General features: G+C 35.6%; 3 protein-coding genes and 2 long non-coding RNA genes across 15 annotated transcripts; 2 read left to right on the top strand and 3 right to left on the bottom strand.

Moving 5' to 3' along the window:
- Positions 1-12,213: 12,213 nt before the first annotated feature.
- On the top strand, positions 12,214-14,110 carry LOC106356363 (UDP-glycosyltransferase 72D1-like). Its single transcript, XM_013796126.3, has 2 exons — positions 12,214-12,438; positions 12,545-14,110. The coding sequence occupies exon 2, from the start codon at positions 12,548-12,550 to the stop codon at positions 13,985-13,987; it is 1,440 nt and encodes a 479-aa protein (XP_013651580.2). The 5' UTR covers positions 12,214-12,438; positions 12,545-12,547; the 3' UTR covers positions 13,988-14,110.
- A 26,649-nt stretch (positions 14,111-40,759) lies between these two features.
- LOC125590367 lies at positions 40,760-41,683 on the bottom strand. The gene has a single exon (XM_048763920.1). The coding sequence runs from the start codon at positions 41,681-41,683 to the stop codon at positions 40,760-40,762; it is 924 nt and encodes a 307-aa protein (XP_048619877.1).
- A 1,798-nt stretch (positions 41,684-43,481) lies between these two features.
- LOC106389690 lies at positions 43,482-47,761 on the top strand. 11 transcript variants are annotated; one of them, XR_001278099.3, is made up of 9 exons: positions 43,482-43,529; positions 43,599-46,006; positions 46,100-46,259; positions 46,338-46,398; positions 46,465-46,517; positions 46,705-46,765; positions 46,864-47,030; positions 47,179-47,217; positions 47,532-47,761. It is a non-coding gene; the product is annotated as an uncharacterized LOC106389690 (long non-coding RNA). The 11 variants fall into 11 exon arrangements; XR_001278100.3 differs by having other exon boundaries at positions 43,483-43,529; positions 46,100-46,398; positions 46,864-46,873; positions 46,938-47,030; XR_001278098.3 differs by having other exon boundaries at positions 46,103-46,398.
- A 9,402-nt stretch (positions 47,762-57,163) lies between these two features.
- Positions 57,164-59,624, bottom strand: LOC125590340. Its single transcript, XR_007326684.1, has 2 exons — positions 59,421-59,624; positions 57,164-59,330 (listed from the first exon to the last, which is right to left on the bottom strand). It is a non-coding gene; the product is annotated as an uncharacterized LOC125590340 (long non-coding RNA).
- Positions 59,625-66,234: 6,610 nt separating this feature from the next.
- LOC125590366 lies at positions 66,235-66,964 on the bottom strand. Its single transcript, XM_048763919.1, has 2 exons — positions 66,635-66,964; positions 66,235-66,567 (listed from the first exon to the last, which is right to left on the bottom strand). Exons 1-2 carry the CDS (start codon positions 66,962-66,964, stop codon positions 66,235-66,237), a joined length of 663 nt encoding a protein of 220 aa, XP_048619876.1.
- Between the last annotated feature and the right edge of the window lie 1,186 nt (positions 66,965-68,150).

The raw sequence follows: 68,150 nt of genomic DNA, 5'->3' as shown, positions 1-68,150 counted from the left end.
TTGAGCTGTGTAGGTCCTAGAGTTCTAGGATGATTGGAGTCTTAAAACGATTAATGTGAATTGGGTGATGACTGAGTTCATTACATTGTTTGTTTTTCGTGAAATGGTTCCGTAGTAACTGGATAAATGAGTCGTATCGAATTGGGTGTAGTGGCTAGTCGGTTCTCGTTTCGCATTGAGCAGTATAGAGGCTCATGGGGAAACTGGTCTAGAATCGCTTCACTGAGTATTCGTACTCACCCCTCTTTTTTCCTTCCTTTTTGCAGAACTTTAAGTGGAAGTTTCGATGGTAAGAAATGAATCGCATCTGAATCTCATGGGCCTAGTAACGGGACACACAGAGATGTCGAGAAAGTAGACATGTGTGTCCTTAACCCCGCGCCCAGGTACCCCGGTTGGAAATGGGGAAGGGGCGGGTGTTACAGGTGGGGTCTTTGGTGAGAAAGATTATGATCAAAGAGGATGAAGAAGGACGGAAGATAAGGTCCAAAGCTGAGGAAGTGAGGGTTAGCTCGGAACGAGCTTGGGCTCTTGGTGGGTCGTCTCATAGTTCTCTCCTCGAATGGGCGAAACAATGTCACCTCGTGTAGTGATTAACAAATACTAAAATGTTTTCAAATTAAGGTTACTTTCGAATAATGTGGTTTTTATATAAAGGTCTACTTACGTGAGACTTATTATCCGAGATCCGGATTCGATCCGAGATCCGCTCCGGATCCACTCTGAAATTAGGATATTCGGGGTCTCCGGATCCGAATCCGGATAGTAAAATTTTGGATCCGTCCAAATCGAATCCAGATCCGGATATCTTAATTTTTATGTCCGGATATCCGGATCGGATCCGTATTTTAAAACACATTAAATTTTCAAATTTCATTAATATTTATATTTGATATATTAATATTTATACATGAATTGATCTTACAATATTATATTTTAATTTTTACAATATTATAGACATATATAAATATATTTATAAATCTTGTATAAATATTTAATTTATGTATTATATTAAAAAAAATATTTTTTATTAAAAAAATATTATTTTTAATTATTTTTATGGATCTGGATCTAGATATCCATGGGTAATAGAATATCGAGACGGATATCCGAAATCCGGATATCCGAAAACCACAAATCCGGATCCGGATATTAAATCTACGGATCCGGATACACTAAATTTTCCGGATATACGGATCCGTCCCAGGCCTACTTATATCTGTCATGAAAATATAATTTCTACGGATTCAATAATAATTTTAAAGAGACATGATAATTAAAAAATTATTATGATTTTGTTTTGCCTGCGGGCTTAATTATATTATAATATTTATTAGTATATACATTATCAAATTAACGATGACGGTAAAATCTGCCAAATTTTTTCATCAAAACGGTAACTTAAAACCTTGGAATATGGCCAATGGTAAGGACGGACTCATTCGTGCACCCAGATTGCAAATTCAAATCCTACCGGAGGAAACTATCTCACGATGTTTCTGAACACCCTTCACGGCTATGGATCTCTTTTTTCGATCTATTTTCAAATCCGATGCATGAGACTATCTGTGGATCACGCACCCCAAAATATTAGTCTAGATCTGTTTGGACCTAAGATTTACTACTGAGTTATCCAAAAAAAACCTTAACGATCGATTTCTTTTTATCACATGAGTTTTTATAGTTTTGTTTAAAGTTTCAAAACATTATCTATTCAGCCTTGAAACTTTACTGATATGAACCAACACTTATCGAACATTTTTTATTCAAATCTAACTTTCTGAAAAACACATTCCACTAAATTAACCAATGTTATACCGTAATTCTTATTTTTGGTCAATATAATTAATTAAATTTTATTTCTCTTTTACTTTATAAATATATAATAATTTCATGTTTTTATGTTTTATTAATTTTGAATTATAACACAGTAATAATATTTTTATATAATATAGAATTGTTTTAGATAATGATAATATGATGGAAAAATTTAATTGATCATTCAACACAATTTTATAAATTTATTAAGAGTAATAATGACTTTAATCATTCTCATTTTTAACGTGAGAGCTTACAGAAAAAATCACTTCGAAAATAATAGTGTAGATAATGTGATATTTATAGAAATGATTCCAGAAAGTGATACTTTTAGAAAATCTTATAATATATTTATGATTTTTATAATAATTTTAAATATTAATTATTTTAGGGAAGTACTTAATTATCTTTGTATCTTTGTAATCTAGATGGTTATAGAACTGAGGACTTTTGTAATGCTTTATAAGGCTTCGTTGAATAGGCTATACTTTAAAGTTTTAATATCGTAAAAAAGCAACTAGTATATAAATTAATTGTAAAATCATGCCGGACTGGTAAGCCACCAAAATATCGATTACGAAATCCAAGCTAAAAAGACATATTTTAGTTTTTTTGTTAATTCTTATGGATAAACAAATTAGTTAAAAAATACTTATTGGATAATCTTTTTATCATATTTTGGAAGCATATGGTTTAAATATTGAAACTTCTTCAGATTGTTCTTTCAAAGAGAGATTGATTTTAAAAGATATACATTCAAATATAATTGGAGATAATTGGTTTATGGAACTATTTTTTATGAGAATCGATACAAAAGAATTAGAAAACTTATTACAGTATTTTCCAAAAATAGGAGAATTGTTATCAAACACATATAAATTGCTTAATGCGTATTGTTGAATATTCTAATATCGGTAACCAAAGAATTAAAAAAAACAAATTGATAAATTGTTATTTGTGATCTGACATGTGTCATACAAAAGATTAAATAGCTTGATTTTTTTAATCAACTGAGACTGACATAATTAGATATTATTTACATTAGTTTAATGAATGATTTTGTAAGAAAAAAAAAACAAGAAAAACTATATTTCTAGTGATTTAAATCTACTGTTTTTTATAAACACTTAATGTTATCCAACTTTATATGAAAAAATATATATTTATTTTTATATTAATGTTTTATAATTTTTGATAAAATCAATCAAATGGCATAGTTTATAATTCTTTCTATTCAGAAAACAGGAGAAAATAGATGGAGTGAAGGATTACAATACTGGTTCTCTACAAGGCCAGGTTTTTCGAATGTATAGAGTTACAACATAAGGGAGATAGAGTTATAAAAATTCTTTGGAATAGGAAGCATTGTAAAATGTAACAAGGGTTTTTTGGAGTGAATAAAATTTAACATTCACTCAAAAAAAAAAAAGATATTATGGTTTGACTGATAACAGTTTGAAAGGTAAATTAGTTGTGTAAAATGGAGGTGGGGAAACTTAATTTACTGGGTTGTAACATGGACTCTATAGAAAATGGTTTGCAATATGGAATAGGAATGGGCATATTTAATTGTTTTTGATTCAATGAGGAATGACTAAAACAAACGCCTTAATAAGTGGTAAGAAAATCGAGAATTGTATTATCAATTCCCAATTTCCCATCCAACCATCATACTACCTACATGAACGACATATACTTTTTCTTTTGTAAACTGGCATATCATATACTTATTTTTATGGGCCTGAGATACTTAGTTTCTTGTGGTGTCCAGAGCCATCTTTCTATTCTCCTTGTAATAAGCAAGGCTCATCGATAAAAAAAAACTCATTTGAATTAGATTATTGACGTTCACAATAACAAAATTGTTTGGAAATTGGACGTCATCACAACTATAAACCTTTAAATGATTGTGTAGATAACATAAATAAATGGTACACATAGTAAGGAATGGTATTAGAAGACAAGAATAGATAAATGCAGTTATGGCAGTTAATGGCGATTGTATAAGCGATTGACTTTTCCTCTCTGTGGATCGAAGTCTGTTTCTGGTCACGGGAGTAACAGTGTTTCCGGTGATGCTCCTCTAATCTATACATCTACATGATGATTTCAGTGTTGACAATGGCCATAGTTTTGGCCTTTTTCCAAAGATACGTAGATAGTGCTCTTTTATTTCTCATCTTCTAATAATGGGTGTTGATACATCATAGTTTTATGGGTTTTGACTATGCAATACATCTTTTTTTAGAGTTTTATGTATGTTTCGAATTCTTATCGAGTCATTACAGGTTCAGTTACATTTTGGATAAGTTTGGAAATTTTGGAGCACTTTGGAGCATAAAGAGAATTAGAGCTGAAAACATTAGGGTTGGGCAAAAACCTTATTCCGAAGAACCGAACAGAATCCGATTCGAAAAAGTAGTACCGAATTCGAACCAGTATTGATTAAATATCCGAAGGGGTTCAAAATTTAGATATTTAAAGAACCATAACAAATCCCGACCCAAACATAAGTATTTCGGGTATCCAAATATATCCAAAATATATTTATATATGTAAACACTAATATAAAAAATATCCAAAATATATAGATAATTCGAAGTTTTCCAAAATATTTGAAAATATATATAAATAGTCAAAAATAAATGTCTAAAATAGCTAAACAATACTCAAGTACCAAAAATACTTGAAATATAAACTGATTCTCTATCCAAATATTAAAGCCAAACCAACTTATATGTTAATCTTAGGTATTTTGGCATACATTATTCAAATTTATATGTAATATATTATTTTGTTTTTTAATTTTGAGAAATTTAAAGTATATAATGAATTTAATTTGTTTTTAAATAATTTAAACGGGTTATCCGAACCTGAACCGAACCGAGACAAATTCGAACATAGATTTATAAATATCCTAATGGGGTTGATATCTTTAACCACCAAAACCCGAAACCCGAAAAGACCCGAACTGAACTTGAATGGGTAGCCGAACGCCCACCCGTAGAAAACATCGAGTCGGAGTTGAGATTTGGTCTGGTGTTGATCGACTCCATTATTGGTGTCAGTCGATACCCATTGTGCACAAGAGTCCCGACGAGTTTTTATTATGTTTCAAAAATTATAGTTTGACCGAGAAGTTTACCTTATTTTCAATTAAGTCCTTGATGTGTTTTAAACCTATATTTATTATTTTTTATCCATTGTTTAGGCTATGCTTTATTTTACACTTGGGGAGCAATTTGGAGAGACAAATCAAAACTCAATAGAAAGAAGATTTCAAACTCTCTTATTACTCTCTTTGATTTATTAATGCAATTTATTCATACTATAATTTGTGTTTCTTCTATTATGTCTAAGTAATTCACCTGTTAGATTTATGGTTTTTCAAGAGTTTATGATGAATTGTTAGATTGAATTGAATTGCTAAGGTAATCTTATATTCTTCATCTGGATTTTTCTTAATGCTAAATTTGGATTGACAACGAGAAATCTATATTTTAGGATAATTGGTAGACACAAGGGTGTTATTGATTGCTTGAACTAATCTTAGATCATATAAATACATATTTGCAAAGACATTTGGTTTAGAAATTTGGTGAACTTATCAAACTTGTTCTTAATACTTCTCTGAACTGATTGAATTTGCAAAAAAAAATTTGAAATTCTAGGATCTAGACATAGATAGTCTTTGCAACGAAAGTTGATTGATTTAATTATTGTGATTTGGGTTCAAGAACAATTCTCCATAAACCCTTAGCCATTGTTGATCTGCAATTTTGATTCACATGCGAAATTCCTTGAGTCTAGTGTATTTCATGTCTGAACTTACAACCACTTTTACTTTCTGTATTTTATTGCTTTACATCTATTACTGTTTAGATTAAATCAAATACTGAAGTCTATTAAGTGATCCAACGATCCTAAATTGCAGAGTATTTCATTGGGTTAATTTGAGCATATCAAGTGTAAGTGGTCTTTGTCTTGACAGTGATGATTACTGATCAAAATCTGGATACACATCGTGAGATCATCTCGATCATCATCAGCGATAAGTTTGACACATGACCATTTGGTATATAACGGTTATTAGAATTCTATCATGTTGTCGGTGTGGGACAATTCTACGGCACACCCGTTCAGATATTCTTCATCTTCATGGTGGAAAGGTCTATTATGATGTCATTTTGACAAAATTTGGTCAAATATCGATTACATGATATTATTCGTTGCTGTTGTAGAAGGTAAGGTTCAAGTTACAGCTGAGGCCCAACTCACAGTTGGTACACTGAAGCCCAAGAAGTCATATGCGGAAGCTGTAACTTGTCCTCAACGTCTTCAGACTAAAGACAAAACAGAGGAGGTAGCTGGACGTACGGTAAAGCAAGGCACACTATTACCAGATCGTTTTGAAATACTATTGTCGTGGTGTGAGGTGTAAAGTGAAGTAATACAGCTGTGTAGATAAGGTTGATAGAGATCTAGATTATTCTTAAGGTCTCTATAAAATTCCTGTTCTGAGCTTTGTATGAGCGCAACGTAGGTCTCTATAAAAGTCTTGTTCTGAGCTTTGTATGAGCGTAACGTTTTGGAGATAATAAGAAATATAAGTTCTTCATATTTTATCTCTTTCACATGGTATCAGAGCCGTCAAACCTTAACAGGTAGAGATGGCAGATCCATATCCTTTTCCGAGTAATGTTCACATCTTAAGCTCCGTTACCCTAAAGCTTAACGATGGGAATTATCTCTTGTGGAAAACACAGTTTGAGTCCTTGTTGTCAAGTCAGAAGCTTGTCGGCTTCATTAACGGCGCTGTCACCCCTCCTGAAGAAACTGTAACGGTGGTTCGCGAAGGGGTCAACGTGGTATCTCCTAATCCCCAATACGAGTCCTGGTTTTCCTCCGATCAACTTGTCCGTTCGTGGCTGTTTGGTACTTTGTCAGAGGAAGTCCTAGGCTATGTTCATAATCTTTCCACATCTAGAGAGATCTGGCTTAGTCTAGCGGAGAATTTCAACAAGAGTTCTCTGGCCAGAGAGTTTTCACTTCGTCGCAACCTCCAGCTTCTCAACAACAAAGGAAAGACGTTTGCGGTTTACTTGAGAGTTCAAGACAATGTGTGACGCATTGAGTTCAATCGGTAAGCCAGTGGAGGAGTCGATGAAGATCTTTGGCTTTCTTAACGGTCTTGGTCGAGAGTTTGATCCTATGACTACGGTCATTCAGAGTTCGCTTAGCAAGTATCCAGCCCCCACCTTCAATGATGTTGCTTCTGAAGTCCAAGGTTTTGCGGCCAAGCTTCAGTCTTATGAAGAGAACACCTCGCTCACGCCTCACCTCGCTTACAACACGCAACAGGCTCAGGGGAATCAACCTTTGGAAACGGCTCCACCGACGTATAACCCAAACTACAGAGGCCGTGGCAGAGGTGGTTCCTATAGAGGTCGTGGAGGCTACTCATCCAGAGGAAGAGGGTTTATGCAACATCAGATGCAACCGAGCAACTCTGGGAATCGACCAGTCTGTCAGATTTGTGGGCGTATTGGTCACGTCGCTCTGAAATGCTACAATAGATTTGACAATGCGTATCAAAGTCCTGCGGCGTTTGCTTCCTTGCGAGTTACAGATGAATCAGGAAGAGAATGGTATCCTGATTCAGGAGCAACGATCCATGTAACGTCATCAACTCAAAATCTTCAGTCCTCGCATCCGTATGAAGGAACTGATGCAGTCATGGTGGGTGATGGGGCGTATCTACCCATTACTCATGTTGGATCCTCGACCATCACATCCTCATCAGGTAACATTCCGTTAAATGATGTAGTGGTTTGTCCTGAAATAAAGAAGTCTTTGATATCAGTTTCTAAGTTGTGTGAAGATTACCCTTGTGGAGTATACTTTGATGTTAATGTTGTGTATGTGATTGACCTAACACATCAGAGGGTGGTGGCAAAGGGTCCACGAGTTAAAGGGTTATATACGTTGAAGAACAATGAGGTTGAAGCCTTCTTCTCTAACCGTCAAGTTGCAGCGTCAGAGGCAGTTTGGCACAAGAGGCTAGGACATTCAAACTTCAAAGTTCTTCAACAACTACAAGCCTGCAAGGATATTTTCATCAATAAGAACAGAACAACCCCCCTTTGTGAGCCTTGCCAGATGGGGAAGAGTAGTCGTCTTATGTTTTCATCTTCTAGTTCATTTGTTTCAGAACCTCTTGGGTGCATCCATAGTGATCTCTGGGGTCCCTCCCCGGTTGTATCGAATCAGGGGTTTAGATACTATGTTATCTTTGTTGATGAGTACAGCAGATACACTTGATTCTTCCCTTTGAGAAATAAAACAGAATTTTATTCAGTTTTTGCTGCGTTTCAAGCTCTAGTTGAGAATCAACTGAATACAAAGATAAAGATTTTCCAATCTGACGGGGGAGGAGAGTTTATGAGCAAGCAGTTTAAAGAACACTTGACAAAAGATGGTATTAGTCAAAGAATATCATGTCCTTACACGCCAGAACAGAACGGCATTGCGGAACGTAAGCATAGATATATCATGGAGCTTGGTCTATCTATGATGTTTGACAGTCACCTACCACTTCATCATTGGGTTGAGGCTTTCTTCCCTGCGTCCTACATCACCAATCTTCTACCTTACAATCAGGGTGAGAAGAAGAGTTATGTTGAAATGCTTAGGAAACAAAAGCCAAACTATTCTCATCTAAGAGTCCTTGGCTCTGCATGTTTTCCTTATCTAAGACCGGTGGCTGATCATAAGATGGAACCAAGGTCATTGCAGTGTGTGTTCCTTGGTTACAGTCCACAGTACAAGGGGTATAGGTGTTTGCATCCTCCTACAGGCAAGGTATACATCTCAAGGCATGTGATCTTTGACGAATAGTGCTTTCCATTTAAAGAAGCTTACAAGAATCTGGTTCCTCGGTATGAGACTACTCTGTTAAAGGCTTGGCAAAAGGCTACGCTGCAGTCACAAGAATCAGGGCCTGAGCAAATAACAAGGATACTCCAACCTCCACCGATTCCACCTCCGGTTGCAGAAGTTGTGCCACAACAGCCTAATCAACCTCAACTAGCTCCACCCCCTATAGTAGATCAAGTCCCTCCTATTCCTCAAGCTGCAGAAGAAGCTCCTGTTGGGAACACACATAATATGAGAACTAGAGGAAAATCTGGAATTCAAAAGCCTAACTCTAGGTATGTGATGTTAACGTCATAGTATCACACAAAGGAGCCAAAGAACATTTGGGAAGCTATGGAACATCCAGAGTGGAATGGTGCGGTTGGAGAAGAGATAATTAAGATACACACGCTACATACTTGGTCATTGGTACCACCTACGCCTGATATGAACATATTGACCAACGGTTGGGTTTACTCCACCAAGTATAACTCTGATGGTACTGTGCGTAAGAGAAGAGCTCGCTTGGTAGCTAAAGGGTGTGGTCAAGAAGAAGGAGTGGATTATTTGGAAACGTTTAGCCCGGTTGTGAGAACTGCTACTATAAGACTGCTTCTGAATATAGCAATGGCTAAAGGATGGTCTGTGAAACAGCTAGATGTGGCGAGTGCTTTTCTCCATGGGGAGTTACAAGAACCAGTATACATGTATCAACCATAAGGGTTTGTTGATCCTAACAAACCTGATCATGTCTGTCGTCTCACTAAGGCTCTATATGGTCTTAAGCAGGCACCTAGGGCCTGGTTTGACACATTTAGTCAGTTTCTGATAAAGTTTGGTTTCAGTTGTAGCAAGTCAGACCCGTCGTTGTTCACATATCATAAGGAGAAACAAACTCTGGTCCTTCTTCTGTATGTTGATGACATCTTGCTCACAGGGAGTGATAATACATTGCTCTAGGAACTGCTAACCGCACTCAACAATAGGTTTGCTATGAAAGATCTTGGTTCTCCTAGCTGTTTCCTCGGAATTGAGATTCAATCTCATGAAGATGGAATGTTCCTACATCAAGAAGCGTATGCTAATGATATACTTCATCAGACAGCAATGAGTGAATGTAATCCAGTTGCAACACCTCTACCGCTTCGTCCAGACTATGATGAGTCTGAGTTGTTTCAAGATCCGACTTACTTCAGGAGTGTTGCAGGGAAGCTGCAGTATTTGACTATAACAAGACCTGATATTCAATATGCTGTCAACTTTGTGTGTCAGAGAATGCATGCTCCTACCAATGCTGACTTCGGATTCCTTAAAAGAATACTGAGGTACATCAAAGGAACGGTGAATTTGGGGCTACACATCCGCAAAGATTCGGCTCTGAAGCTCTCAGCTTACTGTGATAGTGACTGGGCAGGTTGTAAGGAGACCAGAAGATCTACAACAGGGTTCTGTACTTTGCTTGGACCTAATCTTATCTCTTGGTCGGCAAAGAGGCAGCCCACGGTGTCTCGTTCATCTACTGAAGCTGAGTATAGAGCATTGGGAGCAACAGCGCAGGAGATAACTTGGATATCATTTCTTCTCAGAGATTTAGGCCTGCAACAACCGGAATCAACATTGCTCTTATGTGATAATCTATATGCGGTCTATCTGAGTACAAACCCGGCTATGCACAAGAGATCAAAACACTTTGATACAGATTATCATTACATAAGGGAGCAGGTAGCGCTTGGCCTAATAGAGACACGACATATCCCAGCTGCTCTTCAGATTGCTGACATTTTTACAAAGTCGTTGCCTCGGAGAGCCTTTGAAGAATTGAGAAACAAACTTGGTGTTGGGATTGCCCCCACCACAAGTTTGAGGGGGAATATAGAAGGTAAGGTTTAAGTTACAGCTGAGGCCCAACTCACAGTTGGTACACTGAAGCCCAAGAAGTCATATGCGGAAGCTGTAACTTGTCCTCAACGTCTTCAGGCTAAAGACAAAACAGAGGAGGTAGCTGGACGTACGGTAAAGCAAGGCACACTATTACCAGATCGTTTTGAAATACTATTGTCGTGGTGTGAGGTGTAAAGTGAAGTAATACAGCTGTGTAGATAAGGTTGATAGAGATCTAGATTGTTCTTAAGGTCTCTATAAAAGTCTTGTTCTGAGCTTTGTATGAGCGCAACGTAGGTCTCTATAAAAGTCTTGTTCTGAGCTTTGTATGAGCGTAACGTTTTGGAGATAATAAGCACCATAAGTTCTTTATATTTTATCTCTTTCACAGCTGTAAATGGTGACTTAGCCGAAGAATTTGGGAACAAAAAAAATTACTAAGACTTGTTGAAAATCTATATGTTAGATCATGAGTAGAAGAACAACTTCAGAGATGGCTGAAGAATCTTTTAAAATCTATATTTTGATACAATATATTTAGTATCAAAATATGGATAAATATAATGTCGTTGATATAATGGAAATCTCCATGGAAAAACGAAAGTATAGAAAGAAAGTTTATTCTCTTTTGTTATATGGCAATACTTTTACAATCGTTGAAAATTGGTTTTCTAGATTTTAAATTTTACGGTTGAATACTTTGGATTCTATACTAAAAATAGTTATAGCTTTAGTTTTGGATGAGATCAATGTAATATAACAAAGAAAATTAGTGTTTCTGATGTGACCAAGATTCGAAGTTCGCAAAAAAATTAATAGAATTGATATTTTATTGATAAAAAGATTTCGGAAGGAATTTTATCTTCAAATTTTACTTCATTTGACGATGTATTGTTGTCTTTAATTAGGCCATTAACATTGGTAGTTTCTACATGATTTTCTAGGACAGGTTCTAACAATAAAAAAATATAAAAGAAGAGAGATACAAGATAGAGTCCCTTCGTAAAGAAAAATTTGACACCATCTTGAAGTACTCTATTGACACATGTCAATTCTTTAGTGATTCATTTTAGTTAAAACATAATTATGTAATCAGTTTTATTTTTAAAAATTTATGAGATTTGTGGAGTCTCTCACCACTAATCATGATCTTAGTCATTTTTGTTATGTTATTTGATGTTTTCTATTTTTAAATGTATTGTATATGCATTATCTTTTAACAGTCTAACTAATAAATATATAAACAAAAAAACCTTAAATAAGTGGTCGTTGTTTTGTGGGGTGCGTTGATCTGTTGGAAACACGAGTAGCATTATGAGAACTGAGAAGACATGTATGCTGGCTGCAAGCGCACGTCATCGTCACTCACTGCTTATGTGACCGAAAGAGTATGATAATGAAGCCGAGTGATTGAGTCTTTCTTTGTTTCTTCTTCTTGCTCTGGACAAATCCGGAAACATCGGTACGCGTAGATTTTCTTGGGTTATTTTAACTTTTTGTCTACAAAGTTAAGCTTCAGTCCAAAAGTCCGTATGCCCCTTAAGTTTCACGTCTCTTTAACATTACGTTGGGTCATATGGGTAAGAATTAACATGTACGTCACTTGTCAGTAACCCATATCGGATTCAATCCACGGTTTTGCATTTTAAGAGATAGATAGTATAGCAGTTGTGCCGTTTTAAAAAAAACAAATTCTCTAAATTAAAATCAGTAATAAATACTCTATATCTCATATGAGCCCGTATATATCGATAGTCTATGGTCTTATCCCAGTTCATGCACCGCCATTGACAAGCAGGAAACAACTTCTAATATAAGGAAAAGGTAAGTCCGTACATCCGCAAGGATCTCTCACGTAATTAACGCCCTTTTACTATAACGTTTTCTTTCGGTTTTCGTAATCATTTTAATTAAACTTTCTAATGATTAGGTCATGGAGCAGCCGCACGCGCTTCTAGTCGCTAGCCCTGGCTTAGGCCATCTCATCCCTATCCTCGAACTTGGAAACCGGCTCTCCTCTGTACTCAACTTCCGCGTTACAGTTCTCGCAGTAACCTCCGGTTCCTCCTCCCTGGCCGAAACCGAGGCAATACGCGCAGTTGTTGCTAGAGGGACATGTGAAGTTACAGAATTACCCTCGGTTGATATAGACTACTTCGTTGAGCCAGATGCGACGGTGTTCACTAAAATTGTAGAAAAGATGCGAGCCACAAAGCCCGTGGTTCAAGACGCCATCAAATTAATGACACAAAAACCGACGGTCATGATCGTTGACTTTCTTGGTACAGGAATGATGTCCATTGCCGATGATGTCGGCATGGCTAAGTACGTGTACGTCGCTTCCCACGCGTGGTTCTTGGCAGTGTTGGTGTACTTGCCCGTATTGGATAAGGTTGTGGAAGGGGAATACATTGATATCAAAGAGCCTATGAAAATTCCAGGTTGTAGACCGGTTGGAGCGGATGACCTTATGGAAACAATGCTAGACCGGTCCAACCGACACTACCGAGAGTGTGTACGGTGTGGCGAGGAGATACCTATGACTATGAGCGATGGTGTTTTGGTGAATACTTGGGAGGAACTACAAGGAAATACTCTAGCCGCGCTTATGGAGGACGGAGAATTGAGCCGGGTTATGAAAGTACCGGTTTATGCTATCGGGCCAATTGTTAGGCCTAATGGGCCTACTAAAAAGCCTAATAGTATATTCGAGTGGTTAGACAAACAACGGGAAAGGTCAGTATTGTATTTGTGTTTAGGCAGTGGTGGAACGCTGTCTTTAGAGCAAACGATAGAACTTGCATGTGGATTAGAGTTAAGTGGTCAAAGGTTTATGTGGGTTCTGCGTAAGCCTGCTTCTTACCTAGGTGAAAGCTCGAACGATGATGATCTGGTAAGTGTCGGCCTACCGGAAGGTTTCTTGGATCGCACACGTGGTATGGGTCTTGTGGTCACCCAATGGGCACCACAAGTTGAGATCTTGAGCCATGGATCAATCGGTGGGTTCTTGTCTCATTGCGGCTGGAGCTCTGTGTTAGAGAGTTTAACTCAAGGAGTGCCAATAGTGGCTTGGCCTCTTTACGCAGAGCAATGGATGAATGCTGCATTTCTGACTGAAGAGATCGGTGTAGCCATTCGTACGTCGGAGTTACCGTCAAAGAGAGTGATCAGCCGAGAAGAAGTGGCGTCTTTGGTGAGAAAGGTTTTGGGCGAAGAGGATGAAGAAGGACGGAAGGTAAGGGCTAAAGCTGAGGAAGTGAGGGTTAGCACCGAACGAGCTTGGACTCAAGGTGGGTCGTCTCATAGTTCTCTCCTCGAATGGGCAAAACGATGTTGCCTTCTGTCATTCACAAATAATACAGTGTCAATTTAAAGGTGTTTTTCAAATTAAAATTACTTTTAAATAATATGAATCATATGATGTTATACGAAGTATGCTTACCATCTGGCATTATGTAATTTCTTATGAATAAAATAATAAATTGAAAAGACTTGATTATTAACAAACTATTATGATTTATAATGTGATAGCTTTATAAAAAATTATACAAGAAAGCGGTGATTTTTACAATCTAAGAAATTATTTATGAATTTTTATAATTCTTCAGAAATATCAAAAGTACTTTCTGAAAATACTAAAGTTTATTTTAAAATTACTTTTTACGATAACACTAATTTTTTATAATAAATATAATATACAAAAATCAAACTGATCAAAATATCTATCATTAAAGAGGTAGCATGCATTTATACCTTTAGATTTAATCAATATTTACTTATGCTTTATATTTAGTTAAACATTTTTTTAAAAAAAGATTAAATTGAATAAGAAATTTCAATTTTCTTTTAAAAAATTACTTACTTATTTATTTAAATATTTATTTATATATAAAGTGATGGTGCTAACAAAAAAAATAAGTGATGGTATAAGATTTTTTTACCGGGAATTTGCCAAATATGACTCAAAACTTGAATTTGATTGCAAAAGTATATTCAAACTTGAATCAAATGCAAAAGTAACTCAAAAGCCTTGTGAAATTACAGCCAGCCCCTTGTGACCAAACAAAAAAATATAACTCATTTTTACGAATATAGCCCGAGAAAGTCTTCTGAGTCTTCTGAAATATTGTACACCGTCTAGACGACGTCCATGGAAGTCTTCTGGTATAGTTGATCTTAAAAATAATTTATAAATTTTAAAAAAAATATTTTGATAAGTGAAAAATTAAAATCATGTAATTATAAACTGTTTTAACTGATATAAATTAAGATATAATAAAATTGAATACTTTTCAACATAGATGAGTGAAAGTAGTTAATCATGATATTCTTTGGCTTAGGGTTTGACAATATATGTTATAATATTGTATGTATTCTTAGGGTTAGATTTTGGAAAACTTAAATGTTTTTTTTGAAAAATTAAAATTTTACCTATATGTGTTTATTTCTGCGTATAGTAAACACTTTTTAAGTTTAATTTGGTTTTATGAAGTGTTTAGTTAGTTAATTTAGTTTAGGGGTTATGTTTAGGGTCTAGAGGACTAACATGTAAGTCGTCTGGCGATTAGAAGACTTTCAGAGAAAGTCTTCTAACTCCCACTAAAAATATTTTAGTTTACCGCTAAAATATTGAAGTCTTCTGGGCGACTTACAAGTAAGTCGTTTAGGAATTTTTCTATTAGAGACTTACTTGAAAGTCTTCTGAATCGAAAACATTTAACATTATTAGAATTTTTGTCTCCATATATAAAGAAAAATTTATGTATTCTCTCTCCTCCTCTTAAATAGCTGCAACAAAAATGTCATGTTCCTCATTCTAAAACTCTCCAATCTCTTTCTAATCTCTTTGAACTTATAAACACTAAACTTTATATCAATTTATTGTTTTTGTCTTATGTCTTTCTCACTAGTTTATCTTGTTTTGCTGGTTTTTCATCACATGGTTCTTTTCTTCCACTCATTTAAAGGTAGATCTATTAATTTTATATATGTATTTATGTGTGTTCTATAAACGTAGATCTATCTAATCTTCCACTCATTTTCTATGTTTTTAAGCTATTTGAACGTTTTTTGATATGCAGGTTTTTCAGATCTGGGTTTGATATACATGTTTTTCAGATTTGGAGCAGACTTTGGAAGACTTATGGGAAGACTTACGGAAAGACTTATGGAAGACTTTGGAAGACTTATGGGAAGTCTTCTAGCGGATTATATTTTAGAAGACTTTGGAATACTTATGGGAAGTCTTCTAAAATATAATCCGCTAGAAGACTTCTGACGGAGTCTTCTTTCATATCAAGTGGAGTCCAAGTTTGTCTTTGTAGAGGAATGATCTATAATAATTTTGTTTGTGGTTTGTTTTGTGATTTGCATGTGTACTCTTTTAGTTGTGATTTTTTTTTTTGTAAATTTGAAGATATATTAATAAAAAATTTGGTAAATATGTTCATACTCCATAATATTATCTTGCCAAAATTACTTGACATAATTGAAGTTACTGATACAACTTCGATAGCAAAACACAATAACATAAAAAATTAATCAAATTTATTACAACTAAGGGAAAAGAATTCTCAAGAAAACTTAGTCAAATTCACAAAAGATAAACCATTACATAAGTTCAAAGATAGAACACTTTCATTATAAGTCTTCTAGGAAGTCTTCTCGAAAGACTTATATTTAAAGCGGAAAATTGAAATAAAAGCGGAAAATTAAATTTAAGTAGGAAACTCAAAATTTTAAGTGAAAATTGAAATTTCAAATTTTTTGAAAGTTAAAAAGTATATCTTATGATCTAAGAAGACACATTAAACCATATTACTTGATATTCTTGAAGTTACTTAACACTTTTGAAAATTAAATAAACATATATTAAAGTTACTTAACAAATTTACAAAAACTAACGTAGATAAAATGTCGGTAAACTCATAATTAAAACCAATTAAGTTATGAATTTCATGCAGGAGCTCAAATATCAACTAATATACATGAATTAACAAAAAAATATTAAAAAGTCTTTATAGTTTTAGAAAAAATAAAAGTTTATTAAACATTGACGCACACGACTTCCACGGAGGTCGTCAGGTGGACTTCTAGGAAATCGTCCATTTGGGTTAGTTTTGCAATTTATTTTTAACCTAGACGACTTACATGGAAGTCGTCCATCTTTTTTTGTTAAAAACAAATACGAGACGGCTTCCATGTAAGTCGTCTAGAGTAAACGGGTTAGTTTTGCATTTGACCGGATTCTGTCCGAAATTTAACTTTTACTGCACTACTTACACATAAGTCGTCCAATAGAAAATTTAAAAAAATCAATATTTTGTTATACCTAGACGACTTCGTCTCAGGTTAGTTTTGCAATTGAAAAATAAAAATAAAAAAATTATTTTTTTCTAGACGACTACACGGAAGCCGTCCGTCCGTCGACTTACATGAAGTCGTCCAAGATAAGCAAGGTTTGACCATAATCTCGGAATAAAATCATGGATGGCTTTCGTGTAAGTCATCTAACGGACGACTTCCGTGTAAGTCGTCTAGAAAAAAATAAATTTTTATATTTTATTTTTCAATTGCAAAACTAACCTGAGACGACTTACATGGAAGTCGTCTAGATATAACAAAATATTGATTTTTTAATTTTCTACTGGACGACTAATGGGTAAGTCATCCAGGAAAAGTCAAATTTCTGACACAATCTGGTCAAATGCAAAACTAACTTGTTTACCTTAGACGACTTAGACGAGTTACATGGAAGTCGTCTCGAATTTTTTTTTTAACACACAAAGATGGACGACTTCAATGTAAGTCGTCTCTAAAAACACATTTTAAAGTCAATTGCAAAACTAACCTCTGCATTGACCAGAAAACTTCCATGTAAGTCGTTTACAGCCAGAAGACTTACCCAGAAGTCGTCTGGGCTAACAGATCTGAAAAAAAAAACTGATTTCGTAGTTTCAACCAGTGAGATAACTTGTTTAGCACACATAAGTCTTCTCCAAGCACCCAGAATCTCAAACAAAAGTAACCCACCAAGAATCGTAAGCTTCAATGGCTCCATGAACCATAAAAATTTTAGAATCAAAATCTTGGGTTTTTTTGGATGAATATGGAGATAAAGTGAAAGATATGTTGTTTTTAGTTCATAAAAATTGAGAAAGAAGAAGTGTAAATCGATTTGAGGTGCATTAAGAACTTTAAATTGGTTGTTCATGGTGGTTGGTGTATTGATGGCAATGACAATCTTGTAAATACTTGAAGATGATGAGGTTGAGAGAGTAAAAAGACCATTTTCGAAAAAAAAATAATTATAAGCATTTTCGTGATTAATCTGAACTTGTGGGTGAATAGGACAAAGAAAATCTCCAAAAAAATATAGGTTAGTTTTGTAGTTGACTTTGAGTTTTGAGTCAAAAACTCTCTCACAGTCTCACGGAGGATATCGAAGAGGAAGACTGAAACTGACGGCGCTAGGTCAAGAGGAGAGAGATGAGAGAGTATAGGGAACAATTGTCCTTGTGTCTTGAATTTATTTTCAAAGCTTAAGTTTTTGAAGATCTTGCTTGGTTCATATTTGAATTTATAGATGATCGAGATATTCCAAAATCTGTTAAATGATTTTTTTCATTTATTGGGAAAACGAAATATGTAGGCCCCGTTCGTTTACCTATCGCATGACCTGCGATCTGCGACCGGTCGGAGGTTGTTGTTCGTTTTGCTGTCGTCTAATATGCGACTTGCGACCAATCGCAACTTGCAGGTTGTTGTTTGTTTTGATGTCGCACGAATGATCATAGGTTCCGATTCAAGTTGCCTAAAAAACAACGACTAAAAATTTAAAAAAAAATTTGATCGCGCGACACGTAACCAACCATAATTTTAGTCGCAAGTCGCAGGTCGCGCGACATATAAACATGCAATCGAACGTAATCTTAGTCGCATGTTGCAGGTTACGCGACACGTAAACGAATATGTCTGATAAACGAATATGTCTGTAGTAAGAAAAAAGTGATAGTCCTTTGCAACTATTTATAATTCAGTAATTCTCGCTATAAATTATAAAAAGGTTCCACTCAACAAACACTATTATAGTATCGCACACTCTAATATTTTGTATGTTACTAGCGTAGTACATATGTATAGGTTTGCCGAGTGTGCATACAAACGCGTAGTATCGCACACTCTAATATTTTGGATATTTATAAACAATAAAAACACCAAATAACGTTCTTAACAAATAAATGTGATCCTTTAATTACATTATCCAAAAAATCATATTTTTAAGAAAAATAAAAAATATTCCGCGCGAACCGCGGACACCCCCTAGTAGTTAATAAATTTGGGGAAAGCATTATATAACAAACATATGCTAATTATATATCTATTCTATTAAAACATAAATATTTTATTGAAAATAACCTTTAATATTATAACACTAGATTATGACCCGTTCTTTTGTGCGCGGAAATATTTTGATAAGTGATGTTACAACAATTTTAGTTTAGTTTATTTAAAAACTATTTAGTTATATTATTATATATTTATATTAAATAGGAAATTATCTTAAATATAACTTAATTTTGTTTTTAATTATTTCATCCCGTTTCGTTACGAAGTTGTAATAATATCTATAATTTTTTTGATTATATTTGTGATATATATTTATGTGATAAATTTTTAATTATAAAATTTATTTGATGTTAATTTACTGACTCTAACATTTTCTTTGTATAAAACATTAGGTCTCATCTTTTTAATAATAAAAAAATTTATCAGTCTTTTCTAAATTATTTGATAAATCAATTAATTGACCAAAACACTAAATTAATGATATGTATTTTTTTAAATAAGTATACGTATTTTTCAGGTTAAGATACAACAAAATAATTTAATTTACTATGAAGTCAATTAAATTAATTGACTCCTTTATTTATATTTTCACAAAAAGAAAATTACACTCATTTAGTCAATAAATTGACACAAAATATATTTTAACTAAAATGTTATCAAAATATTTATCGCAAAATTAACCAAATAAGTAACAGAGATTTTATAAAAATTTATAACGGAAAATGTTGAACTAATAAAAAAATAAAATTTAATAACCTCTTATTAATTGAAAAACATTACAACCTTTATAAATGACACATGCCATCACTAAAATATTTATTTAGAGTCTTTAGAAAAATTAGTTGGTTCATATAAATATATATTATACTTATCACTAAACTAATCATAAAATTAATTATTTATCTACACAAAATATTATTCATTTTTTCCATAATTAAAAGTTACAAAATTATCTAATATGATTAAAATATATATGACAATTAATTATTTTTAATAATAAATATTTAATAAGAATTTTTAAAAATGATTATAAATTAATAAATTATTAAAAGTTTTGCATTGAAAGATTTATATTTTTCAACAAGATAAAATAATCATAAAATCATATAAGTAGAAATCATTTAATATATAGAAAATTAAAAATATACTATACCTCTATTTTAATATCATGTAAATTTAATCACATACCATATAAAATAGATAAAAATAATTGTTTTTATTAATTTACCACAAAATGATTCTAAATAGCGATAGTTTTATTTTATGCTAATTTAATTATAAATGTAATGGATATTGGCTTCTTTATTATTCCATATATATATATATATATATATATTTATTATAATATGTAACAGAACACAAAATAAATAATACTACTTAAAATAATTTGTATACACAAGTCCAATAGTATATTATATCATTTTCATATTTAATATAAATTCAAAATAATATAACTATAGTTTTTTCAAATACACCAATAAAAATCTTTAAACATTTTTATTATGTAAATTAAATTTTTTTAAAATATTTTTTCACGCTCTTAAAATGAGGATTATAACCTAGGGCAGGCCAACCACATTTTCAGGGGACTTGGATTTAACTAATATTTAAAATATTGTAATTTAAGAGCTGGAACTACACCATGTGCAGTAAAAAAATTTAAAATATTTTTTAACAGATAAATATAAATTATATTTTAAAATAAAATTTTATTAATATTATAAATTCTTTTTTTCGTATCAATATTTTAATATAAATTTGATTTAATTAAACATAAAAATTATATTTAAGAATATGCATGTATATATTTGAAATTATAATCTTAGATAGATTTTTCTATCGATTTATTTTAATTAAATATATTAAATAAATTTGGAAAAGTTTCATAATTACCAAAAATTAAAATTAAACAATATTTATAAAATATGTCATATTTTTTTGTGAAATTGATTGTATAAAAGACATGTGGCAAATCACTTCGCAAATATATTGTAGGGGATGTCCTAAATTAGTTCATCTATAAATAACCATTGATTTGTTAAATTATCCTTTTTAAAACCTATTTTAAGTCTCAAACTAATAAAAATGTTTTTTTAGAAAGGACATTTAAGATAAGTAAATTCGTTTGGGATGAGAGCCGATCTCCAAAAAGCAGTGACACTATCTTTGTATGATGTATCGGCGGCACCTCGTATGCGTTATTATATATTTGTTTTTCTATTTTTGTCAAATACATACTTTATGTTTGTTCCCGAGAAGCTTACATTGAAGGACACATTATGAGTTTTGTTTTCACTAGAAGACACATTGTAAAGATGAGACACTTTGTTATGACAGCTGTATAAATCTGGACGAAAATAACCTTCCACTTGTGTAAGTAAGAGAATGTTGCTTTTAAGCATGTAACCGTAAGGAACCAAATTCTTTTTTTGTTGCAATAAATGAAAAAGTTTTGAAAACAAAGGTAGGTTTCGGAGATTGTTTTCGGGACGTTGGATTAACTTTTAGTAAGAAGATCTAATGGTTGAGAAACTTTCATCCTTAATGGCTGAGAAACTCTCATCCTTCGATATACAAAATTTGATTTTTACTTTTAAATACTTCTTATTGTAGTTTTGATTTTTAATTTTCATATGTAAACTAACCGAGAACTATCATCATAATATAATTTCATATGCTAATTTCTTATTGTCACGGCAAAATATCACTCATGATATCCACAGATCTGTTGTTCACGTATCTCATGTCCACCACTATCCTATCCACCGATTTTCTTGTCCAAGAAACTCATGTCCATCCATCTTCTACACATCGAAACTCATGTTGTTGTTTGCTATCCACAGAGCTGTTGTCCACGTATCTCACGTCCACGACTATCGAAACTCATGTTGTTGTTTGCTATCCACAGAGCTGTTGTCCACGTATCTCACGTCCACGACTATCATATCCACCGATCTCCTATCCATCCATCTTCATACAGATCGAAACTCATCTTCTACCAATCTCCAATCCATGCAGCTCCCCTTAACTCATGTTGTTGTTTGCTATCCACAGAGTTGTTGTCCACGTATCTCATGTCCACGACTATCATATCCACCGATCTCCTGTCCACGAAACTCTTGTCCATCCATCTTCATACACATCAAAACTCATCTTCTACCAGTCTCCAATCCATGCAACTACCCTTAACTCATGTTGTTGTTTGCTATCCACAAAGCTGTTGTCCACGTATCTCATGCCTACGACTATCATATCCACCGATCTCCTGTCCACAAAACTCTTGTCCATCCATCTTCATACACATCGAAAGTCACCTTCTACCAGTCTCTAATCCATGCAACTCCCCTTCATCAATCTCTCATCCACCAAATGCCCATCCACAAGACCACAAGATGTCTCCAAATACATCGAAACTCATCTTCTACCAGTCTCCTATCTGTTGCGAAAAGCTTCCCGCTCTCGGGAAGGCGGAGGTCTTTTCCATTATCTGCAAAATCATTAAAAAAAAAGACTTCGATTTTTGTTTTAGGCAGATAAGAAAAATTGGACTTATGTAATTGTTTGTGAAATCAAAAACTAACATTCCCTGCTGAAGATTGAAACCGAAGCAAAGCGGCGGAATCGAACACATGTTGCAACTGATGAATCGGATTCTTGATTAGAGAAGGTTAGGCGATCCAAATTTGGATCGAGAAAGTGGAAACAAAGAGAAAGAGATTGAGATTTTGTTCGTGAGAGGTTACTTTATTTTAGGAAAAAGGAAATTAAATTAATTGTTTTTAAAATAATCTGTTTGTTCTAGTTAGAAAATTCAATGAAACCCACTTTCACTTAGTTGAGGGCTAGATTGGACAATTCAACAAGAGAAAGTGTTCTATAAGTCTAATGTGTCTTTATGGGTAATTTTTTCATATTTTATATAAATGTAATTATTTTTCTACGTATAGTAAATAAATTAAAATTATTCCAATTTATTAAGTTCGAGCATCTTTTTGTTTTGTCATATTGGTAAACGATTACTGTCTTTGGTGCATGTTTGTTTGTTGGTTTTTGTTTGTTTGTTTTTGTTTGTCATATATACTCTTCAACCTAGCTAGCCCTAGTACTGTGGCTATCCATGTTATATGTACTTACGTTTTAAGTATATACCGCGCGGATGTATTTTTCAAATATATGTTTCTATTTGTTTTTCATGTCAATAATATAAGGGCTGGACAAAATACATGAATTTGAAGAACCAAACCGATCTCGATCCGAAAAATAGTACTAAACCCAAACCGAAATTGATTAAATATCTGAATTATTTAAAATTTTGGTTTTTGGAGAACCGAAACCGAATATGATCCGAACCTAATTATTCCGGGTACCTGAATGTATCCGAAATAGAGCTTATATATATTAATTATTTTTAAATTTAATATATATAAAAACATCTAGAATATATATGATACTTTTAAGCTAGTTTAAATACTTGAAAATATATACAAATAATCAATAGTAAAAATATAAAATATTAAAAGTATACTTAAAACACCAAAATACTTAAAATAATTATTAATTCTCTATCCAAATATTTGAACTAAAATAATTTATATGTTAAGTTTAGGTATTCTGACATATGTTATTGAAATTTATATTTAATATATTATTTTGTTTATAGTTTTTGATAAATTTAAGTATATAAATATATAATGAATTTTAAAATTTTAAAAGTAATTTAAAAGGGTTATCCGAACTCGAACGGAACCCGCAAAAATCCGAAGCCAACCTGAACTGAAATTTAAAAATATTAGAATGAGGCTGAAATCTTTGACCCCGGAAACCGGAAATCCGAAACCCAAACAAACCTGAACCGAACCCGATTAGGTACCAGATAGATAGTTTCTCATAATATAATAGACTTCCAAATTTTCTTAAAAAATAGAAGCCCATTACTTTTTTTCTCCTAATATATTGTTATCTATGTTTCCAAACAAACCTACCTTTAAAACTACAATCATCTATGTTTTCAAACAAACCTCTTTTTTTAAACTGCAATTCATGTTTCCAAATAAACTTTTTAAAAAAAATTGCTATACTTGTTTCCAAACAAACATAATGTGTACTTGATTTTTAATAAGATAGATAGAGTATATATATGTGAAATACTTTCGTACGTGCGTGCCTTTGATATGATTAAAGCGAAATTCAAAGATCATATTTTGTTATCCAAGGTTCACTTGATGTTTCAAAAAAAAACAAGATTTCTTTTTTGTTAAACATGGTCACATTAAAGAACGTGAATTTAGTGAATATGGCATAGGAACAAAAAAAACTTCGTTAAATGATAGTTCATCCCGCTATGACCAATGAATTAGACATACACAAATTGAATTAAGGATCAACAGTTTTCCCTCTCTCTCTTCTCTCTTTCCTTTCTTCCGTGAAGTCATAACCCTAAATCTACTTTAGGCAGCCGGCGGTCTTGCTTTGCCGTTGGCTCCGCCTCCGTTTCTCTGCTCTCTTCTTCTATTCGCCTCAAGCTTCTCTGTCTCTCTCTGCCGATATGTTCGCCGTTCTGAGGCTTGACCATCACTGCGGATCTGTTGGTTCTGTTCTTGGAAGTGCGGCGAGGCTTGGATACTCGCGGGAATAAGGTTTTCTCGGTCAGGGGTAATGGCCTGGGGTCAAGATCTTTGCGTCGATTGTGAGGCTCTCTCTCTCTTCTATGCCATCCATCCTCCTTCTCGCTTGGGGTGTGAGCTGCTCGTGGGCCTTTTCCGGTGTGACGCTTCGAGGTTCTGGTCTGAGGGAACGTTTCTTCGACCATGCCTCTTGTTTCTTGTTTGGTTCTTTTAGGTCTGTCGGTGGCTCCACGATGGTCCGTCTGGTGAAGACATCATCTCCGACAGAGCAGATCTACGTCCGCTTCTCCTGCGTGAAGGCATGTGGGACTAAGGATCTGTGGCTTTGTCATCCTGGGTCTTCCATTCTGTGGTGGCGAGTGCGGTTCTGGCCTGCTTCAGGGGCCTGATCCAAGGGATGCTTCTGACTGCTCTTTCGTGGAGTGATGTAGACTATGTCTGTTTGTTTAGTTTCCGGTGCGGTGGTGTGGCACTTCTCAACGGTTCCTCTTTCATGAATAATGGCTCTGCTTTGTCTTGTGGGTGTGCTTGACCTCGGGTTTTACTGTCTGCCTGGGTTGCTGCAGATTAGGAGGTCGTCTACAAGTAGTTCTTGGTTCAAACATATCCTTAAGAGCGGATCATCGGGCATACTAACTTCTACTGGGTTCTGTCTCTCGTATTCATTGGGTTCCTCCTTTTGCAGCAAGTAGGTTGTTCCAATTAGTCGAGGCGTCCAGTTAGCGGTATTCTTGTTGCGACGGTACCTATTTTGCCTCGGCTGAGTCTCTGTTTAGATTGCATTTAAATTCCATCTGCCACTTGTTTTCTATGTACTTCTGTCACAAATTTAAAATTTGGTAATTATATCTTAACATTTTTACCAAAAACAAAGTTTGAATTCTTACTGTTACTGAGCGAGTTCGCCCTACAGAAAATATAACTACGCTGCCGCCACTCTCACCCCTCGACGCCTCACCTCACCGGCACCGGGCCCTCCGTTCTGTCTGCTTCTCACTGACGTTTTCACTCTTCGGCTTCATCGTCCTCAACGCCTGGACTCATTCTCTCGCCGTCTCTTATGTAGCGGTTTCATCGGGTATATGCGCCGTCATCTTCTCTTCTCCTCTTCGGGTCGCCGTCGCCTCCCCTGTTCCTCTCCTCGTCACCACTAATTCTCTCCGAACGAGCAGAAGCGATGAAACTCGCACCAGATCTGCTCGCCGTCTCGTACCCGTTGAGCCTCTGTCTCGTATCTTCCCCTACCCAGACTTCTACGACGAACGCAGCCCCTCAACGCCTCCAACGTGTGAAGCTTAGTGTCTCGCAGGCAGTGGTTCCTCCATCTCTGACGACTCTCCTAGTCATGTTTTCATCCTGTTCGAGCTATGCTCTGTTGCATAGCCAAAGCTTCTCTCTAGACTGAGGTCGTCCTTCTCTGTGAGCCATATAGTTGTGAGTTCCCAGAAGATGAATTTCAGATCTGTGAACATTGATGAATTTTAGCATCATTTCCAAACCAGTTCGACAAGGAACACTCAACTTGATCTTGAAGTGTCAAATCCAGCCTTAAGGGCTTTATTTTCTCTGCAGTTGGTGATTGATGAGACTAGGGTTTTGTTTAGGGAGAGAATCATCTTCAATTTCGTCACTTTCTGATTCGCAACAAATGGAAGCTTTGAGGACAGGTTTTTGGATGTTAAAGTATCTGTGGTAACAGATTTTGGGGATGTTCAGCTCTCACAACTGTCTCAAGCCGTCATCCTCTCAGCCTTCCTCCGCACAACATCATCACACCAGCATGTCTCGCCTCAGAGCTTATCTATCCACCATCTCTACCGCAAGCCACCCTAGCACCGGCTGCTCTATTCCTGCGTCTACTTCTTTTGTCTTTGATTGTTTGAGGAAACTGATGCCCGCCATCATTTTCAGAGAGCCCAAAACTGTCACAATGACTCTCTTTTGTTCGGTAATTGCATCGTTTGATCACCAACGAGTACTTTAGAACCGGAGTTTATGGCTCAACTCTCCTTGACCAAGCTTTCTTTATGGAGTATATGCCCCTTCTCTCCGACCAAGCCTGCATGCGTACCTCAACATTCCGTACTTGTCCCAAGTATGCACCTTGGTCTCGAGGTCTCCAACCTCGGTTGGCATCCTCTGCTCATATGTTGTCCACATTATCATCAAGCGGAAGCCTCTTATCACCAGTGTTGGTTACTACCAACCGTTTCCAAACCCTCTCGATAGGGCCCCTCATTGTCGGTTCATATTTCGACTTCAGTATGTTCTTGGGAACATCAGTTTCAGGGTCTCAAGTGAAGCGTCTCTATGGGTATCTTCAATCTTCTAACACTTCTATCATTCGTATTGTTGTACTAGTTTTTGTTTATTGTCTGGCCGTCGAATTTACTTCCGGTTGTAACCATGTAACCCTTTTGGATGTTTAAGTTTAATATAAGAATTCTGTGACAAAAAAAAAGAAAAAAAAATCATATGTTATGTGCAATTGTCACACATTGAGTTAAGGGTTGAAAAGTGCATTATATATATACTTAGTTAATTAAGTAATAGCATAAGTACAAATCTATTAATTTGTCTAATTAATTTTTGTATATCTAGTTTTATAATTTATCAAAATAATTTTATAATTAAACATAAAACTAAAATATATGTCCAAAAGTGGAGAACGCATAGCATTCTCTGGGCACATAATATAAATTATAAAATATATAAAAATATATATCAATATTCGTTGACGCCTAATCATTTGTCTAGTCATTAGACCTCTTATCAATTTTTGAGCATTAGTATTTACTTCGGGTTGCACCAAAAAAGTAAAGCTAATACATATGTACTACTAGAAGGTTATTTCCAATTAAATGTTTCTGTTTTAATAGAATAGATATATAATTAGCATATGTTTGTTACATAATGCTTTCCCCAAATTTATTAACTACTAGGGGGGTGTCCGCGGTTCGCGCGGAATATTTTTTATTGTTCTTAAAAGTATGATTTTTTGGATAATGTAATTATGTGATCACTTTTATTTGTTAAGAACGTTATTTGGTGTTTTTATTGTTTATAAATATCCAAAATATTAGAGTGTGCGATATTTTGTATGCACATTTTAATACGCGTTTGAATAATATAGGTTCATAAACTCAATAATACTTGCTAGTGTACCAGATCAGAACCATTTGAAACTTCTTTTTACCTCTCCTACAGGTTTTTCTTTACAGATTTTTAGTTACTTTGACACATTTGTTTACAAGTTTTAACTATAGATATCAATAGATGTTTTATTTGCCCAAAAAAAAAAAATCAATAGATGTTTTAATTTAGATAAATTATGCGTTGTGGAGATTTTCTTGACAAAATTTTTTGAGGAGATTTATTTTAAGTATCATACCTATATCCATTGAGAATTAGTTGTATCTATGTTTATGGGTTCGAATGGTAACCCGCAAAACAACTGTGAAACAACTGCACTGCGGTTTAAATAGTAACAAAAACATATAGATACATAGATATATGCAAAAAAAATTGTTATTATTTACATCGGTACAATACAAAACGGTTGGTTACCATTCAAAACCTATGAATTGATCAGAACCCATAGTGTTGTTCTTCTACCGTCAAAAAACATAAATTTACAGCCCATTCCAATCACTCCCATAATTGCATAAATCTTTAGTAGATATAGACTATGTGCATTGTTTAATTTTTTTAACACCCTATATTAATCTTATACTTTAACACATCATATTCTCTTTCTTCTACATATCCATCTAATATTTATAATTCATAATAATTTCTTAAATAAAAAATCAACACTTTCTCTATTTATTTTTATTTAGTGTTTCATATTTTGATTTTATAACTACATAATAACAATTAAGACATTTTTTATAAAAAATATTATTAAATTAAATAAAAATAGTTAAAGTTGAAATTTTATGAAATATTTAGTAAAAATATAATGATTGAAAAATGTTTACAACTTATGATAAAATATTTTTTGTATATGTCCAAATCTTATAAACCTAACCGTCAAAAACTATAAATTTTGATACAATATATTAAAATCTATATATATATATATAAATGTTTGTCTCCTTCATGTTGCGCCACCTCAGCATCCAAGTCACAAAGTCGAGTCCTAGAGTGTCGACACGTGTCCCGCTTGCCAAAACGCAGCACTTCATTTAACGCAAGTTGTCGCGCCTATCTTCGCTTTTCGATCAGCCGTATTTTTTTTATTTGGGCCTTTTGTTTGTTCGATTCAACCGGCCCATAGATCAACCACACTGCCTGAGATATGTCACAATCACAACATCAAGGGATCAAAACACACACAAGCCCGAAATCTCTCAAATCATAAAAGTTTTTTTCTAAACACCATAAAAGTTTCTCTTTGCATAAACATTCAAAACCCCAAATGCCAATTCATCAAAACAAAAACAAAAAAAACCACAAAACTTTGGAAACATTAATACAGATCTCAGCATAAACAAATGAAAACTCACTGAAACAAAAGAAACAAACCCAAAAAGAAAAAAAACTACCTTGGATATGAACAGCGGACGAGGCTGAGGAAAGATTACCGCTGTCTGCTCGCCGCCGTCCTTCCTGCTGAAGCCTCCACCGCCGGCGGCTTCTTCTCCATCCTCCTCCGTCAAGCTTCTTCTCCATCCTCCTCCGTCAAAGTTTCAACCTTTGAAAATCTATAGTTTATCTTCTGAACAATAGCCAGCAGATGCTTCAATCTGCAATAGATAACAAACAAACAACATCAAAAGTTAAAAACTTTGTGAGACTGTAACGAAACTGTTTTAGTAGGCAACAATGAACATCTAATAACTATCCAATTTACTGAGGTTGCTGGGATGGAAAGAAACGTCGGAAAAGTCACGGCGAGGAGCCTCCTCCGTGAGGCTTCATGTCCAATCTCCTCCACCACCAACAAAAACAAATCGGAATCAAAACTGACACACACATAGACACAGACATAGAGAGAGAGAGAGAGAGAGTTAACCGTGAGGGAGGTCCGGCTAGAGAGAGAGAGGCACGAGAGAGAGAGAGAGAGAGAGAGAGAGAGAGAGAGAGAGAGAGAGAAAATCCGGCTAGAGAGGAGTCCTGAAGGCGAGCAAGAGAGAGGAGGGAGCGTGAGAGAGGTCCGACTAGAGATAGAGAGCTCCGGTGTCAGAGAGAGGCACGGGAGATAGATCTGGTGTGGCGGCTAAAGATCTGAAATGAGTTTGTGTGACGGGTGAGAGAAAATAAGTTGAGAGAACCAAAGTTTTTTTTTTCTTTTTTTCAAAAGAACTAGGATTCATGTTTTATTTTTAGATTTTTAGATTTTCAGATTTTCAGTTTTAGTTTTAGAAAATTATTATTATGTAAAATTTTAAATTTATTCTTTTATTTTATTTGAAACAAATAATATTTCAGTGGAAAAATAAAATTTTCTTAAAATTATAGGCGGAAATATCAGGTCCAAAACACAAGAAGATTTACTAGAGGTCTCCTCGTAAATATTCTCACATCATTCTCTACGTTTCTTCGTACATTGTTCCATGTTTTGTTTATTTGCACATGAGACTTATTTTGAATTATCTAGCCATCAAATTAAACTTTATCTTTAAATAAATAATTGGTGAAACTTAAATGTGTTAGTTTAAAAAAAAAATGTGTTACAATCTCTTATAAGATACCGAAATCAAAAATACAAAATAAAACTTAAAACATACTAAACTACTGTATTCTAACGAAAATATTAAGCTAAAAGTATAATTATTTTAAAATTACAAATGATAGTTAAACTCTTTCTTGAAACCAATGAAAAAGACAAAGACATCAATTATGGATAAATTTTATAAGTTTAACAAATTTAGATATATAATCCGCGTGTTATGAAAATCGTTTTGTTATTAGGAAATAAAAAAAATAGTTTACACCATTCATAAGAAATACTATAACAAGACCCATAACCCCATTATTCATAGACCATTGAATTATATATTAATCATATGAATTGTGATTTCATCCTTATAAAAACCATAAAAATATGGCAAAATGATCTAAATATAAAGAACTAAAAAAACACAAATATCTATTTAAAACACAGACCTATAATCTCAAACAATTATAATTTATAAAATATATATATTGATATATTACACTTACAGCATATTCCGCGCGTAATGCGGACCTACCTTAGTAAATAATACGCGGATCTACTCTAGGTCGACTTGAGCAAACTCATTTGAGAGTGATCTGTTTGCTAAAAATATAGACAATGCCGGATTGTGTCTTATAAACCTTATCAGCTTCCTGCAAAATTATTTTTGTATGTATACTATTAAAACAAGTTATTCATTAAAAATAAGTAGAATAACTTATAAGTTTAGGATAATGATAAGATTCCTAGATAAACATGTAATAGGATAAGTTAAGAAGTTCCTATATAAAGAGATCCAATGTAAGATGATCTTTACAAGATTTGAGAGAAGAAAGTTAAGAAAGAAATAAAACAAAGAAACCGTTTTATAGTTTTGTGTCTTTGATCAACTTTGATTCGATCATGTTTAGGGAGAACCCTGAGCTAATGGATGCTTATGTATGGGTTTATTTCCATTCAAGCACACCTAAATACAACCGGATTGAGTGTTGGGGACCTCTCAAGTATGCTGCAAAGGTATATATCTGATTCACGTTGCTTAACTTATGCTTCATTTCATACAAATGCAGAATATGTGAAATCTTTGGTCGTGTGTGTGTTTCTATTTGGTGGGAAAGGGAAAGCATAAAGGCAATCATCAAGGCTTCTTGAGTTCCAATAGTTCTCGAAGGAAGTTGATTCATCCTAAATCTATATGACATCCGTCACCTCCTATCTGGAAGACAGCGTGTCACCCCCGACGCGTCATCATACAATAATGTGACACCCGTATCCCTCTCACTAAGGACGATGGACCACCAACAATATCCCGTAATATAAAAGCCCATAAACTCAATTTCACTCACCAAAGCCCAAATAAAAATCCAAAAGAAAAGTCCAATAGCACCAAGTTCGTCTAAATATCACATAGTTATTTATCTCACCTGAAATGGGGAAGAGGGAGGGGTGAACGACAGGGGAATCGCCCAGTGAGGTATGGGATGCCACCCTGAAGTCCATGGACCCGGACATAGCACTCTGAATAAATATAAATTAATTCTAATACATGTCAAACACGGCACCTAAAGTACCCAAACAACAAACAATGGTCCTAGCGAGGTGCACACTCGCCGCCTACTAACGGGCCAACAACAAAACTCAGCTCGAGATAGTGCTCGGACACCGCTTGTAGACGATTTATCGACATTCCCAGGCTACAGTGCAACCGGTCAACTAAAGTTGGCTACCTCCATACAATCCGGCATACAGAAGTCCGTCTCTGTATCCGTCTCAAACAATTCTAACTAAGATTTTACATTTAAGTGAAGCAATCAATATTGAATAATCTAGCCCCTAGTTCCGGTTTAAACAAAGAACCTAATAACTAAACAAGCAATGACATACTTGATTTCACGCAGACGGAACATATTAGAAATAAATTATACTTATTTGAGGTTCGAAGCCGTGTACGAGAAGTTCGGCAATAGACCCTCACCTTAGCAATTAGGAGAAGCGTTGTCTATGAACTCCAGCTGCTCAAATAGACTCCAAATCTGAAATCAGGGCGAAATTCTGAGTCAGAACGCCCTTCGAACGGTTAAAAATGGGTCTGGTCAAGGTTTACGGAAAAGTCAACCCGCTGGTCAAAGGTCAACCCGGTAATCCTTGACCAAAAATCGATTTGACTTACCCGACCTGTTTACCCTAACCGAATCGCAATTAACTTAAACCAGTCAAACCACCGGTTTACCGAGTCAACCGAGTTAATTAACCGAGTTGACTCGGCCGAGTCATCGGCGGCAACGATGGAGGGCGGCAGCAGCTTACCAGAAAGTTCGCCGGCGGCGACGGCGGACGTCGGCGGAGATGAGGCGGAGCGAAGGACCCTAGGAACGGATCACTCTACCGGTAAGGAATGGATACGAACTCCGAGTGGAGAACTGATGGAATGAAGGGTCGCACAGCAGTTGCGGAAAGGCTGCTGATATTCCCGAACTACTTTGTTGCCGGATATGACGCATCGGTCCAACAAAGGAGCAAACTCGATCCGTTGCTTGATATGACGCACAAGTCCAACGAGAAAGAGGTGTCAACTTGGAGCTAACCACACAAAGAAAACGAGAAGTGTTCTAATTAAAGAACAAAGAGTATAAACTCAAATAAGAAGAAGAAAATCGATTATTATTTCAAATGGAAGAGATTACATACTTATAGAGATTTGCAGTCAAAGAAATTAATAAGAATTGTTGGAAAACAAGACATAGAAAAGAAAATTTTGACTAGATCTGGTCAAGGCATGGAAAATGGAGAAGACTGGTCAAGATGACCGTTCGGCTACTGTCTAGGTTCATCCGAACGGGCTGTGTCCAATGCGGTAAGGATCAGTACGTGCGCAGTGTAGACCCAATTTTGGTCAATTAGGTAACTGGGCCTAAATGACTTGGGCCACGCGAACGGCGAAGAGGCCCGACTGCGACGAGCAGGAAGAGATCGATTCAAGGAGCCAGAGATTGCAGAGTAGTTGCGGAGATTGCGGAAGCAACCCATTATAAGAAGAGATCGATGGATACGAGAGGGGACACGTTGAAAATCCTTGAGAGAGCTACACCCATACATCGATCTTGTTTTCACCTAGCTTTAAATTTTTTCTCTTATCGATCTCGTATGCAACGTTGATCTCGTTTCAGTCATTGTATTCACCCATATTCATCAATAAAATCCATCTTCGCCTACTGAAAACTGATTACATCGTTGTGTTCTAAAGATATCGTTGCCTACATCATTTTATCTTCCCTAGATTAAACTATCGATCACTATAAACTATTTAGTGTAGATTTTATCTACATTTTGGCGCCGACTGTGGGGAAAATAAACGAAAAACATCTTTGCTAAGAAACCGATCTAAGTTTCCTAAGCGCGACTATGGATCCCAATCAAACCATCGGAAAAATGCCATCAAGAGTCGACAAAGTCGATCCTATCGGATCCGACTCGAGAACCGAAACATTACGCACTGGACGAACGGGTACCGACGGGACGACTGGAACAGCCCAGACGCAGCGAATCCCTCCAATCGGGACCTCGAACCAGGACCGGCCGTCAAGCCATGATCGATCCTCACCACCAGATCGCACCTTGATTCCAGATCAAACCTCGATTCCCGACCGAACCGGAGCTCGAGTCTGGAATCGCCCCGGAGAAAGACAGGCCGCCGGCGACCAAACCCGACCTCAATCAGCTAGGCCGATATCTCCGACCCCCCTAACGCAGACTCGGGAAGAAGTAACCGAGCTTCGAGGGATGGTATCGTCATTAATCGACGAAACTCGCTGCCAAAAGGCCGCTTATCGGACCATCGCTAACCGACTGGATCAAGTCGAACGGTAACTCGCGGAGCACCGAGCTAACGTTCGAGAAAGAAATAAACCGCCACCTGATCCGTTAAGGGAAATGCCAAATCCTCAAAGTACCAGAGCCTTCAGCACTCTAGAGATCCCGAGCGCTCGATTTGGGCGCTACATGGGAGAGAACTCGCAACGACCTCCGCAGTGGGCATGCCCCAGGGAAGCTTAAGTTACAGCGGGCTGGACGAAATAGATACAGGGCTACAAGGTCAACGAAACACTCCGATTCAATCACAAAACAGATATACAAAAAGACCTAGGGAGCCGAGAACTCGAATTCCACCACTGGGTAACCTAACCTCTGAGAATCGAACTCCATGTGCTACGAGAACTGTTAGAGGATTTTTGTGTAGGATCTTTGTGAGTACCACATAACGATGGACAAAGCTAGTATTTGTATTGATTTGCAAGTAAGAAAGTAGAAATAGACGTTTTACTAGATCAAAGAGCTGGAACTACAACAATTTTGGTTGTAATAGCTTTGCCTATGTTTCCATGATTAATAGATCGAACAATGCTGCAACTGCATCTTTCTTCAAGTGACTTGAACTATTCAAGTGACTGCACCAGCAAACATCATCACCTCCTTGTTGTTTTCGTATACATAGAGGTTCACCAAAACAGGGAACACTCCTGCTTCAACAATGAGGACATGATTGTATGTGCTTCTCTTTGACAAAGAATGCATTTCACAAGACGATTTCCTGCGTTCCACTGACATGTATACATGCCGTTGACGTATCCAGAAGGTTGCTCAATGTTCTGTTCAGTGCACCACCGAGAGATAGAGCTTCTTTGAACTTCGAAACTTGACGAGCAAGATCTTTTGTTGGAATCAAAATGAAAGAAAGAGGGTTTTTCCCATGCCTGTCACACATGAAATCAACTTAAGAACCATAGAAAAAGTAAATCTTTGAGTTCTCAAATAGAGAAGTACAATCATAGCCATGGTATTAACAAACCCGTGTTTAGTGTTGAATTTGATTATTTTGCCAATGACAGTAATCCCAAAAGCAAGGGTTTTTTCAGTTCCAGTCCTAGCACGACCTTGCATTGCTGGCTGAAGCACAACTTTCTTTACAACCAACAAACATCAATACTCAGTTAAGAAAAAAGCAGATTACTTTCAATCGATCCCATTCCAAAAAGAAGAGCATATCCCAATCTCAGATATCACTAACCCATCATCGCTGTTGCTGCTACCAACACTTTCCCAATCTCCTACGTCAATACGTTCGTACTTAGCGGCGTAATCTTGAGCTGCGAATCTGGTGGGAGAATCCATCGAGGCTCTGAACTCTGAGGGTGCGCATAAAGTCTTCGGCTCTAATACCGGGGTTCGAAGCCTGAGGGAGGCGATGCTAGATTTGATAATTACGGCTTGATCGGAGACTGTAGGGGCGCTTGTGGCGGATGGAGAAAGGTGGTGAAAGAGCAGTGTTGAGAAGCTAAACGACAATGTTTCTATGATGGTGGAACCGTTACAGAACCATTCTCGAAGCAGTGGTCTTTTGGGAAATTGAGAATTTGAGAAGACGTCGAAGTTCAGAAGACCCTATACATGTAACTGGCCTGAACAAAACGTTGGTTAGAAGCCCAAAGCAAGCCATCTATGAAATAAACAAAAGATAAAACAACAGGTCACACAATTAAAGTAACAAAATCATCCGTAAATTAGATATTTTTGAGTTGCCAGGTGTCAGTGAAAGCCCCATGCTCTATGCTGAAGTGGCTCAAGTAGGAGAGAGCATAACCCAACTTTATTGTTATAGATATATAATAATCATGCGCTTATAAAGTAACAAAAAAATATTTACTTTTAATTTCCGGGTTTTGATCATAATCAAGCGGCAGCTTTGAACCGGGTATTCACCACAGGACATGCAATGGGATATTTAGTCGGAGAAATAGTTGTAGACAAGATGTCTCAGATATTTCAAAACTCAGGCAGAGTAATGTCTACACAATTCATTTTTTTCATGGGAGCTATATTGTCCATTATTCTTAAAGTTAATTCCACAGTCTACTGACAGTTACTACATTTTCATGTTCAGTCTTTCCAATGGGTCTCACATAACTTGGTGTGGACCAGCAACTAACTTTCCAATAATGGCCGGGATTGTTCCTCCTAAGCATCGAACCATGATCTATGCCTTTGATCGTGCACTCTAGGGTTCTTTGTCGTCATTTGGTGCTCCCTTGGTTGAGGTTAGATCGGAAAAAAATGTTTAGGTTTGACTCAGATGGAACTGATCATATTAAAATCACTACAAAAAAAACAGGTATTGATAGCATAATATTATAGCAGTGTTTTCCAGAGTGCTATGAAAAATCAATTTTATGTGTTTTGCTTTATATTAATAGCAGTTAAATACCGCTATTGGTGAAATTTAGTAAGCGGCAAACAAAAATCACTTAGACCGCGGAAACTTAACTAAAAATTAGATAAGCGCCAAAGTCGTAACATTTTCCCCCTTTACAATTAACACATTTTTGTTGTAAATAAAGGTGAAGAGTATATATATTTATTTGTGTTTAGTGGTAAAAGGATAGAGAGAGATTGAACGCGAGAGGAAGAGAGTTGAGTGTTTATTATTTTATAAATTCTGGAAAGTTAACAGTGACAAGTGAGAGAGAGATTATCCACTTTTCTTCTTTTTTCTTACTTCAGTTTCGATGTTACAAAGGTCCTATTTATAGGAAAAACTTAGTCGGTCAAAGACAAGATACTTTAGAACTATAATACTATAAAATAGACAGATATTTAGTGTGTATATAAAACAAAACCTAAAGGATAATCATATCTATATTTATCTTTAACACTCCTCCTTGATTATCCATTTTGTATTACATAGTGTCTCGTTAAAAACCTAGTCATGGAAAAATTCATTGGGACAAAAACCATGACAAGGGAAAAAGAGTACACTGCCGTAATCTCCCCCTGAGAATAACGGACACAGCTTTTTCTTCACAGGTCACGCAAATGCCGCATTCCGATACCGTAGACGTATTTTCGGAATGTTGTAGTCGGAAGAGCTTTGGTGAACAAGTCAGCCGGATTTTCGCATGACTGTACATACTCAATGTCCACTTCTTTATTTTTCTAAAGTTCTTGTATGTATGAGAAAAATCTTGGGGGGATGTGCTTTGTTCTATCACTCTTAATGTAGCCTTCCTTGAGTTGAGCAACACAAGCCGAATTATCTTCAAATATTTTCGTCGGTTCTTTCTCGTTGACCATTCCGCTTGATTCTTGTATGTGGTGACTCATTGACCGAAGCCACACATACATTCTCGACAAGCTTCGTGAAGCGCAATAGTTTCTGCATAATTTGAAGATGTCGCAACCAGAGTTTGTTTCTGGGACCGCCAAGAGATCGCGGTTCCACCAATTGTAAAAACATAGCCGGTTTGCGATCGAGCCTTATGAGGATCTGATAAGTATCCTGCATCTGCAAAACCAACCATACCAAACTCGGGTTTTCTAAAATACATTAACCCTAAATCAATTGTACCTTTGAGGTAACGGAATCCATGCTTTATTCCGTCCCAGTGCCTGCGAGTAGGAGCAGAACTATATCTTGTCAGGAGGTTAGTAGCAAAGGCAATATCTGGCCTGGTACAGTTTGCAAGATATAACAGCCCACCGATAACATTCATATAAGGTACTTCTGGACCTAATATCTTCTCGTTATCTTTGCAGGGCCTAAAAGGATCACTCTCAATATTGAGAGATCTACCAATCATTGGAGTACTCAAAGGAGTCGCTTTGTCCATACGAAAGCGTTTCAATAACCTGTTCGTATAGTTTGATTGATGCACAAATATTCCTTCTCGGAGATGCTCTATCTGGAGCCCAAGACAAAACTTTGTCTTACCGAGATCTTTCATTTCGAACTCCTCTTTCATATGAGTTCGAGCATCATCAACCTCCTTTTGAGTTCCAATTATGTTCAGGTCATATACATATACAACAATGATCACAAAGCCAGATGACGATTTCTTTATAAAAACGCATGGACATATCGCATTATTCACATATCCTTTACTCAAAAGATATTTACTTAAGCGATTGTACCACATGCGTCCGGATTGCTTTAATCCATAAAGTGATCGTTGTAACTTGACCAAACAAATCTCCCTAGATTTTTCTTTCAATGCCCCTGGCATTTTCAATCCCTCAAGAAGTTTCATATATATATCGTTATCCAAGGATCCATACAAATATGCAGTCACGACGTCCATGAGATGCATCTCAAGATTTTTAGACGCCGTTAGGCTCATCAAAAATCTAAACGTAATTGCATCCATTACCAGGGAATACGTTTCTTCAAAATCAATTCCCGGTCTCTGGGAAAAACCTTGGGCAACTAATCGGGCTTTATATCGTGTTACTTCATTTTTCTCATTTACTTTTCTCACGAATACCCACTTATACCCAACAGGATTTACGTTCTCAGGCGTTATGACTATAGGTCCAAAGATATTTCTTTTATTTAGGGAGAGTAATTCAATTTGAATGGCCTTCTTCCACTCCTCCCAATCATGTCTTTTCTGACATTCCAAAATGGACCTTGGATCGGGATCATCATTTTCATGATCGATCTCTTTGGACACAGAAAAGGAGAACATTCCATCGACATCTTTTATCTTATTTCTGATCCATAACTTTTCATCTCGGGCATAGTTGAAGGAAATCTCATACTTTTCTGTTCCCTTCTCGTCATCTGGATCATCTTTATCTATGCCTTCTTTCAGACATTTTTCAGTAACAGGTTCTTCTGGAACCTTTCCATTTATGTCTTCTTTCAGAAATCTTTCAATATCAGGTTCTTCTCGAACCTTACTATTTTGCTCATCCAATTTCTTTTTCTTTCGGGGATTTTTATCTTTAAAACCCGCTGACCTCCCCCTCTTTAACTGAACCCTGGGTTCATTCATTTTATTTCCATCAGTTTGTTCTTTAGGAACATCAACTCTTGATGGAACATTTTCAGCGGGTATACATGACTTCGTCATCCTTCTCGTATCTGTGAACGCATCTGGTAACTGGTTTGCCAAATTATGCAAATGCACAATTTTCTGAACTTCCAGCTCTCTTTGATTCGTAGGGGGATCAAGGTGTAACAATGACGGTGTACACCAAGTAATCTCTTTAGGAATTCTATTAATTCCTCCCCCAAACGCTGGAAATTCATCCTCATTAAAATGGCAATCGGCCAATCGTGCCGTAAACATATCACCAGTTACTGGTTCCAGATATCTTATTATACTTGGTGACGTATAACCCACATATATTCTCAATCTCCTTTGTGGGCCCATTTTTGTTCTTTGTGGCGGTGCTATCGGAACATAGACCGCACACCCAAAGACACGGAGATGGGATACATCTGGCTCTTGCCCAGATGCCAATTGTAATGGGGAGTACTTATGATATGCACTCGGTCTTAACCGAACCAGTGCAGCTACATGCAATATAGCATGACCCCATACAGAAATTGGGAGCTTCATTCTCAAGACTAACGGTCTTGCAATCAACTGTAACCGTTTTATCAATGACTCGGGCATGCCATTTTGTGTATGAACATGGGGTACTGGATGCTCCACATCAATCCCCATTGACATACAATAATCATCAAAGGCTTGCGATGTAAATTCACCATCATTATCAAGCCTTACTTTCTTAATGGCATACTCTGAGAACTGTGTTCTCAGCTTTATTATTTGGACAATGAACTTTGCGAAAGTCGTATTTCGTGTCGTAAAAAGAGACACACTTGACCATCTACTAGATGCGTCAATCAATACCATGAAATACTTAAACGGCCCGCACGATGGGTGGATCGGCCCACATATATCACCATGTATTCTTTCCAAAAACATTGGTGATTCATTGCCTACTTTTGCTGGTGATGGCCGAGTTATAAGTTTTCCTTGAGAACATGCATTACATGTAAACTCGCCCGTTTGCAAAAATTTTCCGTTTTTCAATGGATGGCCATTCGAATTTTGCACTATCTTTCTCATCATGACTGAACCAGGATGTCCTAGCCTCTCATGCCATATTTTAAATGTATCAGTAAACTTCATGTTTACCACGACATAGGACTCAGCCATGGTTATTTTCGTACAATATAGTCCAGAGGATAACATTCTTAATTCTTCTAATATATGTTTCCTCTCGGACTTAATGCAAAGAAATTCAATGCCATCTTTACTCATAGTCTCAATATGATATCCATTTCTTCGGATATCCTTAAAACTTAACAAGTTTCTATGAGACTCGGGGGAATACAATGCATCATTTATTTCAAATATTGTTCCCCCTGGCATTGAAAATTTCGCTCTTCTAGAGCCCATAATAATCTTTGCATAACCAGATATTGTACTTACGCTTCCAACGTAATCTCTTATTTTGAGACTGGAGAAATATTTCTTATCTTTACTTATCGTGTGCGCTGACGCACTATCTGCCAAACACAAATCTCCATCCATAGTCTCAAAGTTTGGCATTTTCTGAATATAAAACATATATTATTAAACATTAAACATGAAACATAACATATATCTTACAACAAAAGATATAGATACTATAATACAGTCTACTTATATCACATCGATCTACATCACTCATCGATACTCTCTGGCTCAACCAGAAAATCTGATACGTCGAGATGAGTATCATCGTTTAAACCATGAAAGGATGGCCCAGGTTCATCAGAGATGAAGTTTGTTTCACCTCTTCCTTTTTCTTTTCCCTTTTGGGATTCTCTATACAGATCGGCTAAATGTTTTGGCGTACGACAGTTACGTACCCAATGACCTTTCATGCCGCATCTGTAGCAAACCTTTCCCGTTTGCCTTTTATCATCCTGGCCCTTTTCATTCCTTTCATTTTCGTGGAAGTCTTTATTATTTCTTTCATCATAGGGACAGAATCTTCTTCCTCGTCCTCTTCCACGACCATGATAACGGTTTCCACCACGTCCACGACCTCGTCCTCTTCTATTATCATAACTGGATGATGCAACATTCGCTTCAGGGAATGGAGCAGATCCAGTGGGACGAGCTTGATGGTATAAAGTCACGAGTTGATTATTCTGCTCCGCTACAAGGAGGACTTGCATCAACTCCGAGTAACGGGTATATCCATTCACCCGGTATTGTTGCTGCAAGATTACATTTTCAGGATGGAACGTGGAGAGAGTTTTCTCGATCATATCATAATCACTTATTTTCTCTCCACATAACATCATCCTTGAAGTAATTCCGAACATCGCGGAATTAAACTCACTAACACTTTTGTAATCCTGGAACCGGAGATGGATCCACTCGTGTTTAGCTTTCGGTAAGATCACATATTTCTGGTGATCGAACCTCTCTTTAAAAGATTTCCAGAGGTCACAAGGATCCTCTTTCGTAATATATTCATTCTTTAAACCATCATAGATGTGGTGTCGTAAAAATATCATGGCTTTAGCCTTTTTCTCATCTGACACCGTTTTCGAACTATTGATGGTTTCCAAAAGCCCGTTTCCTCTCAGGTGCATTTTCGCACCCACTGCCCAGGTCATATAATTATTTCCCATAATATCCAGGGCATTAATTTCGATCTTTGTCAAATTCGACATGATAACTGTATTCATAAAATAATAATAAATATAGTAATCACGAGAATTTAAATGCATAATTTAAATGCAAAAATTAAAGGAATAAAATAAAAGCATAAACTTAAATTGCAGAAATTTAAATAGCAGAAATTTAAATAGCATAAATAAAATCGGGAGGCTCAGCCTACCACATGATCCGAGGAGTCATAGACTATCATATTGATCATTTTTCAACGTCCGAGGAGACATGGTCTACCATTTTGACTTTTACTTATTTCAAGGTCCGAGGAGATAGTTTACCATTTTTGACCTTTTATTTTTATTCACGGAGGCAAAGCCTACCACGTGTTTCTCTGATCGTGAAGGCATAGCCTACCATAACGATCAGTCGGGAAAGGCAGCGCCTATCTTCCCGAAAAATAAACGGAGAGGGTCCAACCTCTCACTCCGAAATAATAATAAAATTTAAATAAATTAGGTATATTGAAATACATAAATTTAAACATTACCTCGGCTGGTTTAAGAACTTTCGGATTGATAAGTCTCAGTTGGTCAGGGCCTCGTGCTGATAACGTGTTGTAAATAAAGGTGAAGAGTATATATATTTTTTTGTATTTGGTGGTAAAAGGAGAGAGAGAGATTGAACGTGAGAGGAAGAGAGTTGAGTGTTTATTATTTTATAAATTCTGGAAAATTGACAGTGATAAGTGAGAGAGAGATTATCAACTTTTTTCTTTTTTCTTACTTCAGTTTCGATGTTACAAAGGTCCTATTTATAGGAAAAACTTAGTCGGTCAAAACCAGATATTTTAGAACTATAATCTACATTATAATAGGGCAGTTGCATCACTCCTGATGCGACACGTCAGCGATATGTGGGTCATATTTTTAAAAAGTGCAAAAAAAAATGTCAAGTCTGTGACTCGAACCCGGGTAATTGAGATCTAAACAACAACATTTATACCACTGAGCTAAAAGATTCTTTGTACATTGATGGCTGAAACAAATATATATTTATGAAGGTCGGAAACCTTTGCTTCTTCGGTTTTCTCTGTGGGACTCACACTTATTTATTTTATCTAATGATTTAATAAATACTTTATAACTCACGTTTTGAAATGAGATTCATTAAAAAAAAGCCCAATAAACCTCTTTGGTCTGTAAGCGTTCTATTCAATGGAAGTTTAGGGCTTTCAATTTTTAATCATCGGTTCATGACTCATCTAAGAAACACAGATTGGCTCTTTGAGTTTCATGAATCAGTTTTTCTTCTTTAGTCTCTACATCTCCTCATCTTTAATAAATTCATCATCGGTTCTTTTATTTTGCCTGATAAATCATGATTGTGTGGTTTTAATTTTCTTTGGTCATCCTTAGCTTGCACCCTTTGATCTAACCAAGAAGAAGAAGAAGAAATTTGTCGTTCATGATGCCATCGAGGACTCAGCTGAGTCACATGGGAGACATACTATATGTTGCATGATTGTTCAAGAAGAGTTTATGTGATGTGAAACATATTTTATTTTTTTCATCAGTTGCTTTGTTTAATCTTTTTTTTCCTGCAAATAATGATGGCTTTGACAGTTCATTCACGGGAGCCAAGAAGTAAAAGAAGAAGAAGCCAGTGAGTGTTTGACATTTTCTGTGTTCCTGAGTTTTTTTTTTTCATTCATTAAACTTGGATTTTGAAGATTATGTGCCTCACATTCTTTTTATTTTGATGGTTGTTAGGTTGAATGAAGACCATTGAATAAAGAAAATGTCGATGCTCCTGAAGATTTGGAGGGTACTTTATATTTCTTTCTCTGATAATTCTAGCGACATAAATTTGAACCTTACACAGGGTATATTGCAGAGCATCCTAATGATGAGGAAGAGGTGGAGGGAATTGATCTGCACCAGCAACGTTACCCGTGGGAGGGAAGTGACATGGATTACTTATACGACGAGGTAAGCATATCATTAGATGGTTTGCGGTCCATCTTTGAGAGCCGTCGATTGTAAGTGTCTATCGTTTTGAAGTTGTACGACACTAAGATGTAAAGAATTACTAATCATGATTACCTTACTAGCAGAGTTCTTTTGCACATCTATTGTCAATGGAATTAACACTGGAAATTGATGGTGTTATATTTCATGTTCCAATGCTAACGCAAGCTCCAATATTGATTCTCAGCTTTAACATGCCAAAATCACAATGCAGGGGGTGTTGTAAGGTAATTCAGTAGGCACAAATGTTCAGTTGAAAAAAAAATTCTAAACTGTATTTATGCATCAAACTTATCATCCGTAACATAATAATATGTTTTTTCTGTGCTAAGAACCGTTTGTAAATAAATGTCTCGGATGTATATGACTGCTTAGTTTGTTGCTTTTGACAGTGAAATCACTAAGCTTGCAATGTGTCAGGACAACAAAAGCATCACAGCTGATGGTTAGCTTTACAATTTCATTGGTTTCTTTTTCCTATTATGTTGGATGGATTATTTTAGCTAACAAATATCGCAACAGAACGCTGGCAATAACTCTAATAGATTTATATATACATTTAGAATTGGAAGTTTGGTGAGAACATGAACAAGTACTTCTGTCACGCTATTGGACAGTTATAAGCCATTTCAAGAGAATTGATTTCTTATATTTCCCATAATCAGTAAGATTTTAACTGTTTTGTCTACTTTGCATTCATACCTCATTCTCCATCTAACTTATCGGTGCTACTATATAATGATCAAGTCATTTTCTGCACAAATAGGTAAGTGGGGATGTTACGCTGGGTGCTTGGTTTTTTGGGCTTGGCTATACAAAGTCTGTTGTGACTCTAAAACTTTTACCTCATTTAACATTGATTATGGTTCTTGGGAAAATTGCAGATTATGAATGAAAGGCACAAGCAGGGAACATATGTGTAGCTGCGTTCGACTCGACATGTAGCGGTATCTGCAGAACCGCTGATCCCATTGTGGAGGTTAACATGCAATGTATTGACCTGGAAATCATTATTTGGAAGCTACATTTCGAGGCATTTCCTCAACATATAAATAGACCATAGACAGAGTTTGATATTTATAATACTCAGTGATCATGGAGTCTGCAGAAAACAGTCCTTTTGCATATTCTATATGGAACCAAGAGATATGTCATTTGTTTGATGATTGTATTATGATAGCTACTAACATAGGAGATGACTAGAGAAAGAAAAATGAGTATGAAACTCTTATATGGTAGCTTTTGTAAACACATTTGAGTTTATTAACAGTTGTGACAAGCAATTATGTTTATAGTAAAGGAAACCCGCCGCAGCGTCAATAACAAATGCGCTTGTTTTTTGGTTGTTTGGGATTGAAATAGCTTATGGGTTTTCTAAATCAATATAATTGATTTGACTAAAGCTATCTTGGATGACAGAAAGAATGATTGTAAGTTTAATAACTTCTACTTTAGACTTTAATTTCAACTAAATTATAATCAGTCTTTTATTCATATCATCTTAGTTATAATCGTAAGGATTTATTAGAATAAATAAACAGTTTCAACAATATTTAATATGTGATTTAATAAACAAAAGAACATGCAGGATTTTTAGGATTTAAAGAGATTGGAGACAATAGTTAATGAATATGAAAAAAATACGAAGCAGATGATGACAAATGATTCGAGCAAATTAGTGGCAACACAGAGCTAAGCGAGATAAAAATATCAATCAATAAAGAATGAAAGAAGAATGAGCAGAGTTAAGTTATTACACAAGTCAAAACTAAGACAAATCAAACGACATAACGTGAAAACAAATGTAAACAAGACAAGAGGAGATGGTGAATATAAAATGCATTGAAAAACTGAATGCTGGATTAGTAAGAAAGAGACAAAAATAGATTAAAATGCAAAAATCCCGCGCCAAAAAACAAAAATAGATTAAAATGCAAAAACTCCGCGTCTTGGCGCGGATGACAATCCCTAGTACTATAAAATAGACAGATATTTAGTGTGTATATAAAACAAAACCTAAAGGATAATCATATCTATATTTATCTTTAACAATTTTTAGTTAAAGTTGCAAAATTTAGTCTTGACAAAAAAAGAGAGTTCCAAACAAAAAAAACAATTGAAACCCTATCGACTCTCTCTTCTTCTCCCACTCGCCGTCTTCTCCGAATCACCACCACGGCCATCACCACCGGTCCTATCCCATCTGTCAGCAAGTCCAGCACGTCTCCGTCCAACTCTTCACCCCCGTTCCTCTTTTCCTCGTCTCCTCCTGTCGTAATCTCTCTCATTCTATTTGCTTCTACTCTATCAACCTCAGGTTTTTCCTTACAATCCAATGTAAGCAACTCTTGTTCGATTACTTTGCAGCAGGATTCTCGGGAGTGAGGAAAATTGTGAGTCGGAGACGAACAGCGGCGGCGAGGAGACATAGCTTAACTTCGACTTCCATGGAGTTTGGCGTGTGTTCAAGCTCGAGGGATGAGGAGATGGATTCAAGGGAGGAGATGGAGTTGGATTCAAAGAATAAGTCTTTTACCCTCTTTCTCAGATTCAATTTCATTTCTAATTTAATGTATTGATTATGGAGGAAATAACCATATGACAGGAATTCAATTGAGACAGAGACGAGCGAAGAGACGACCTGCCTCTCGATCTGCCAATCTAAGGTATGTCAGTCTCCATTCTCGTGTTCTTCATAAAGTCAAGTGAGCAAGCTCGTTCGTATGTTGAAGGTTGGAGGTGAAGCAGTGGAGAAATTCTTGGTTCCAGGAGAGCCCTCGCTATGGTATTCAGTTCAATTTACCTTAACAAGGCTTGATTGTCTTGTTCTCAAGCGTCCTTATGGTTTCTTTGGTCTCAGCTTATGTTACTTCCAATTTTTGAAATGTAGATGGAGCTAATTTACCTCATTCTTCGATTCCCCTTCTCAATCTCACGGGCTTCTTCTCTCTCTCTCTCTTTTGTTATTGCAGTGTTCTTGTTCAATGTTGCAGGGCTCAAGATGGTCGTTTGTGAATCTACTCCCCTTGTCAAGTGAGTCTTACTTATTCCAAATTATTTATTCTACATATAATGGATTCAGAAATAAAGTATGTTATTTTTTAACGAGATATGTGATGCTATGTATTCAGATAAGGTCAGGTGAGCAAGCGTTGTTATGTGATGTTCAAGGGTGTAGGAAACTGATGTTCTCGATTAACTTCAGCGCTGCTAGGATTTTGAAGTAGGGCATTTGCATAACTCATAGGAGCCAACATCACGAGTAGTATGACTTCTGTAATGGGACTCCATGAATTTGGTAACTGTTGCTTGTGTAGTGTCAACACTCTGTTTTGTTACTAATAATCTGCGATATGTAGAGTTTTTTCTTATGCTCTGCTCCTTTCTGTTTTTCTTCTTCTTAAAGTCAGTTCCTTTACTTCAGTTTCATTGTCATCTCTTATCAGGTTGAGATCCTTAAACTAAGAAGAAGAAGATCCTTAAAGGTAGGATAACTCTTTTAACAGTATTTACAAAATTGAAACCTGTTTGAAACTAAACTCATAAATCATGTGTCCAAGCTGATTATTGTGAGTGAGTTAGTGTCTTATAATCTGTTATGTTCTCTGGAACACGACTTTATATTGTGATTATAAGAGTTTTGTCACTAAAATATTGTTTCTTATTTGGTTTGGCATTCTCATGAACGTGCATCATTTGGATATCAATATGCCTACTACTCTATTGCTGAATTTGATTTTTTTCTTGTTTGGTTTTCAAATCTTATTCGTTCTAATAGATTCTTTTGGGTTTGGTGTAGAGATCTATTGAGGGACACACGAATAGCACACAAAGTTGATGGAAGAGTATGAAGACTAAGAACATGAGCGTGGACACACTTGTGGATTAGTTTTAGGTTTAGTTTAGGGTTATCTGGTTTGATTTTGGTTTAGTTTTTTATTTATAAACCATAATATTTTTGTAAATCAAAATTTCTTTTCTAATAAATTGTATTATTTTTTTAAAAGCAATATAAACCAATTATAACTATTTAGAAATGCTATCAAATAGATATGTAGTTTTGTAAACAAACGCTATTATAATGTTAACTAGGTGTCTTCCTCCACCATGTGCAGTAAAAAAAATTAAAATAATTTTTAACAGATAAATATAAATTATATTTTAAAATAAAATTTTATTAATATTGTAAATTTTTTTTTTCGTATCAATATTTTAATATAAATTATAATCTTAAATAGATTTTTCTATCTATTTATTTTAATTAAATATATTAAATAAATTTGTAAAATTTAAAAATATATAATTAAATTATATTTCAAAATTGAATATATTTATTTTAATGATGATTTATGAGTTATTCCTATATTCTAAAAAATTTTCAAAAATATAAATTGACATTAAATGTAATATATGAGTTATTACCATATTTTAAAAAGTTTACCAAAAATATAATTAAATATATTAAATAAATTTGTAAAAGCTGCATAATTACCAAAAATTAAAATTAAACAATATTTATAAAATTTGTACATATATAAGAAAATAATGATTTTACGGTTAAATTTTTATAATTTTCTAAAAAAAATTGTATACATTTTTGAAAATTTTAGTAATAAAATTGCATAATTTAAACATATATAATTAAATTATATTTCGAAATTTATAATGTCATATTTGAATATATTTATTTTAATGATGATTTATGAGTTATTCCCATATTCTAAAAAATTTCCAAAAATATAAATTGACATTAAATGTAAAGTTATTACCATATTTTAAAAAGTTTACCAAAAATATAATTAAATATATTAAATAAATTTGTAAAAGCTGCATAATTACCAAAAATTAAAATTAAACAATATTTATAAATTTTTAGATATATAAGAAAATAATGATTTTACGGTTAAATTTTTATAATTTTCTAAAACAATTGTATACATTTTTGAAAATTTTAGTTATAAAATTGTATAATTTAAAAATATATAATTAAATTATATTTCAAAATTTATAATGCCATATTTGAATATATTTATTTTAATGATGATTAATGAGTTATTCTCATATTCTAAAAAAAATTTCAAAAATATAAATTGACATTAAATGTAATATATGAGTTATTACCATATTTTAAAAAGTTTACCAAAAATATAAATTAACATTAAATGCAATTGTCCATGTCATATTAAGCTATAAGACATGTCATCAATTTCAGTAGCCATGTCATATTTGTTTTGTGAAATTGACTGTAGAAAGGACATGTGACAAAATCACTTCACAAATATAGTCTTTGTATACATTTTTGAAAATTTTAGTAATAAAATTGTATAATTTAAAAATATATAATTAAATTATATTTCAAAATTCATAATGCCATATTTGAATATATTTATTTTAATGATGATTTATGAGTTATTCTCATATTCTAAAAAAAATTCCAAAAATATAAATTGACATTAAATGTAATATATGAATTATTACCATATTTTAAAAAGTTTACCAAAAATATAAATTAACATTAAATTCAATTGTCTATATCATATTAAGCTATAAGACATGTCATCAATTTCAGTAGTCATGTCATATTTGTTTTGTGAAATTGATTGTAGAAAAGACACGTGACAAAATCACTTCACAAATATAGTTTAGGAGACTATATAATAGCAAACAAGAAATACCGCTATTATATAACCTAGATACAATAGCGTGTACAAAACTTACAATAGCGTGTACAAAACTGCTATTATAAGTGGGGGACCTATTATAGATGGGGCAAACATAGCGGTTCGTAATACGCTATCTAGGGCCTATGATAGCGGTTTTCTAAGGCTAAGAAAAGCAATTTTTTTTGTAGTGAATTCTGGTGGTGCGGCCGAGGCTTTGTCCAAGGGGATCTTGTCTATGATGGCTATCCCATTTGGATTGTGTTGACTTTGTTACACACCGTCACATTTTATTTTCAAGAAAGATCGAAAAATGCTATAAATCCAAGTTCAAGAGAAATGGAGATGATATGAAATTTATTATGATTTCTATTTTATTGTTGTATTTAACTATGCTGAAAACATATTCCTATTTGGTAACCTCCACACGTTTGGTAACCTCTACACGTTTCCGTTTGGGCGGACAACTGGTCTCCGTTTGGTAACCTACACACGTTTCTCGCTGGATCAAACTCAAGATTGGGCATCTCTGAGAATGCAACAATCTCTTCCCTGTACCGGAATGGTGGTTGGAGACTGCCTCCGGTTCGCTCTGATCCACAACTACAGCTCTACACTTACTTGACAACGATCCAACTGCAGGAAAGTGAAGACTACTATGAGTGGGAGATAAATGGAAGCATCTACGAAACATACCAAACTGGGGTATTATATGATTACCTCCGACAACCAATGCCTGATATGCCTTGGACGTCGCTAGTCTGGATATCGAGGGGAGTTCCACGACACTCCTTTCACTCATGGTTAGTGATCCAAAATAGGCTTCCGACAAGGGACAGACTACTGAGCTGGGGACTACAAACAGATGACCGGTGTTTGCTCTGCAATGCAGCACAAGAAACAAGAGATCACATCTTCTTCTCCTGTACTTTCAGCTTCGACCTTTGGCTAAAAGTAACCAGAAGACTCGATCACTTACCTCAACGATCCTGGGATGATACGATTATGCAGATGACCTCCTTGCCCCCGCCTCAATGGAAACGAAATCTCGACCTCCAAGCTTGGCAATCAACTATGCATTGGCTCTGGAATGAGAGAAACACTAGGATGCATGCAAGCACTTTCAGATCAACAGACTGCTTATTCCGACTCCTGGACCAGCAACTACGAAACAAGCTCCAGAGCTTCAGAGATTCAAATCCAACTAAATCCTCACTAATGATGCAGAGCTGGTTCCGAGTCTCCTGAAAATTTGACCCCTTCCGCTCTGGCCTCACCGCAAAAGACTGTCGACTATCCTCAGACTAGAAAACCAACTTGGGCTTGGGCTTATTTTATCAACTAGACTCTCTATGTGATTTGGGTGTATGACTATAGCCAAGAGGCTTGTAAACTATTTTGGGTCTTTTATTTAAATTTAAGAAAGCTGCCTTACAAAAAAAAAAAAAAACATATTCCTATTTTATTATTGTAAAAAGACTGGATCTCTAGCTTTTATGATTTTTTTATATAAAAATGGTATTGATTTTATTGCCATACATAGAGGATTTTTGTTGACCAAGTTGTCTAATTTCCAATAACAAAGTCAGAACTTGATGAGGAGAATTTTACTGTTGAGTGATTTATATGGTTGGTACAGTAAAATTATTTTTGTTCTTAAGAAATAAACCCCAAATCCATCGAGAATTGTCTTCGTCTCTACCCATAGGTCGCCTTTATACAAAAACAATGAACATCAAGTTAGCAACTTTCAATTTCCTTACAGAAATCTAATTTGGTGATTGTTTGGTTAGTAACTTTGTGTGTGATTCACACAGTGTTTATCGAACAGGAAAGATTTATGGAATATCTATCTCTCTCATTCTCATCAACTTAGCCACACTGATGCAACGAGCAGACGAAAAACTCATTCCCTCGGTTGCCAAAGATGTGAAAGAAGCATTTAACGCAACCCTCTGTGATATTGGATACCTCTCATTTATAAGAAACATTGTTCAAGGACTTGCCTCTCCTTTAGCTGGTTTATTGGTCGTTAGTTATGACCGTCCGACAGTTTTCGCAGTCGGTTGTTTATGCTGGGTCCTATCAACTGTTGCAGTTGGAGCAAGCCACTTCTTCACCCAGGTTTTATTCGATTTACATATGGTTTTGAGATCAGATATTGGTTAAATTTTTTTTCTCTGTTACATTATGAGCTTTTGCACAGAAGTTCATATTAACCTTTCAATGCAAAAATATATTATGCAATAATTAAGACATGGTTGACACATAGACTATTAATATTATACATAACAGATATAAATGTCTGATTGGGGCTAATATAATTTCCTGGACTAGGTTACCGTTGGTGTAGCAGTCAATGGGTTTGGACATGCAATTGTTTATCCAGTGCTTCAATCGATAATAGCGGATAGTTTTAAGGATAGTGCAAGAGGTTTTGGCTTTGGTTTATGGAATCTCATTGGTACGGTTGGAGCTATATGTGGAACCGTCCTACCAACTGTCATGGCTGGTCATGATTTCTTAGGAATCCCAGGATGGCGATGCGCCTTTATGTTGTTGGCAACAATGAGTGCGATGATCGGGGTTCTAGTGTTTCTATTTGCCACTGATCCAAGGAAAAGGAAAAATAGTAGCTTCATTTCTCATGATCATGAACGGTAGTATAAAGCTCTTTAATTTAATACAGCGCCAACATTACAAAATCTTTTTTTTTTTGTTATTACGACCTTTAGTTTTGATGTTGTTATTTTTGTAGAGACGAACTTATGGTTCTTAAAGGGAAAAACTATGATGCTGCAACAATGGAGGTTACGAGCACGGTTTGGAAGGAATCCTGGGTGGCCATAAAAGATGTAACTAAGTTACAAACATTTCAGATCATCGTCTTGCAGGGAATCGTAGGTTTGGTGCCATGGAATGCAATGGTTTTCTGGACCATGTGGTTCGAACTCATTGGTATGCATCCCTTTTTATACTTAATTTTATTTCTAATTATTTCATGGTTTATGCTCATGTATACAAAGAATCCTCAATGGTATGCATTACAATTGTATAAGAAATGAAATACGGCAAAAAAAATTGATGTTTTGAAACCCCAAACACTAGTTCCTCGGTATTTCCTCGGAATATTCCGAGGAAATTCCGACGGATATTTTACTATCTGTCGGAATTTCCTCGGAATATTTTCATTTTACCGGGCAAATATTTCGCGAAAATTGAAATTAGAATTCCGACGGAATTCCGACGGATAATGTCCGTCGGACCCTAGGTTTTATAACCACGAGCCCCTTCTTCTTCCCCATTTCTCTGTTCTTCCTCTGCGCGACTCCTCTCTTTCTCTCCGGCGATTTCCCCCTGAAATCCGACGATATCTCCGGCGATCTCCCTCTTCTCTTACACAAATCATGTAAGGACCCTATCCCACTCTCTTAGGTTCTATTTGTTAGGTTTTTGTGTAGTTTTGATAGATTTTTGTTAGGGTGATTGGTTAGGATTGTGATTTGGTTGTATAATAGGTTTAGAATTGTGATTTGGTTGAATAATTTGTTTTGTTGAATTGATTTAGAATTTTTTTATAATTTTTTTATTTTTTGTATTTATAAAATCAATTTTTGTATATAAAATCGATTTTTGTATTTTACAAAACGATTTTTCTATATAAATTCGATTTTTTGGATTTTACAAAAAAAAATTTCTATATAAATTCGATTTTTTGGATTTTACAAAACATTTTAATTATTAAACAATTTTTATTTATTAAAACTATTTTTGTTTATTAGAACTATTTTTATATATTTATTAAAAAAATTTAATATATATAAATCTTTTTCTGTGATTAAATTATTTGGGATTTTTTTTTAATAAAAAAATTAATTTATATATTTCTGTATTTATTAAATATATATTTTTTAATTTACAGGTCTCATGATGATCAGACCCGGCCTCGACAGCGTCGTGGTCGTGGTGGTACGGGGAGCCAGTCTCGTGATTCCAGCCATTTTCAGGATTCCCCTTCGCCCCACAGCTCCAACCATACATCTCCCTCTGCTGCACCCGCTCATGCTCCTCTCGCTCCCGCTGCTGCATCCGCTCCTGTTCCTCCGGGTCCTCCGGGAGTGATGAGGGTTGCGGAGTTGGTTCAACAGCCCGGTCGTGACCATCTTTCGTATCTCACTCCGTATCCACATGGACGGGGTCAAACATGGTAATTAAACATTTTTTTTTCTTTAAATTTGGATTCATTATTAACCGTTTGTTCTTTTAATAAGGTTCAACCGATCCGGGAACGGGATCAGCGCATGGATCAACCGTATGATGTACTCGGCCCTCGACAGTGGACATCCGACTTTCACTCACTTCCCAACCGACAAGCAGGTTCTGTGGTTTCGTCAGTTTGCGGTAAGTATTCTAATTTTTTACTTATATTTTTAATCTTTAATATAAATTTTCTACTAATTGTGTTTTTTTTCAGCAAGAGTTCAACTGGAATTCCGATGAGACGCTCTTTATCTATCACCACTTCGTCCATAAAGTAATGGACAACTATGGGAAGCAGATCCACGAGTGGAAGAAGAAGTGGGAAATCAATAAGGTTCGATTTAATTTATTAAACAATTTTTTAATTTATTAAACTATTTTTTAATTTATTAAACTTTTACTTTTTTTTTAATTAAAAGGTCCCAAAGTCGATGAACGATACGGTCTGGAAGGAGTTGTGTGCGCATTGGGATAAGGAGGAGACGAAAGAAACTTCTTCCACCAACTCCACCAACCGCAGGAGCGACCGTAAAGGGAAGGGCATCTACAAGCATAACTTGGGTGCTCAATCTATTGTCACTCTCGGAGATCGCATGGTAAGTTCAACCGCTTTTTCTTCAATTATTTGAGTTTCAGAATTTAAATTTATTGTGCATTTCTTCTAATTTCTAATGTTTCTTTAATTTTATGTTTTTTTTCAAGGCGGAAGAAAATGATGGCGAGCCGGTCGATGATCTCGCCCTAATGAGGAGGGCGTATACCAACAAGAAGACCGGCCAGATTGATGACGGTCTTGTGAGGGACGTGGTCGACCTGGTCCAAACTCAGGTGGTAGACGAAGTGTCTCAGCTTCAAACCGAGGATGACGCTTCGACGGCTTCGACCAACTTGTCCCGGTTTCGAATCAACGAAATCGTTGAATCCGTAAGTTTTTTTTTTTTAAGTTCAATTCATTTATTTCTTGGTTTAAATTTCTAAATTTGGCTTTTTTCTATTCAGTCGGTTTCAAAGATGAAGGGACGTTTGTTCGGTTTGGGTCGTCGCACCCGGTCGGTTCCTCCTTCTTCTGCACCACCGCCCTTTGTTGATCCAGAAGTACTTACGGCTCAGTTGAAGGACAAAGATGATCGAATATCTTTGTTGGAGACCCAGATGGCGGCTCAACAGGCGGGCTATGAGGCACAGAGGAGGCTGAACCAGCAAATGATGGAGATGATGCAGAGGATGTACCCGAACGAGGTGTTCCCGGACGTGCCAGACCCGTAGTTTTTTTTTCCCCAATCTCGGAATGTTTTATTTTTATTTGTGAAACTTTGAATATTAATTAGTATGATTTCAATTTTACTTTTAATTTCATATTTTCGAATTTAAATTTCAGAAATTTTATTTTTTCAAAAAAATTAATATTTTTTACATTTCGAGGAAATTAATTATATTTTTCACTACATCGATCGATGCGTTTTTGAACAAAAACGCATCGATCGATCCGTTTTTTTTAAAAAACATAGCGAGGGACATTTCCCTCGGAATTTTCCGAGAGACAACTCCCTCGGAAAATTCCGAGGAACGGATCCCTCGGAATATACCGAGGGAACAGTTCCTCGGAATAAACCGAGGAAAAATTCTGTCGGTATACTCCTATCGATCGATGTATATATGTCCAAACACGCATCGATCGATGAACTTCCGAGGAATTATCCCGACGAAGTTCTACCTCGGTATATTCCGAGGACTTTTCCGACAAACAAGGATCCTCGGAATTTCCTCGGAAATTTATTTCCTCGGAATTCCGTCGGAAAATTCCGAGGGATTTCAGAGGAAAAAAGAAATTCCGAGGAATTATTTCCGACGACGTATTTCGTCGGAATTGCGTCGGAATAACGATATTCCGACGAAATTCCGACGATTTTTTCCCTCAGAATCCTTGATGTTTTCTTGTAGTGAAGACAATATATTGATACAATTTTTCTCAACAAACCTAAGTGAATGCAAACTAAACAAATCGAGTAGAATAAACCTAAAATCCGTTCCGACTTTCATCCCTATTCGACAATATTCTTATGAAACATGAACTCCAACTGCATGTTTGTCAAAATATTTTCACTTTTCAGGTTTTGATCACAATAAGACAGCATCTCTGAGCGGGATGTTCACAACCGGACAAGCAATAGGGTCTTTGGTTGGGGGAATAGTTGCAGACAAAATGTCTCGTATATTTCCAAACTCAGGGAGAGTTATGTGCGCCCAATTCAGCGTTTTCATGAGAGCTATATTCTCCATTATTCTCTTAAGAATAATCCCACAGTCAACTAGCAGTTACTACATCTACTCAGTAGCGGCCTTGAGGGGAAGCAATGGAAGCATGTGCTTCCGGCCTGATAAATGTTAAGTAAATTTTCGGCCGTAGAATAACAAAATCTTGTGTAGCTCTGTTGGTATATGTCTTGCACTTATCCTACGAGGTCACAGGTTCGATGAGATCAGGCTACATTTTTAGCTTTCAATATTTTTGAGCTTCTGGTCCAAAATATTTCAGGGCCGGGCCTTCATTCTTTTTCTAATGGGTCTTACCATAACTTGGTGTGGACCAGCCATTAACTCTCCAATTTTAGCTGAGATTGTTCCTCCTACGCATCGAACCATGATATATGCCTTTGATCGTGCACTCGAGGTGTCATTTTCATCGTTTGGTGCACCTTTGGTTGGTATTATGTCGGAGAAAGTATTCGGGTTTGACGCAAAAGGAATTGATAATATTAAAGACTCTGGCCGTGAGGCAGAGGCGTTGTCAAAGGGGATCATGTGGATGATGGCTGTTCCGTTTGTATTGTGTGGTCTTTGCTACACACCGTTACATTATCTTTTTCGAAAAGACCGGAAAATTGATAGAACTCCGAGTTCAAGGGAAGCAGAGATTATATGATCATTAGTATGCTCGTCATCAGCATGTTTCAGCAATAAATCAGTGAAACAATCATGTTTGTATTTACTTGGTTTTGACTTCTGATGTTTCTTATATTTTATTCAGAAAAATATTAATCATACTATTGGGCATTAGCGTTTGTGAATGGTGTTTTAGACTTAGCCGACTGGCGTATGTTGTTTGAAATTAGTGATAGACTTGTTTTAATTCTCCGAAACGTGAAATTTGACATTTACTTTAGTTTTAATGATATACTAAAGGGCGGGTATATTTTTTTTAGGGCGGATATATTTTTTGTTTTACATTTTTTTTAAAAAAAATTAATTTTCATATTTATATTTTTCTTTATAATCATATTTATACTTTTCTTTGTAATTGTGTTTCTCTTTGTAATCCTATTTAACAAAATAAAATGGGTTTTATAAATTGTGATCCAATGTAAATAGAAACCACGTTACCTTTAAAGCGCAAAACTAATTCTAAAATATAGAATTAGTGGTTTACAGTTATATTATTTACTTAATAGATAATAACTCTTTAAATAAAAAAATAGTTGGATCCTACTTTTATTGATTGGTCATACTGTTGTTTTAATAGAATATATAACATTTAATAAATATTTTTGATCGAATAACCTATTTCGGTCCCGTTAAACTAAATGAGTTTATATGAATGTTTATTTCTATTAAAACCGTTAAACCCTATTTTAACATCTTGTTCTTTGTTAATTGATAAACTTAATGTCTATTTAAAATATTTAAAATTTGAATAAATTAATGTCTAGTTGAATAAATCCTAATTTTTTAGGTGAGATGTAAGTTATAATTAGTTAAAATAATTAAATATACCAAATTTTATTATTACTAAATATTATATTTTAATAGTCGGTGAAAATAGTATATATCTTCTTTCATAATATTAAAGGTGAAAAAATGAAACTACAATAAGTATTTTTATTTTGTATTTCTTAACAAATATAAAGTGTCTGTGATATAAAAATTAAATTTTATACTTTTTAACCGAGATTATAAGAAATAATTAGCATACAATTATAGAAAGATATGTCAATAATGTAACTGTATACATAATTATATAAAATAATGTGTTCTATTAATAAAATAAAATGTTAAAATTCTAAAAAGAAAAATGTTCAGATTATCCAATAACACACAAAAGAAAATTTTGATAGAATACTGTTGAAAGGAAGTAAGCAAACTTAGTTTTGATATAAACCCAAAAGAAAAGAATAATTATTATCATTTATATAACAGTTGACTAATATAAATATTAGAAAGAAGTGGTGTGGCCATCGATAATTATGGAAAGGAGGTTACAAAATACATGTTTTGACCAATAGATGGTAGTTATGGAAATACAGTTTTAATTTCAATTCAGTTTAAAAGTATTATGTTTTATTTCTTTTAGATTTGATAACATAGAAAAACAATTATTAGACTCAACATATATCAATTGGTCATACTTGTGTTTTAATAGAATAGATACATCAACTTATCCCTTTCTTGTTAATCAAGATGGTTTCGACGGATTGATCTCGATTGGTGAAGATGGGTTCGGAACGAGAATAATGGCCAGCGTTTGAAGTGTGTCTAGAAGAAATTAAGATTTTGAAAGCAAGTTTCCTAAACTAAGAGATCATTCATGTATCCCGGACGGAGAATTCAAGGACGGATAGTCTAGCATGCAGCTTCAGAAAACAATAGTATTTCGTCATTCACTTGGATGCGGAGTTACCAGTTTGGTTCACAAAGTCAGCATGAGTCTGTTTATGCTAATGAAAAAAATATTAATCAAATAGCCATTTAAAAAAATAATTTTTAAAATGTAAGTTATTTACAAAGGTGATATGCTGAGGTGGCAACACCACAATCTCTCTGCCCATTTAATAAATTCTCCTTGCTTCGCTAGAGAAATTACATCAAACTAGGTACCGCTAAACTTAACGGTGCAATCATAAGTATTTAGTGAAACTCACCTAACTACAAAAATAGAAGAAACTTAAGAACGTTATGCAGCATTTCCTGACACCGCTGCCTCCTGTGAAAGCAAAATGAAACAAATAGTTAAGCAATATATGCAAGAAAACAAACTAAAGAGATGTCCAACTCTAATTAGTACGAGCCTTTTTGGGATAAAAACCAAAAGTAAATCCATGTGGTTTTGCCTAAGGCCCCAAGTGGACAATATCATACTAATCGGATAATATAGAGTTGGACATGAGCTTTAACAATCCCAATAATTGGTATCAGAGACATGTTGACAAGAAATCTGCAAAAAGACCAAAATACCCTTCGAATAGGAATGAGACCCATCGAGTTAGGACTGGGAGGTGTGTGTGGCAGAGATCAAGTCAAAAGATCATAGAAGTCAGTTGTGCGACACGAGATGAATGTAATCCTTAGTTTGAGAGAGAGAATGTGAGATAACAAACTAAGTCCGATATTGGAGAATTAGACAAGGAGTGTCTAATATATAAAGGGATGTTCAACTCTAATTAGTACGAGGCCTTTTGGGATGAAAACCAAAAGTAAATCAATAAGAGCTTGCCTAAGGCCCAAAGTAGACAATATCGTACTAATCGGATAATATAGAGTTGGACATGGGCTTTAACAATCCCAGCAATATATATACCGTTGGCTATTCTATATATTCTCTCAATTTAAACGTAAGTTATACCTTGCCAATATTTAGCTTCTCAGGTAAACCTGAAGATGGATCAGAAGCAGGCTTTGAAAACCTAAGACCATCATTATAGCAGATTCTTAATACGGGTTTTTAGCTAAATGAGTGATTTAATTAAATCAAAAATAAATATAATTATAGTTACCGATCCTTAGTAAAGGATTTTGGCAACCGATCCTTAATAGGTCGTCTTCTTCTTCGACAGCGAAGGATGGACGGAGATCGCCAGATCTGGCTCGTTCCGGCGGGGGTTTGTTATGGCTCTCGAGTTCTACATGATGGTGCTGGAGTCCCGGAGATTCGGTGAAGAAGGTGAAGAAGATCGTTGAAGCGTTCGTTCTGCGACCGAAGATCGCCGCAGCGGTTGAAACGACGGCAGATAGGAGAAACGCCGGAGATATGAGTTCGCGGGAAGCGTTCTGCGCCGCCGGGATGAGGTCGATTCAGCTACTTAAGTGAACAAATTTTTTTATTTGTTTATCTATTGTTTGATTGCTCTGTTCAAAATGAGTTAGGTATCTGAAAGTCATTAGCTTTTTATGGTGGAACCCTTTCATGTGCTCGAAGTGAGTGGCTTTGTATATCATTTGATTTACTTAAGTAGTTTGGAGCATGATTTGTGTTTGCTATTGAATGATCATGTGTGTGAGCGGTTAAAGTCGTTAGCTTCTTATAGTGGAACCCTTTCCTGTTCTCAAAGTGCTTGTCCTCGTTTTATCATTTGACTCACTTGAATAAGTAATTTGAGACTTGGTTGGGTTTGCTATAGAGTTATCTTGCATTGTGCGGTTAAAGGCTATCTACGCTCATTCTCATGCTCTTTAGTAGACTAGTAGTGGTTGCCTGCTGGGGTAATTAAACTGTTTCAAGATTTTCTATCTTAATGTTCTCTTGCTATAGGGAAAAATAAGAAATGTTTATACGGTATGGTGTGTTGTCTTTGGACTCTGACTAAGATGAAATTAGCTTGTTCTCGAGTGACTACTTGGTTCCTTACGATAGGTTTTGTTAGGAACAGACTCACACACATGTACTGCTGGAGCATTTGGTCAGTTTGCTACAGGGATTGGAAACACTGATGCAGGCTTTTTGTGTTAGGCACTGGAAAAATCCTTCTCAAGGTGTGTTAAGAAATTTTTTTTTTTTTTTAATTTTAAGAAACTCAAATTAAGAAACTACCATTGTACCTCAAAAATTAGGTGATTCTTAACTAAAGTCCTTAGCTAAAATATATTAGTTAAATAGTCATTAAAGTATACTTAAGAAACCCACCTTATGGGTTTATAGGGATAATCATGCTCTAATAATGGAAAAATCACAAACCATATTATCCACACAGTGCTACAAAAGCCTCAGGTACAAGATCATTCGTGTTGCATTGAAAACTACCTAAGTGCCCTAGCTTTGCGTTTATCATCCTCAACATAATCAACTTTAGTATCGTTCCCAAAACGTGCGAGCCTAGCTTTCTTCTTTGCCTCTTCTCCCTCAGGGTTATCCACTTTAGTAGCGGATGATGATGCATGAACATTATAGAAAATTGCGTCATTTGAACTCAATGGAGACATTATTGTTTGGAGAAAGTGTCCCAACCATCAGAAGCCGCTCCCTTTGTTCATCACTAAAGTAAGAATCTCCCAACCGTACAACGATCTTCTCTAGTCTCTTTGCGTTTCTCAGCACCAATCTCAGGAACGAATCTAAGAGTTTCAGTGCATCATTACAATCCGACATGGAATACATTCGGCTTGTGGTAGGAAACACCTCATGCTTTGATCTCCAACATGTGTCTGAATCCAAGCCTTGTGATATTCTTAAATACGCGTCCAAATCAGCATCCTGTAGAGCATAGAACATGTTACTCCAAAGCATACTACGGGTGTTTTTTTACGAAAAATATAATTCCTATATACTGATTAGCATAACAAGGAGTTAGAGACATGGTTCGTCTCTTTATGGAATATTCCAAGAAAATAAACGAGGTTTTTGGTGAAGATACCGTGATATAGCTCACGTATGTTGCGTGTACTTCAAGCTTCTTCAATCCAGGTGAATTTTGTAGTAACCTTGCTATGCTAGGAATAACAGATCGAGCAAAATTTGTCTGAACAGTCAAAGATTGGACCTTGAGCTTCGGTAAACGAACACCACAGAGCATGGCGAGAGATAGAATCTAGCACAATGATGAAAAGGTCAAAATAATTAATGGAACATAAATAAATAAATAAAAACGAAACAAGTTAATATAGGGTGCAAACATATAATACCTGAAGAAGGTAACCCCCACAAAACGTAAGCCTTTCTACGTTTTGCAATTTTGCTAGCATCTTAAGCACAATGGTCTGAAGAACATCAGCATATTATTGAAAACCAGCCTTGAAAGGACGGTACCTGTTCAAGCCAATGCAAAGGATAGCATCGGCAAGAGAGGAGACATCCACTAAAGTACATGGTGCCACATTAGAGTTTTTCAAATTCAAATAATGGATGTGCGGTGCTACAATCTCCATCTGACCTGAACGCTGGGACTAGCCATATATTTCTAGTGCTCTCAGACTCGGTGATTTACTAAGATCAAGACGCTTAAGTAAACCACCACAGTAAAACAATTGCAAGGTTTCAAGATTTGGAGAGCCAGAGAGAATATTAGCAATAGATTCATCATAGAGACTACAACTACTCAATGTCAACCTCCTTAGGAAGTTCCAAGACATAGTGCATTCAGGAAGCATATCAAAATCCACCAATTTGAGTTGCCTTAAGGAGGAACTAAGGTAGAAGCTATCCGGGAAACCATAAGTCTCGTAACCAAAAAAAACGGCCGGTGAGAGACAGCTCCCCCCACATTGCGAGACATAGCGAACTCGACCCAGCTATTAAACTGGGGCTCAGTGACTTTATGGGTCACACGAAGTTTAAAACTCATGATTTTCAGTCTCCTGTAGGAAAGCAAGGTTTGGTCTATCCCCTTACCGGTCGTTCTAAGGTGGAGACAAGGTAATTCACACCATGCATGCCTCCACCGTCTGGACAAGACGGACGTTCTGATGGCGAGATCGATGGGAATAAAGGAGAGAATATGGTTGAGGATCTCATCTGGCATAGATTTTATGAAATCTGCTCCTTCGATAACTTGTTGGATTTTGCGGTGGGGTTTTAATATACGACGTTGTCGACGGCTACGTTTCCCTCGCCTTTTCGCCATGGTAACTATGATTAGGTTTTATTTTGTTTACACGAAATTTATAAAAGTATTTTGTATAGATGATATTGTTGGAATGAAAAACTTTGTAGAGATGGAGAAAGTGTTTAAGTGTTTGAAGATAAATAAATTTTGTGAAGAAGAAAGTTTTTATAACTCAGAAGATAGTTAGATGATTCTTACAAACTTGGATATTTCTTGATGATACAAAATGAAAGAAGAGTAGAGGTATTTATAGCCTCCAAAGTACAAAATATCTCAAATATTATCATTCTAATTCTAGATAATTCTACTTAAATATCTAGATAATTTTATCCTAATTATCTAGATAATTCTACCAAAATATCTAGATATTTATCTTATGGAGGTGGAAGACTTTTCTAGATTTTGGGTTGGGCTAAACATGATTAGTGACTTGTTAGCCTAATAATATGATCCAAATCAAGTTTACTTTTCAACAACCCCCTCTTAAACTTGATTTGGTTACTCCGAGTAAGCTCTTCATCTTGATAAAGTCTTCTCGCTTGAGTGGCTTGGTGAAGATATCAGCTACTTGATCATTTGTCTTCACATACTCCAACTGCACATCCATCTTGGTAACACATTCTCGAATGTAGTGATAACGAGTATCGATGTGCTTACTCCGGTCATGGAAGACTGGATTCTTCGCCAATGCTATTGCCGACTTGTTATCCACAAATATCTTTGTTGGCTCCTCTTGTGGTAGGCTCAACTCCTTTAGCAAGTTTCTTAACCAAATAGCATGGCAAACACATGAAGTAGCTGCCACATACTCCGCTTCACAAGTAGAAAGGGTGACTATTGGTTGCTTCTTTGACATCCATGTGAAAGCGGTTTCTCCAATGAAAAACACAAAGCCACTTGTGCTTTTCCGGTCATCTACGTCTCCACCCCAATCGCTATCGCTATATCCAACAAGCTTGTAATCGTGAGAAATAGAGTAATACAAGCCAAAGTTGATTGTAACTTTGATATAGCGTAGGATCCTCTTGGCTGCCTTGAAATGAGTTGTTGTTGGATGCTCCATGTATCGACTCACAACTCCAACTGCGTGTAGGATGTCGGGCCTTGTGCACGTTAGATATCGTAAGCTTCCAACCAAACTCTTAAAGAGTGTTGGATCCACACTCTCTCCTTCTTCTTCCTTTGATAACTTGACTCCACATTCCATTGGCGTGCAAACTGGATTTGAGTCATCCATCTTGAACTTCTTAAGCACCTCTTTAGCATAACCTTCTTGAGTAATGAAGATTCCATTTTCTTCTTGATTTACTTCAATGCCAAGGTAGTATGACATCAATCCAATGTCGGTCATCTCGAACTCCTTTGTCATCTCCATCTTGAAATCTTCAAACATAATCGGATTGTTGCCAGTGAATATCAAGTCATCAACATATAAGCATGCAATCAATAGATCCTTGTTTTGAGTTTTGATATAAAGTGCATCCTCATATGGACATTTGATGAAGCCTTTCTCCTTGAAGTACTTATCAATCCGAGTGTTCCATGCTCTTGGTGCTTGCTTTAATCCATAAAGCGCCTTCTTTAGCCTTAAGACTTTGTCTTCTTCTCCTTTGACTATGTATCCTTGTGGTTGCTCAATGTAGACTTCTTCCTCAAGGTCTCCATTTAAGAAGGCTGATTTTACATCCATTTGATGTATCCTCCAACTCTTTTGGGCGGCCAATGAAATGATTAATCTAACCGTTTCTAAGCGAGCAACTGGAGCAAATACCTCATCATAGTCGATCCCGGCTCTTTGACTATAGCCTTTTGCCACCAATCTTGCCTTGTACCTTTCAACTTCTCCTTTAAAGTTCTTCTTTGCCTTGTACACCCACTTCACACCAATTGCCTTGTGTCCATTTGGAAGTGAAGCTAACTCCCATGTATCATTCTTTTGAATCGACTTGATTTCATCATCCATTGCACTTCTCCATGACTTCTTTTCTTGAGCTTCTTCAAATTTCATAGGCTCGCAATCCGCAAATAGACAAAATAGAGTAAGATTGTCTTGATTTTCGGTTACCTCGTAGATGTCTTGTAGACTTCTAAAACGTGGAGTCCTTTCACTTGAGCTTTCATCTCCTTGAGAACTTGTTGTTGGTGAAGTTGGTGGTGTAGCTGGCTCTTCTCTCGGTTGCTCCACATTCTCTTCTTCAAAGGATGGAAAGAAGTTGAAGTCTTCATTATTTGATCTCCAATCCCATTCTCCTTCTTCGTCAAAGATGACATTCCGACTAATGATTGTCCTCTTTGTTTCAGGATTGTAGAGCTTGTAGCCTTTGGAGTTAGCGTCATACCCAATGAAGATGTACTTCTCACTTTTATCATCTAGTTTGCTCCGCTTCTCGTCTGGAACATGAGCATGAGCAATGGTTCCAAAGACTCTTAGGTGTGAGACTCCAGGCTTCCTTCCGCTCCAAGCTTCTTGTGGTGTCTTTTCTAAAACACTCTTTGTTGGAGAACGGTTTGATATATAAACCGCACAAGCAACTGCTTCTGCCCACAACTCCTTTGGGAGCTTCTTACTCTTGAGTATGCTTCTTGCCATCTCAAGTATTGTCCTATTCTTTCTTTCCGCTACTCCATTTTGTTGAGGGGTTCTTGGAACCGTCAACTGTCTTCGGATGCCATTATCTTCACAATACTTCAGAAACTCCTTGGACATGAATTCTCCTCCTTGATCCGATCTCATGGACTTGATCTTAAGACCACTTTCCTTCTCAACATGGGCTTTGAACTTTTTGAAATTTTCAAACACTTCTGATTTTTGTTTCAAAAAGTAAACCAATGTTTTTCTTGAAAAGTCATCAATAAAGAGAAGGAAGTATTTACTCTTACCAAGTGAAGTTGGTTTGATTGGGCCACATACATCTGTATGTATGAGTTCTAGTCGCTTTCTTGCTCTTGTCTCCGACTCCTTTGGAAAACTCATCTTGAATTGCTTTCCAAGTAAGCAACCTTCACACACTTGATTTGGATGATTGATGCAAGGTAATCCTTTCACCATTTCTTTCTTGTAAAGTAGCTCTAAGCCTCCAGAGTTGAGATGTCCGAATCGAAGATGCCAAAGCTAATATTCCTCCTTGTAGCACACCTTGAGACATCGTGCAATGTCATTTTGAATGTTTAGGACAAACATTCTATTGCTTGACATTGGCACCTTTGTGATGAGATTATTTGCATTATCTCTTAAAGAAAGACTATTATCTTTTAGTCGAATGTCATAACTTTTCTCTAAGAGTTATCCTAGGCTCAAGATGTTGGTCTTCATGCTTGGAATGTAGTAAACGTTGGAAATGAATTGATGATCTCCATTCTTCAAGCGGATGAGAATATTTCCTTTACCTTTCACCTCCATCTTCGATTCATCTCCCAAATCCACATTGGTTTTCACCGATTCATCAAGCTCCACGAACATGCTTTTATTTCCACACATGTGGTTGCTTGCACCACTATCAAGGTACCACTTGTGAACCTCATTTGGTTCATCCTTCTTGTAAGCCACCAACATCATATCTTCTTCCTTACGCCGTTCTTCAACATAGTTGGACTTCTCTTCAACTCTATTGTTGTTTGGAGTTTTGCATTCATAAGCATAATGTCCAAACTTTCCGCAACTATAGCATTTAATGCTTGATTTATCGGACCTTGATTTTGGGTTTCCTCTTCCACGACCTCTTGATGAATTCTCTCCTCTTTGGTTGAAGTTGTCTTCATATGGTCTCTAACCTCATCCATTTACACCACGACCTCGTCCTCGAAGATGACCACCACCACGTCTCGGATGATTTCGGCCAGCTTCTTCCTTTTGATCAATTCTCATCTTGAGAACTTGCTCCACAATATCTTCTTTCTTCTTCTTCTTTTCTTCATAAGCGTGTAGTGATCCAAGAAGTTGCTCCATCTTCATAGTCTCCAAGTCCTTTGTCTCTTCAATTACGGTGACGACATGCTCGAACTTTGAATCCAATGATCTAAGAACTTTCTCCATGATTCTTACCTCATCTAACTTCTCACCATTTCTTTTTAGGTTATTAGCAACTGTCAAGACTTGAGAAGTAATCTGAGATGAGTTCTCGTTCCTTCATTTGTAATGCTTCAAATTCTCCTCTTAGAGTTTGAAGTCGTACCTTCTTAACTTGTTCCGCTCCCTTGTAAGATCTCCGAAGCTTCTCCCATGCTTCTTTGGACGTCCTTGCTTCGGTAACCTTCTCAAATGTGTCTTCATCTAATCCTTGATAGATTAGACAGAGAGCCTTCTTGTCTCTCTTTCTTGAATCTCTCAAACCATCCTTTTGAGTTTGAGATAGACCACCATCATTCTCCGGTTCATTGAAGCCTTTCTCGACTATCTCCCACACATCATGTGCTCCTAGGATAGCCATCATCCTAAGACTCCAATTGTCATAGTTGCTCTTAGTGAGCAATGGAACTTGGAAGGGAATACCATTGTTTGCCATCTTCAAAAGGAGCTTGTAGCTCTGATACCACTTTGTTGGAATGAAAAACTTTGTAGAGATGGAGAAAGTGTTTAAGTGTTTGAAGAGAAAAAAATTTTGTGAAGAAGAAAGCTTTTATAACTTAGAAGAGGATTCTTATTACTTAGATGATTCTTACAAACTTGGATACTTCTTGATGATACAAAATGAAATGGGAGTGAATGTATTTATAGCCTCCAAAGTACAAAATATCTCAAATATTATAATTCTAATTCTAGATAATTCTACCAAAATATCTAGATTTTTATCTTATGGAGGTGGAAGACTTTTCCAGAATTTGGGTTGGGCTAAACATGATTAGTGACTTGTTAGCCCAATAATATGATCCAAATCAAGTTTACTTTTCAACAGATATTTTGTTAATGAATTAACAATATTACATTTAAATATTATTATTGAATTTTTTATTTAGTTTCCTTTTTAAAATTTTCCAAATAACATATATAATAAAAAAAATCATTTATAAAGTTTTAAACAAAAATATCCTTTATATACTAAAGCGCAAGTTGCTTCACCAATCAAATTCTGCCACGTAAGTAATGTTTTAAAAAATATAATAAATAAAACAAATTGAAAAAAAATATTCACGTCAATCCATTCTTTTTTTGCAGTTCCAAATTCTCCTATATTTTTTCAAATGATCTTATCACACGTTCAAAATTAACTTTCACAACTTTAAACAGTTTTTTACATATTTTTATCTAACTTACACACATGACGAATCAAACTAGAACGGATGACATTGGTAAAAATCGGAGCCAATAGGAAAATTAAAGAATTGTGACAGAAATAGTTTTAACAAAAAAGAACTTACTTTTTGTTTCTTAGATTTTTTAGTTTTTAGATTCCTAAAATTTCTCAAATCCCCACGATCACTTTCACGTAACTCCCATATCATGGCACAAAATCTAACAGCTTCATCTTTTTTATTATTGCTTTTCTCTTCCCCTTTTTTTTGTTGAACAATCTTTTCTCTTCCTTCTTCTCCATGTTTCATATTCTTCATCAAATTTTTCCCCAGATTTTCTTAGCATCAACAAAAATCAATAGAGGGTTGTGACTACTATATTCGTGTTCATTTTTTTTATTCTGCACAAATCTGTATCAGTTGATTCTTTTAGCGTGATTCAGATAGAATATGTCACTT

Source organism: Brassica napus, chromosome C7 (assembly GCF_020379485.1).
Source record: "Brassica napus cultivar Da-Ae chromosome C7, Da-Ae, whole genome shotgun sequence".
NCBI classification, from domain to species: domain Eukaryota; kingdom Viridiplantae; phylum Streptophyta; class Magnoliopsida; order Brassicales; family Brassicaceae; genus Brassica; species Brassica napus.
The sequence above is the reverse complement of the archived record's forward strand: the minus strand, read 5'-3'. Positions and strand labels throughout refer to the sequence as shown.

Coding starts and splice junctions, on each gene's coding strand:
- LOC125590366 (XM_048763919.1), bottom strand. CDS start 66,964: ATGGCAAACAATGGTATTCCCTTCCAAGTTCCATTGCTCACTAAGAGC. Junction 66,568..66,634: donor GAGCGGAACAAGTTAAGAAG/GTACGACTTCAA, acceptor AACTCATCTCAG/ATTACTTCTCAAGTCTTGAC.
- LOC125590367 (XM_048763920.1), bottom strand. CDS start 41,683: ATGCACCTGAGAGGAAACGGGCTTTTGGAAACCATCAATAGTTCGAAA.
- LOC106356363 (XM_013796126.3), top strand. CDS start 12,548: ATGGAGCAGCCGCACGCGCTTCTAGTCGCTAGCCCTGGCTTAGGCCAT.